Here is a 72,089-nt window from a genome sequence, read left to right as displayed (position 1 = left end):
AATGGTGCTATATTACATTAAGAAAATTCTGCATTTCAGGGGCTGGCGCGGTGGTGCTAGAGGTAAGGTGTCTGCCTTGCCAGTGCTAGCCTAGGACAAACTGTGGTTCGATCCCCCCGGAGTCCAATATGGTCCCCCAAGCCAGGAGCGACTTCTGAGTGCATAGCTAGGAGTAACCCCTGAGCGTCACCAGGTGTGGCTCAAAAACAAAACAAAACAAAAAAAAAAATTCTGCATTTCAAAGGAAACCATGACCAGAATATAGCTGATGCCCCACAGACTAAATGAAATTATTTTCCCACCATTTACTGGTTAAGGTACTATCAAAGATGTATAAGACACTGATAAACTTTATAAGATAAAAAATATCCAACCCCATTAAAAGTGGGGAGAAGAGATGAACAGAAACTTCCTCAGTGAAGAAATTCAAATGGCCAAAAGGTACACAAAAAGTATTCTGTATTGCTAATCATTAGGGAAATGAAAATTATAACAATGAGGTATCAGTTCACTACAGAAAGTTTGGCACACATCAAAAAACAGCAGTGGGGGCCAGAGAGATAGCATGGAGGTCAGGTGTTTGCCTTGCATGCAGAAGGTCGGTGGTTCAAATCCCGGCATCCCATATGGTCCCGCAAGCCTGCCAGGAGTGATTTCTGAGCATAGAGCCAGGAATAACCCCTGAGCGCTGCCAGGTGTGACCCAAAAAACAAAAACTAACAAAAAACCCAGCAGCAACCAGTGTTGGCATCAATGAGTGTTGGACCCTCATTCATTACTTGTGGGAATATTGCCTTTTTGGAAAACAATGTTGACATTCTTCAAAAAATTTGACGTATAACTCAGCAATCCCAGTCCTTGGAAGTACAAAAGTACAATGCACAAAAATATCTGCACTCCTCTGTTCATTGCAGCACCATTCACAACAGCCAAAATCCAGAAACAAGTCAACTGACTAAGAGCAGATGAATGGATAATGAAACTATGGTACATCTACACCATGGAATACTACTCAGTCCCAAGGAAAGATGAAATCATGCAATTTGCTGGGAAGTGGATGGATCTGGACAGCATCAAGCTGACTGAAGTCAGGGGTAGAGGGATACACAGAATAATCTCTCATATGTGGGATATATAAAAAAAAAAACATAGAAGGGGGAATAACAAATGCTCAAAGGCAATAGAAACAAGAGAGAACTGGTTTCCAGTAGGAAGTTTGCCTCTGCTGGTGAGGGGGAGAAGAATAGGTTAGAGGAAGGTACAATATGACTCTATGGAAGAGAAATGATGACTCTGGAGGAGATGGAAAGCTGAAAGTGGGTATGAAGTGCCTTGTCAAAGAGGCAGGCTGAGATGTAGGAGGGAAACTGAGGGTATTGGTGGAGGGCAGTCGTCGCTGATGAAGGGGCTGATGTGGGAACATTGTATGACTAAAAATCAGAAATAGTTTTGTAACTTTGAAATTCACTGTGACTAGACAACAAAAAAGAGGCCGAACAATAGAAACAAGGAGGAAAAATTGAATGTGGAGATTCGCTGTTCAGTCCCACATTTCCTTCAGTCTAATGGGTGCCTATAAATGACATCTCCATTTCCTCTGAGAAACTGGAAAGTAGATATTCAGGGAATGTTCCCAGGATTGGTATACATTTTGAAGCTCTCAGCAAGGCTGAAAATATCCATCTATATACTTTGAAGTAATTTCCACTCTCTTACAGCCAAAATAATTGAGCAGGAAGAGAAGGCTGTTGACATGAGAAGCATGTAACATGGGCTCCACATTCTGGAAACTGAGACTTTTCAAATGGCTGAAGGGGCAGTCGCCAGTGTTTGTGATCCATCATGACAGCTGCGCCAAAGCCATCTCTGATGTCATCACAGCTTATCAGTCGGGCTTAGACACTGAAAGGGTTCCGCATAAGGGCTCATGCCAAGAGAATTTTTGTAAATGATCATTCTGTCTGCATCCGAATCTTAGGGCATTTTCTTCCAGGAGATGATAAAAACAGTTGGGGCTTGTCAGTGCTCATGGAACCAGAGATGGCAGAGCTCATGATGATGACAAAGCCAAGCATTTCCTTTGCTCTCTCTTAGCACATGTGCCCCACCCCCACCCCACAAGTTATCCTCTCCTTCCTGGATTGGCTTCTCTCCTCAACAGAAATCGATCTGTGGAGTGCAGAGTACATGCTGCCTCTGATAGCCTCAGCCTGGCCCTGTAGGATAGATAGACAGTAGGCTGTACAGTTGGCTGCCATGTCTTCTTCTGGCCATGGCTGTAGGGTGTGTGGGGGTGGGTGGGTGTGTACAATCTTGCTTTTTGCTTTTGTTTTGGGACCATACCTGGTGGTGCTCCTGGCTCTACACTCAGAAATCACTCCTGGCATGTTGCATTAAATAATTAACGATGGGGCTGGATGGCGGTGGATTTCTCTCCGTGCCATTCCAGTCCACGTGGCTCTGCAACCTCCATGCAGTTGGCGAGTCCCAGGCCCAGGTGAAATCACTCACTCACAGTCAGGCGTCAGGAAGCAACAACTTTATTCAAGCCCTAGCCACCACGTGTGTGTGGCCTATTCATAACCTTTCAAGCACAGCAATATTTTGCTAGCCCTGCATCTTATTTCCTGTTAGCCATCTTCCCTTTGGGCTCCATGCTGGTCAAAGATCAGAACACAGAAACCCAGAAGCCAGAGCGCACAGCAGCGCAAAAAGGGCAAGGAGCCAAAAAGGGCCGAATTCCCTTGGTCCAAGCCTTATCTAACATTTCCAAGACCCCTCCCAGGAATGGGAGGGTCTCGCAGGTAAGGTTACACCTACTATCCGGTTCCCAAGACCCCTCCCAGAAATGGGTGGGTCTCAGGGTCTTAAATAGGTACACCCACACTGGCAGGCTTAGGGGACTGCAATGGATGCCAAGGATTGAACTTAGTTTGGCCACATGCAAGGCAAAGAGCCTACCCGCTGTGCTATCACTCTAGCAGCTGGCTTGCATTTTTTCTATTGGAACTAAACATCAGGGTATTCGAGGAATTGCTCATGTTTTCCCTATAGAAATATTTATTTCAGAACATTTCAAAATCCATGCCCAATAGATTCTTCTCAGGTCACATCATATCTTTCTTGTGGGAGGAAGGCTCCCAAGCAGTTCTCAGGGGATCCAGAGGTCACTCCCAATGGTCGGCAACCTTTTTTTTTCAACTGAGCCAAATCTCGCCAAAACCACGATTGAAATGTATTTTGAGGGCCACACAGGGCGCGCACTGACAGAGGCTAGGAGCAGAGTCCTGACTCCTGGAGTGGCCGCCCGGCACACAGAAGAGCCAGATTGAAAGTGTAAAGAGACACATGTGGCTCGTGAGCCGCAGGCTGCCGACCTCTGCGCATCTAGGCGATTCTGAGCGAACTGGGCCACTGGGTTGAATGCTAGGTTTTTGTAGTACCAGGGACTACCAGGGCCATTCCAGTGGTGTTTGGTGATGTGGTGCCAGGAATTAATCCAGAGTGGGGTGCATGCTTTGCATATGCCCAACTCCTGTTCTTTACCTCCCTGGCCCTCAACATTCCATCTATAAAGGTCACTCCCTTAAAGCTGAAACATCCTGTAGGTTCTTGGGGAATGGAGATAATTGGGTGGGAGATCATTATCAGCTTGGTGATCCTGGAAATGTCATTCATCTGAGCCTTTATCTCATGTTTAATATGAGGCCTTGGACTTACAGGGACTCAGACAGTCTTTTCTTGTGCCTGCCTTTAAGTCTCCTTTTAATTTATTTTAATATTCGAAGCCATTCCTCGCCCTAGCAAGAATTACTGGCAATAAACTGATAGGGCTTGCTTTATCATTTGTTCCCCTAACAAATTACATACAATTACGTTCAATCCATTTAAAATATTCTATTTAATCAAGAATCTGAAAACTTCTGGATGGCAGCTGATAGACAAATCAGAGGACCGTGCAAGCAGGGGCCAGGCAGGGATGGCCGAGGAGGGAACCAGCACGTAGGCCTGGGAGACATTCAGTGTCGATGCCTTTGTTCCTTTTGAATTTTCTTGCCACATGCATTTTATTCCGTCAATTAAAACATTCTTACTCATTTATTATGCCCTGAAGATGATTCCATATTGGTTAATAAGACACACATATTCTTTGACATTTGAGTCTAATTTCAGTCTGTTTACCAAAACCTCAACTGATTTCTCTGCTTGCACCACTCCTGACTTCTAGAATCAACTGCTTCTTTCCCGAAGAACCATCTTATGAATTCAGCAATATCTAAAAAATTGGGAATCTTCTTTCAATCTTCATCCATCTTTTTTTTTTTTTTTTTTTGGCTAGGGAGGGAGAGTCACACCCAGTGATGCTTGGAGCTTCCTTATTTCCTTGCACAGTTCTCAAGAGACTGTGCAGTGCCAGAGATACAGTTCAGGGATTACTACATGCAAAATCTGTGATCAAGCCTTTGAGTGTTCTTTTGTTTTAAACTTAATTTTACTATAATTTAGCTAGCCTGGGGCCGGACAGATAGCACAGTGGTGGAGTGTTTGCCTTGCATGCGGCTAATTTGGGAGGGACCTGGTTTGATTCTAGGCATCCTATGTCATCCCCCAGCCTGCCAGAGGCGATTTCCAAGTGCAGAGCCAGGAGTGACCCTAGAGCACCACTGGGTGTGGTCCAAAGACCAATCAATCAATCAAGTTTTAAAAAAATCATTAAAAATTAGCAATTTAGGGCCCGGAGAGATAGTACAGCGGCGTTTGCCTTGCAAGCAGCCGATCCAGGACCAAAGGTGGTTGGTTCGAATCCCGGTGTCCCATATGGTCCCCCGTGCCTGCCAGGAGCTATTTCTGAGCAGACAGCCAGGAGTAATCCCTGAGCACTGCTGGGTGTAGCCCAAAAACCAAAAACAAAAAAAACAAAAAAACAAAAAAAAACAAAAAAAAAACAAGAAACAAAAATTAGCAATTTAGGGGCTGGAGAGATAGCATGGAGGTAGGGCACTTGCCTTGCATGCAGGTCAGTGGTTCAAATTCCAGCATCCCATATGGTCCCCGAGCTTGCTAGAAACGATTTCTGAGCACAGAACCAGGAGTAACCCCTGAGCGCTTCTGGGTGTGACCCAAAAAACAAACAAAAATAAATAGCAGTTTAGCTAGCCTAAATTATAACCCAGGACAGCAGTCCTGCTCTGCACAGCCGCAGCCCCCCTTAATGCTCTGCTTGCTTCTGTATCCCGGATCCCTGGCTCCATCCCAGGTGGCAAGGGTGTCTGTCTCGTCTCACAGAGCCCGCCATTCCCTCCAGGAGAGAAAGTCTCCTGGGGATGAGAAAGAGAGAAACAAATGGGCCAGAGATGAGTGGGGGAAGGACTTCAAGGCATCCTTTTCTCTCCTCACTCACCCCTGTACTGTTTACCTTTACTAACCAGGGCAGGCTGCAGTATCACTAGCCGGCCCCACAGCCCTGATTTTGATACTGCAGCATCACTTCCTTCTCAGCTTTGCCTCCTGACATCTAACTTCCATCTGGCTTTCCTCTTCCATCTCCTTTTTGCTTGGGAGGGCAGTTCCAGTGGGGAGGTTGAGAGTATACCTAGCAGTGCTTGTGAGCCACACTCTGCTGTGGCCAGGCAGTATGCAGGGGTCCATGAGGTGCTGGGGATCAAATCCAGGGCTCCCACATGCCAAGCATATGATCAGCCCTTTGAGCCTTCTCCCTCCTTGTCTTGCACCTCCTCTGACATGGATGCTGGTCCACCCTCTGTGTCCCAAACTTCCCTCCATCCTACCTCTGATTTCTTGGCCACCTCCTCTGTGGTTTGATTGCTGCCAGTGCTACACTCCTGATGGCCGCCATCCCCAAAGGCCATGTCATAGCCTAGAGCTATCATCCACCATTGCATCTGCTTAGGGGAGGCTCCTCTCCTCTCTGTGCCCATTCCTTGGTCCTATGTTGCCTTATGGGGTGTATAAAACTCAGGTGAAGACAGGGTGTCCCCCAGCAGATCTTGGGAAGGTGAAGGACCAGGGGATGGGGGAGATGTCAGATAAGGAGCAGCGAGTGGAAAAGTGCCTGGTAGTGTAGGCATAAATCCATGAAGAGACAGAAAGGTGCACAGAACCAGGAAGAGAAGCCTTGGGGGAAAGATAGGGAATGAAAAGTTTAGAAATGTGTAGTGAAGAGGAAGGCCAGAAAGACCTGACATCAACTGATGCAGAAAGCAGCAAGAAGACAACTAAGAGGTGCATACATTGGTGAGAATGATGTAGAGTGGCTGGGGGAAGTGCTATATCCCCCCTTTAAAAAGGTCATTCACCTTCCAAACTGTTGGGTTGCAGCCCACGAGATCTATTAAAAATATACAAAGTGGAGCAGGAGAGATAGCATGAAATTAAAGGTGTTTGCCTTGCATGCAGAAGGATGGTGGTTCGAATCCCGGCATCCAATATGGTCCCCCGAGCCTGCCAGGAGTGATTTCCGAGCATAGAACCAGGAATAACCTCTGAGCGCTGCTGTATGTGACCCAAAATAAATAAATAAATAAATAAATAAATAAATAAATAAACACTAACACACACACTAAGCATTTTACCTTGTTCTCTTTCTCTGCCCAGGGAAGGGCTGGAGCCAAAGACTTAGGGCACCATTCCAGCCTGATGACCCTGTCTAGAAATTAGAATGGAACCAAGAAGAGCTCATCTGGGAGTTCCCCCCCCTCCACTCTGCAGGGACAAGCCATCAGGCCACTTAGACTAGCCTCTGGAGCACAGTCCCCATGCATCTGGTGTTTCTCATTCACACTGGGAGAGATTCTGTGACTTCATTCTGTCTTCATATTCATCAGAAGGCAGATGTTACACGATGTGACAGATGATCTAAAATCTGAAGAGACTCAAGGGCAGGGCCACTGACCAGTAGTAATAGCTTAACAATGACAGAAGAGGTCATTGAGATCAATGAGAAGGTTAGATTACAGCCAAAGGGGGCAGCATGGAAGACAGGGACAAAATGGCCTTAGAGAAACCACCTGGTCACTTCCAACACTGATGCCTTCTGGTGTTGCTCCCCTTTAAGCCCCACCTCTTCCCCCAGCTCCTGTCACACCCTTGGTCTCCTGGTCTCATGCCATGATGGCCTCCCCCATTTACTCTATTTTCAACTATGGCCTTCTTTGAATATCCAGATTGAAAGAAAATGCTGCCCTGGACTGTGTCTTGCCTAGAGAAGACCTAGTCCCAAACTGACTGTCCCAGATTTAGTAGTACAAGAAAAGGCTCAATACAGCCCCCAAGCGAGCTGTGTTTTCTTTGATGGAGACTGTAGAGAATGAAGTTCTCTTTTCCCTGGCTCAGGAGCTCATAAGGTGCATAAGATACAGTTCAAAACCAAATATAAGGTTGACATCCTTGAAAAACAGCATACAGATCAAGCCAGCTTTTTTGCCTTCAAGAGAAATTGGCTTTTCAAAATAAATTTGGGGTCTGGTGGTGGGAATCTTGCACTGGTGAAGGGGGGAGTGTTCTTTACGTGACTGTAATCATACAACTACAATCATATTTGTAATCATGGTGTTTAAATAAAGATAATTTAACAATAAAATAAAATAAATAAATTTGGGGTCAACCTCTGTTTATCGAGAAGGGCTTCTAAAGATGAATAATCCTGGTTCATAAATATGAGTTTGGAATTCTGAACATCTGATTTGAGTGGCTTTTGGGGATGGGACTGCCTAGTTATCCACCTACCATTTGCTTTTAGGTTTGCAATTAAAGATAGCTTATTTGTTTGTTATGGTTGTGGAGCCACACCAGGTGATGTTCAAGGGTTATTTCCTTGCTCTGCACTCAAGGAACTACACCTGGTAGAACTCAGGAGACCATAAACACAATTTTAAATTTTTCAAGTAAACAAAAAACGTAAGCAGGTAGAAGTAGAAGGAGGAAGAAATGCCAATAAGATATGTGTTTTGAAAACATTTTATTAAATATATATGGGAAAAGAAGTGATCGTGATGTGAAAATAAAAAAAGGAAAAAGCAGGGGCCGGGCGGTGGCTCAAGAGGTAAGGTGCCTGCCTTGCCTGCGCTGGCCTTGGATGGACCGCGGTTCGATCCCCCGGCGTCCCATATGGTCCCCCAAGCCAGGAGCAACTTCTGAGCGCATAGCCAGGAGTAACCCCTGAGCGTTACCGGGTGTGGCCCAAAAACCAAAAAAAAAAAAAAAAAAAAAAAAAGGAAAAAGCAGTTTTAACAATGATCAATTTATGGCCAGTCCTGCCAGAAACATGGACTTTTGAAGCAGATGACAGATTAAGAAAATGAACTTGACAGTAGAGGATAAATGGAGTCTAGAGAGACTGCAGACTCCGCATTTCTCCACAAATGATCCAGACTCATTAGCAACTAAGAAACATGGGACTTGGATGCACAACATACACTCCCCATTTCTACAAATCTCTTCTCTCTATCTCTCTCTCTCACTCTTTCTCCTTTCTCTCCCTTTCTCTGGGAGATGCACAATGCACATGTAATGGTAATTGGTTGCCTTGAATGACAAATGAAGAAAGATACCGGAAGCAATTGCCTTTTCATCAAACATTTAAAAGGATGCTTACTATGTGCATATATTACCTTTTTTTGGGGGGTTGGCCAGGCCAGACTCTGCAGTATTCATCAGGGCCTTTTCCTAGCTGTGTACTCAGAAATGACCCCTGGCAAAGCTTAGGTGGTGCCAGGGATTTGAACCTGGTTGGGACACTGTGAAACAGGTGCCTAAATCCACGTCCTACCTCTTTTACCCACAGTAACGATGTGCAAAAACAGATTTGTGGAAAGCAAACATTGTGAAACTTTATGGGGACTAAGTCTACTAGTTATGAAAAAAAGAGCAAACTGGGCTCAGAGTACCAAATTATCATCTATTGACCCCTATTTTTTATTTGCTTTTTTAATTTGCTCAGCTAGTTGACCATACAACCTTCTCACCCCAAGTCGTGCATCATCACATAGATGTTTCATGTAATTTAAAAACAAACAAACACCACTCAGCCCCTGATGGTTATACGAACTACACATTTTGTTAGGAATAGATTGGGGCTGGAACAACAGCACAGCAAGTAGGGCGTTTGTCTTGCATGCAGCCATCCCCAGCATCCCACACGGTCTTCAGATCATCTCCAGGAGTAATTTCTGAACACAGAGCCTGGAGTAACCCCAGTACTGCTGGGGTGGTCCAAAAACAAAAACAAAAAGAAACACCTAAGCTAAACTCTCCTTTTTTTGGGGGGATCCACCCACTCAGGTGCTATTTCCAGCACTGTGCTGAGAGGTCACTCTCAGTGGTGCTGGGGTACCATGCTGCACCAGGAATCAAATTCAGGGCTCCGATATACAAAGCGTGCACTTAGTCTTTTGCTTGTTCTCTTTGGCCTACCTGCTATACTCAGACACTGTATATACTAGAGTCTAAGCACAAATTCTGTGCCAAAAACCTGAACTCAGCTTAGACTCGATTCAGACAAGTCATACAGGTTCATACACTGAACTATTTAGCCCACAATATTCAATGGCACATTTATTTAATTAAATGAAACACCCATTTAAGGTAGTAAAGTTATGTAAATAAATGTTTTATAAATCCTGAATCCTTATAATCAGGGGTTTTGGAGTATAAGGACTCAGGATTTTTTGTTTGTTTGTTTTGGGGTCACACCTGGCAGTGCCCAGGGGTTCCTCCTGGCTTCACACTCAGAAATCACTCCTGGCAGGCTCGGGGGACCATATGGGATGCTGGGATTCAAACCACTGTCCTTCTGCATGCAAGGCAAGCTCCCTACCTCCATGTTATCTCTCCAGCCCCAGGATTCAGGATTTTTAACCATTTATTTACAATGCTTTACTGTCTTAAATGGTTTATTCACAGGGCTTGAGAGATAGCATGGAGGTAAGGCGTTTGCCTTGCATGCAGGACAGTGGTTCAAATTCTGGCATCCCATATGGTCCCCTGAGCCTTCCAGGAGCGATTTCTGAGCATAGAGCCAGGAGTAATCCCTGAGTGCTGCCGGGTGTGACCTAAAAACCAAAAAAAAAAAAAAAGGTTTATTCACTTCTATTAAAGTTGCCATTGAATACTATGGGCTAATTTGGTATATTAATGGTATTCAGTATAGCAAATAATCATGTATTATAAATGTAATCATGTATTTATTCATTTACTGATTCCTCAATTATTATATATTTATTTATTATTTTGGGTATATATTTTTATTTTTGAAATTTACCAGTGGCTGCTGCATTTTCCACCTCAGCTTATACTTAAGCCACTATGTTTTCCCAGTTTTTAGGGTAAAATTAGGGGGGGGTTGGTTTATACTCAGGTCAGCTTATGCTCGAGTATATACTGTAAGTGCATTTTATTGTATTCATTATACTGCACTTCAATAAAGTCTTTTTGTTTTGTTTTGTTTTTTGGGGGCCACACCCGTTTGATGCTCAGGGGTTACTCCTGGCTAAGCGCTCAGAAATCGCCCCTGACTTGGGGGGACATATGATGCCGGGGGATTGAACCGCGGTCGCGATCTTTCCTTGGCTAGCACTTGCAAGGCAGACACCTTACCTCCAGCGCCACCTCGCCGGCCCCTCAATAACAACAAAAATTCAAGTTGTTGGGGCTGGAGAGATAGCATGGAAGTAGGGACTTAGCCTTGAGTGCAGAAGGATGGTGGTTCGAATCCTGGCATCCCATATGGTCCCCGAGTCTGCCAGGAGCAGCCCCTGCACGCCGCCGGGTGTGACCCAAAAGCAAAAAAATATCAAATAAAATAAAAATCCAAGTTGTTGTAAGTAAGGGAGAGAACCACCATTGGAGAGTCAGGGGCTTGTTGGTTTAGAAAACTTATTTTGAGGGGGAAAAAAATCATAATTAGAACTTTTTGCAAAAAACTTGCTCTTGGGAAGCTACCTCTCGAGCATGTGCTTTTGGTTAAGCATTCCACGGCTGAAACGCAACACGATGCTGAAATGCCGGGAGGATGAGGCAAAATCTTGGCCAAGGTCAAGCTCTGCTGATGGTTTGAGAGGGGGATGGCAGCCAACTTCTCTGCACTTGTATAACATTTTAAAAAGAAAACTAATCCCATGTTATCCTCTATTTCTCTCCTGAGCCAACTGTAGTTTGGCTCATTGTCTCCAGTAATTCAAAGGAAGCCATAGTGCTAGCTTGGGGCTATCAAACCTCCAGGGCCAAACACACACATATTTTTGATTTATATTTTTTTATTTAGACACCATGGTTACAAGGTTGTTCATAATACAGTTTTTTCTTCACAGATAAAGTTGTTTGATTGAGTTACAATGTACAACCACCTTCACCAGTGAGCATTTCTTGCCACTAATGTTGTTTCCCTCTCACCCTCCCTGATGCCTTCTTTCCTCCCATCCACCCTCTCCTGTCTGCTTCTAGGCCATTTTACTTTTCTCTTCTCTCTTCTCTTCTCTTCTCTTCTCTTCTCTTCTCTTCTCTTCTCTTCTCTTCTCTTCTCTTCTCTTCTCTTCTCTTTCCTCTCCTCCCTCCTCTCCTCCCCTCTCTCCTCTTCTCTCCTCCCCTCCCCTTCCTTCCTCTCTCTCTCCTCTCTTTTGTGACACTGTGATTTGTACTATTGCAAATGAAGGGGTGCCAGGAATGTCCTTTTCATATTAGACCTTCTCTACTCTAACTGCACTCTCCACTCTTTGTGACAAGATGTCTACCACAGAATGGTCCTTCTGATTTTCATCTCTATTGTCTTTGTATATTATCTCCACACTGTCTTTCCTTATATCTCACAGATGAGTGAGATTATTCTATGTCTGTCCCTTTCCCTCTGATTCATTTCACTCAGCATAATATTCTCCATGTTCATCCATGTATAATCAAAATTCATAACTTCATTTTTTCCCAATAGCTGCATAGTATTCCATTGTGTAGATATACCAGTTTCATCTGGTCTATAGCAGTTTCATCTGCTATCCTGGACTGCTTCCAGATTCTGGCTACTGTAAATAGTGCTGCGATGAACAGAGGAGTGCAGAAGTCATTTTTGTATTGTGTTTTTGATTAAACAGAAACTCAGCCAACTGTTTGGAGCTCTAGTGGGCTCTATCATATATAAGAAATGTCAGAATTTTAGACAAGTTTACGGTACATCTAGACAAGAGCAGGAAAAAAAGTATACTCAAGCCTCCTTCTTGGTTAGGGAATTCACTTTTTCTGAAACAATATAATCACTCAGTGAGGCAGAAAATGGGGTTCATGTCTTCATGTAGGTGATTATTGTGATAAAGCTTCACATTTAGGACACTTGGTATTGATCTCTACTCCACAAAGGAAAGCCAAAATTCTCCTTGGAAATGAAGCTGAGCACAGGATGACCTAGAAAATGTGCTTCCTGCCAGGTCAGAGGGGATGAAGAGCAACGAAATAACTGCGATTCAGCAGTTTATAAAATACAGGCTTAGGCTTCGCACTGAAAGAACCTCACTCACAGGTGGATGAGCAAAAATAAACAGGACAAAGACAAAGTTCATGGCACATCATGGTCTTCATCAAAGCAGACCCTAGAGACTTCCCTGTCTCCTTAGTGTGATCTTAGGACTTACAGGTGGGTTACTATGTGTTAGCCTGAGGGCTCCTCCAATTTTCTCAGCAGTCATGACAACAGTTAAAAGGAGATGTTTTGTGCCCAAAGAGCAATATAGTGGATAAAAGCACTTGTCTTGCACATAGCTGATTAGATCCGTGTCTCTGCCTGTGGTTCTCCAAGCACAAGGAGTGATCCCTGAACATCCTGAGAGGAGAAAGACCAGGCACAGCTTTGCATGTGCCTGGAACTCTTAAGCCTCTCTCCAGCCCTAAACATATTCCTTTTACAGTACCACCTCTGTTTCAATCCACTTATTTTCTGCCCTGTTAGCTTACTACACTGAAATTTCTGATTCTTATCTGGGACGTGAATACCCCAGAGGCCCGAGTAACAATGCCAGTTCTGCTTCACCATGTTGCAGCCTGACCAGAGAGATTTGGAGGACACAGAAGTAGAAGAAGCATAGTCTCTCCAACTGAAGAATATCCTACCAACACACACACTTATAATAATGCTAAGTAGAACAGTTTGTGAAGCTTTTGCAGGAAGAAAGGCAATAGCTTACCCACTGAGCAAGAGAAAAACTGAAGTATTGATAACAAGGGGAAAAAAAGAATTGATAATAAGGACATTGGAGTGAGTGCTTTGAGTTTATTTTGCAAAGTATGAGACTTTGACTTATTATTTTTATTTATTTTGAGGGTTTTGGGTCACATCTGGCAGTGCTCAGGTGTTGACTTTGCACTCAAGAAACCACATGGAGGGCCCAGAGAGATAGCACAGTGGCGTTTGCCTTGCAAGCAGCCAATCCTGGACCAAAGGTGGTTGGTTTGAATCCTGGTGTCCCATATGGTCCCCGGTGCCTGCCAGGAGCTATTTCTGAGCAGACAGCCAGGAGTAAGCCCTGAGCACTGCCGGGTGTGGCCCAAAAACCAAAAAAAAAAAAAAAAAAAAAAAAAAAAGAAACCACATGGAATGCTGAGAATCAAACATGGGCCAGATGCATGCAAACAAAGTGCCTTACCTCCTATACTACTGCCCCACTCCCAGACTTATTTTGGGGGGCTCACACTCTTTGCTGCTTAGGGCAGGGAGGCCAGGCTATACTAGCTTGGTTGAACTCAGGGGTCTGCAGTGTTGGAAATGAAACCCAGGCTCCCCCAGGTAAAGCATGCATGCCAGCCCTTTGAATCCATTCCTGGGCCCTGGAGAATCACTACTTTCACTCCAGGACAATCACTACTTTCATTCAGTCAGCAAAGAACTCAGGTCAGCTGTGTGGAAGACAACACCCTACTACCTACTAGAATATTTCTCTGGCCCCAGAGAAGGACCTTTGAGGACATTGTGCACTTTATAAGACAAAATAGCCTGGAATTATGAACTTGATCCTCTATTTCTATATAGAAATCGAGCCTTTTCTATATAGAAAACAGCCTTTGATGATCCCGCAAATGATTGCTCATTTGGTTCAGCAGCAGTGTTATGAGTCTCACCTAACTACAAAGCTGGTTAGAAGAAATGAGGTCTAATTACTTGTATCTCCCCAAATAGCAAGTTGGCATTTTTGCAGGCTGCAGTGCCCCAAGCCATCTGCCATCTGTGGCTGGCTAGTCCATAAGTGAATGTTAGGCTGCAGGGCAGGTCTGATCTATCATCATGAAACATATTCAGAACTGTGACAGGTAGAAGCATAAGTGTGAGAGGGAAGTTGGAAAATAGCTTTAAAAAGTAGTTGCAGGGGCTGGAGAGATAGCATGGAGGTAAGGCATTTGCCTTCCATGTTCGAATCCCGGCATCCCATATGGTCCCCCGAGCCTGCCAGGAGCAATTTCTGAGCATAGAGCCAGGAGTAACCCCTGAGCGCTGCCGGGTATGACCCAAAAACAAACAAACAAAACAAAACAAAACAAAAGTAGTTGCATTCTTGGGCCAGAGCGATAGATCAGCGGTGGAGCATTTGCCCAGGACAGACCCTGGTTTGAGCCCCAGCATCCTATATGCTCCCACAAGCCTGCCAGGAGTGATTTCTGAGTGCAGAGCCAAGAGTAACCCATGAGCACTGCCGGGTGTGACGCGCACACACACACACACACACACACACACACACACACACACACACACACAAATTGCTTTCCAAAAAAGTAGTACGCTGAGGATTTTTTTGCTTGTTTGTTATTCAAATCAAAAATTAATCCTAACAAAAATAATTCTTAAACCTTTTGGGGGGGCATAATTCCAAGAAAATCTGATTTTCACTAAGGGATTACGGATGTTGAAAAGGACCAACTCAACAACAGGAAAGAAAAAGACCATTTATTTAAACTGACAAGCTCAAGAACTGAATTTTTAAGGAGTTAAAAGAAAAAAGTGATGCTTCCCATGAGGATGAGACATAATAAAGGAAGCAAGAGTAAGTGAGTGAACAAAAGCCTCAAAGACGCAAGGTAAACTGAGAACTGAAATTACAGTCCAGTGGTAGGGCCCCAAACTAGCAGGGTGGATGGGAAGTTGAACAAAAGCTCTTTCTGCCTGCTGGAAGCTGAAGAGAGTTAACTGAGGGATAAAAACGGCTTTACTACAACAGTACACATTCTGTCATCTGATCTCTATGACAGAGCTAAGTATAAGTAACCTAGGACATGGACTAAAAGGGCTAGAGACAATCTTTAAGAGTCCCTGGTTTGGGGCCGGAGAGATAGCTCAGCAGGAGACATTTGCCTTGCATGCAACTGATTATGATTCAATCCCTGGCATCCCATGTGGTCCCCCGGCACTTCCAGAGTAATTCCTGGGTGTAGAGCCAGGAATAACCCCTGAGTACTACCAAGTGTCCATCCTGGCACCACAGAATTCCTCCAGAATCATGCTGAGAGCAGCCTCAGAGTAACACCAAGTTTGGCATAAAAACAAAAGTAACAACTAAAATACAAGAATAAGTAACTCTGGAAGCTTGTTCACTCTAAAGTTGTGTTCATTACAGAATGATGAGTTGCTTGTTTAGCACACAAACACACACACACACACACACACACACACACACACACACACACACACACACACACAAGTGATCCCTGAGAAGAGCCAGAAGCTCTCAGTACTAGTAGGTGTGGCCCAAATTTTTTTATGACAAAAAACTTGTAATTTATTTTTAAATAAAATATAATTTTGTTTGTTTTTTCGGCCACAACAGATAGTGCTCAGTGGCTACACCTGGCTCCGTGCTCAGGGATCATTCCCAGCAGTGCTTGACAGACCATGTGGTGCTGAGGTCCAAAACTAGACTTCTGTATGCAAAGCATGCACTTCAGCATTTTGAGCCAAGCCTTTAAATGTAAATTTTTATTTTACTAGTGTTCCAAAAATTACTGGCTGCCAGAGTAAAGAGCCAGTGAAGTACAAAAGAGAAAAGAGAAATGGAGAGGAAACTGAGTCTGAAAACAAAATGAGAGGGGCCCTATCACAATATTGTTCCCTCCTGGTCACTCTTGCATATGCTCTAAGGTATTACCCTAAGAGGGACTTGAACCAATGGGCCGAGAGAAGTAGCTCTCACAGACAACGTCGATATACAAGTGCTAACAAGAGTGTGTTTTTGTCAGAAAGATGAGCTAAGAATCTGGTATTTTTGCAAGGGAAAAGCTGGTCATTTTATCTAAGAAACTCTGCCACATCACTGATAATAACAAAAGATCAGAACCAACTGACCTTTTAGCTATGTGAAAATGGACCACGGAAGAAAGGGAACACCGCCGGAAATTGACTTCCAAAGATTCCAAGACTCAGGTAGTTACTTTTGACTCCAGGGTAGGTAAGGAAAAATAGTGAGATGCAGTGATGTCAATATGTCTGACTTTCAACTCTGCTCAAACATCTTGCTGAAAGGTGCATTTTTAAATACTGAAAAATTTATAAACATGCCAACAGCAAAGGTTAAGCTGGTTCTAAATGGAAGAAAGGTGTACGGTTATTATTCTTAGATTCTTTTCTAATGAGCACACGTTACTTCTATATCAGAAACCAGTATTAATTTGACAAAATGCCAACTTAACCATCTCACTCATTTGAGAGAGCAATTGTCAGTCTTAGGGAAAGGTTGCTAAAGGCCAAGACTGGCTTGGTGAATGCAGACTGGATCTACATTGTGACTCCCCTCTGGAAAAGTGAGACTGTGATTTTGGGGTCACAGTCTGTCTCCTTCCTCTACCGGGGCTGCTGGCTCTGGGACAGTAGACTGTTGGGGTAGCTCCAAGGGAGATCTCTTCCTTCTGTCTTCCCACATGGTTCCTGACGTGGTTTGTGTGCGCCTCCCACAAGAAAGAGAGAGCCCTTGTTTCACACAGGAAGACATTTTTCCTGTAAAGCTCTCAAAAATGACTCAATTGGCTATGCACACTGTAAAACACAAGTCACATGTTCTGTTCTGTAACCGTGTAACAATGGCCAGGATTTCTCAAGAAAGAACTAAAATGAGACTGCCATCTGGTGGCAAGCATAACTGCTGCCATGCCCCTGACCTCCGTGCATCTCTGCCTCTATGCACCTCACAGCACCATCACTAGCGTGTACATACATAACACATGCCCTTGAACATGCATCCCCCAAGCGGCGGGTGTCACAGTCTGTTATCAGGGATGGAGTTTTCAGAGCTGGAAGATGCCTAAAGACCAGAGGGGCTAAGGGCAGAGGAAGAAAATGCAGCCTGTGGACATGCACTTGGGGGTGGCTGCTGAGGGCCCCCAAGGGTATGGTGCTGTGTGAGGTGTTGTCCGGGTAGATATCAAGGTACTACCAATGAGTGAAAGAAGGACCTGGAGGACAATTCTCTCTTCCCCAAGGAGAATGACCAATTGTGGGGTCGGAGCGATAGCACAGTGGTAAGGCGTTTGTTTGCCTTGCACGTGGCTGACCCAGGATGGACCATGGTTCGATGCCCCAGTGTCCCTTATGGTCCCCCGAACAAGGAGCGATCTCTGAGTGCATAGCCAGGAGTAACCCCTGAGCAACACTGGGTGTAACCCAAATACAAAAAAAAAAAAAAAAAAAGAATTACCAATTGTATAAAGTTACAAAGAAAAGAAGTCTTACACTTACTGAGCTTTGTGCTTAGAGGTTTTATTTAATTTTTTAAAATTCATATTATTTATTTTGATTAATTCATTTTTATCAGAGTGATCACCACACAGGGCACAATTCTAAGAGACCGCTGGTTGGGTTCTCATTATAAAAGGACTAAGAATGTTAAGATATTATGAAGTAAGAAAGGTTTTCATCACGAATATTGTTGATGTCAAAACTCAAAGTGGTAGTTTCACATTTTAAAAGGGGGAACAACCCCCCTTGAAACGTCAATGTGTAGTAGTTCATTTCAGCATTCCATGAAATAAAGAAATTCCTTGCAATGGAACTTGAGCAAAGGACTTTGGGGAGAAGTAAATGCATAAAAGAGGTCATGGTAGCTAATTGGAAGAAGCAGAGAACACCGAAGGGGTGTGACAATGGTTCTGGAGAAAGGTCTTCTTCCTTTTAGAAAGATTTTTAGCTAAGAGCCTTGCAGAGTTAGGCAGGGAGACTCAATGATCAGACAACAAACACTGGAAAGCAAAAGCTGAGAAAATTATCCAAGTTCATCTGGGCTCTGTGCTTCCATATTTCTTGGTCCCTCCATGGGAAGGTCTATTTCCAGAAAAGGAGGCTCCCCCATCCTCCCATCCCCAGCCCTGAGGTCAGGGGGGAAGCCCATGGCAGGCAGCTGCTGCTTTGGTCCTGGATATATAGAAAGTCTGGGGCCCGGAGAGATAGCACAGCGGCGTTTGCCTTGCAAGCAGCCGATCCAGGACCAAAGGTGGTTGGTTCGAATCCCGGTGTCCCATATGGTCCCCTGTGCCTGCCAGGAGCTATTTCTGAGCAGACAGCCAGGAGTAACCCCTGAGCACCGCCGGGTGTGACCCAAAAACCAAAAAAGAAAAAAAAAAAAGTCTGCAAAAGAAACAAGTGCCAAGATGGGATGGATCCCACCAGGGGGCAGAGTTTTAAACCCAAGAATTTAATGATGAAGTTGAACTAGGAATATTTAGCGGCTTATTGCCCTCTCCATCCTCTGGATTTTTTTTCTTCCTAGCCTGACTGGATTGAAATACTTGATTGTTCCTGTCTCAGGAATGCCAGCCTACTGCAACAGGGGATAAATGCCTCAAAATCCTGAGAGTCCTGACAAGTCACTTTGAGAAGAAGCCTTCATTTGCTCTCTGTACAGAGAAAGCAGAGGAAGGAGGACACACCAAAGGACTCCACCTGCATACCTTGTTCATAGAAAACCTGAATGTGAGAGAGGGAGAAAGAAGTCTCGCCCACCCAATGGAAACTCAAAACCATTCGTTCCCTTGTAAACAATAGCCTTGTTCCACCGGAAGCACCAGGAGGTGTCTGGGTCAGTACTTGAGTTGTGTCACCCAGAATTTGACCAGTCACAATATATTTAAATGGAAGCGGTGACTGCAACGGTGCCTCCAGCTTCCCAGCAGCCTAACCTGGGGGAAAGTTGGGATCAGGACAGTGTGATGGGCAGGTCTCCCCCCAACTTCCGGAGCAGCTTCTGGTGGTTGTGGTCCACTGACCACTGCTGGGGCAGGTACTTGGGCTGCATGGAGTCCAGGAAATGCTGACGCCATCGGCTCTCCAGCTGCATGAGGGAGCGCAGCCCGCCCTGTGCATGGCACTGCACCACCTTCAGCCCATGGGGAACGTAGTTTTCATTGGAGATCCTGCCAAGACACAAAGTACAGGGTCTGAGGGCAAGGCGCATGGGGAGGGGGGGGTCTCACAAATGGTGTGGGCCACTGGACTTCCAGGGGTGTCCACTAGACTCCTAAAGTGTTGGTGGCTTTAATGTTTTAGATCACAGGCTCCCACACTTAACTTGGGCTACCACCCTCCTCTTTGGGAAAAATGTTTACTCGGTGGCCCCCTGGAATTCTACCTTCCTTCCATGCACAAACAGAAAACAGGTGCCCCTCAATTACACCCAATGCTACTGCAACTTGCTCCATCATGCTAGCAGCCTCCCAGGGAGTGGTACCGTCCATGCTGGGGAATGCTCTAGGACATCACCTTTCCCACACTGACCCTTCAAAGAACAACTGGGGAGTCTGGGAGACAGCTCATAGGGTGAAGAGCATGCCTGGCACATGAGCCAAGATTTTGTGCTATTCTTGTGGGAAGGCCACTGTGTAAAATTCAGTTCGACTGGGGGACTGGTAGTGGGTGCAAAATGTTTCTCTTGTATTTACTTCTTTTAAGGGTATTCATTCCAGATGCAGACTTCTCCTGAGCTACTCATTCTGAACCAGAGATGGGCCCCTGGATTTCAGTTTCTCCTAACCCTGTAATGGCTGAAGGAGCAGTACAAGGCATTTTCTTAGGCTCTTCTTTCTCACAAAAGGACCAGCAGACCCCATCCAGGGGAAAGAAGACTGCACCTTACAGTGGGACACTACTGTGGCCGCCAGTTGTGTAGCTGATGAGGCCGAAGGGAAGGAGTTCCCATCTTCCTAACTAAGCAGGAGCCTCTGGGCTGTGTGACACTGAGAAGGCTTCCCCTCCTGTGGACAGAGACCACTTTTTCCCAAGACCCCTGCCAAAAGATTCACCCCCCTACTCAACTCTGCCTCTCAGCCCTCCCCTGAGTATTAGAAGACTTTTTATATTTTAGCCCAGGGCTGCGATCACTTTTCCAATCACCACCCTTTTATAAAATAGGAATACAAATCAAAAACTTACTGATACTTACTGATCAGAAATTATAAATTTACAATTCCTCCCACATTTAGTTATAAGAGCCTCCCAGAGGTTACAACCCACCTTTTAAGAAGCTAGAATGCACCTCACCAGCCACCCTAATTTGCCGTTTTGTCTTCAAACAGCTGTTCTCTGCCTAGATGTCTAAAATCTATCACCAAACCAGTAAAATGAATTTGTGGCAGCAAAGAAAGTTTATATCTGTTTTAGAGAATCCAATTAGATACTGGAGTCATTGTCATTTGTTTCTAATATGACCTTAATAAATTAGTTAACTAATCTCTGGGTATCTTAATTAATATAAACCTTAAAAAAATAACTAGTGAAATACCAATAACCTCAAAGATTTTAAAATAAAATTCAGTTTTGAATAAAATTCTATAGTAATTTCTTTAAAACATTTTAGAATTCTTTACAATGCAAGATATATCAGCACCTAATGGGTAATAAGCTTAAACTAAACCTGCTGGGGTTGTTACAAGAAATAATTAAGGCGATTTATGCAAAGTGCATTAGCTTAAATAGATTAGATTATAAATAAATAAATAAATATATATATATATATATATTTTTTTTTTTTTTGGTTTTTGGGCCACACCCGGCAACACTCAGGGGTTACTCCTGGCTGTCTGCTCAGAAATAGCTCCTGGCAGGCAGGGGGGACCATATGGGACACCGGGATTCGAACCAACTACCTTTGGTCCTGGATCGGCTGCCTGCAAGGCAAACGCCGCTGTGCTATCTCTCTGGGCCCAGGATATAAATAATTTTTAATACATATTTGTTGCTTTAATTGAGGTTTTTTTTTTTAAATAACAAATCATTATAAGAAAACCAGTCTCATTGGGGCCAGTGATAGCTCTGGGGAGGACGTTTGCCTTGCATGCAGAAGACCCAGGTTCTATCCCCAGCATTCCATATGGTTCCTTCCCTCAAGCCTGCCAGGAATAATTTCTGAGTGCAGAGCCAGAAATTAACCAGAAATTAGCCAGAAATTTGGGTGTGGTCCAAAACAAACAAACAAAAATGAAAACAAAGAAAACCAACCTCATTATCAGAGTTTTGTAATCTTGTCAGTTAAATTATTTCAGCCTTAAGTACTATTGAAAAACTAACAGTGGGGGCCAGAGAGATAGCACAGCTGTAAGGCCTTAGACACAGAAGGACAGTGGTTCAAATTCCGGCATCCCATATGGTCCCCTGAGCCTGCCAGGAGCGATTTCTGAGCATAGAGCCAGGAGTAACCCCTGAGCGCTGCCAGGTGTGACCCAAAAACCAAAAAACAAACAAACAAACAAACAAACAAAAAACTTACAGTGGGACTGTTAGTCCATGTTAGTCTGGAGTTTTGTTTTGTTTTGGGTTTTTTGGTCACACCCAGTGACACTCAGGGGTTACTCCTAACTCTGCATTCAGAAATTGCTCCTGGCTTGGGGGGATATATGGGACATCTGGGGATAGAACCGTGGTCCGTCCTGGGTCAGCCCCCTGCAAAGCAAACGCCCAACTGCTGCGCCATCACTCTGGCCCTGGTCCAGAGTTTTTAATTACCCTGATCTTGTACCCACTCAAAACCATCAAGTCATTTGTCAGATACAGTGACTTAAGTCACATGAATTCAGTTATGTGCCCACAGGAAGGAGAGAAAGCACAGAGGGGAAAAGGAGAAAAACTATCCCAACAATTACAACAACTCAGTGTTAACACTCTTTGGCCAGTACCTGAGTGCAGGTAGAATGGGAAACACGGGACCACTAGTCTGGACTCCCAGACTAAGGTAAGAGACAAAAGCCACAAGCATACACTGTTCTTCATGGACAATGAATGCAGAGAATGCAGGTCCTTTCAGTCTATTCTTTCACCTCCTGTGCTGACTTTAAGACTTAGCACAGATTATTATTCTTTTTTTTTTTTTTTTTTTTTTTGTGATTTTTGGGTCACACCCGGCAGGCTCCATGCTCAGAAATTGCTCCTGGCAGGCACGGGGGACCATATGGGACGCTGGGATTCGAACCGATGACCTCCTGCATGAAAGGCAAACGCCTTACCTCCATGCTATCTCTCTGGCCCCAGCACAGATTATTAAAGGCACAGAATTCCACTGCATTCATCTCCAACTGAGATGTAAATAACGTAACATCAAGCAATGATGTAACATCAAGCAATGACGTAACATCAAGCAATGACGTAACATCAAGTATATTGACCAAACCTTTTATGGAAGGGAAAGTCTCAAATTGGTGACTCCATCCTACCACCAGGGTCTCTTAAGCCACAAGAACAATTAAGTAAGGCTTAAGACAGCAATTGTCACCCACTTCAGGGTTCCCATCCCAGGTCACTCCCCAATCACTCCCTTCCCCCAGGCTTCATAGGAAGTGGTACCTGGTTTCTAGACTGGCAGCCTCTTGAAGCATCCCATCAGTGACCAGGTCTGTATTATAGAACTCTTGGAGGGCTTGCAGCAGCTCCTCCTTCCGGGGTACCGGCAGGCTCTCCGCATTGAGCAGGGCTCTGGCAGCTGAGCGCACCTGCCGCCGTTCGGGGTCTTCCAGCAGGCGCAGGCCCTCCTCGGAGCCGATGGGGGCCTGGAACTCCCTGGCCAGCTGCTGTTTCAAGTGGTTGTCGTAGTAGTTGGAGATGGCGTGGCAGGAGGTACAGAGCAGCAGCACGTCGTGGGAGTTGTGGTCCTTCATCTCGATGGGAAAGTGCTTGCGGTACTCGTGTGGGATCACGTTTTTCCTGAACATTGTCCCCCAAGGCCCCCCCGAGGCAGCCCTCGTTAGTGGATGACACAGAGCAGGCGTTCAGCCTGCCGGGGATTCAGCTCTGGGGCTTCACAGGACTGAAAAGCCTGCGGCACTGCCAGCTGGCAGAGAGCACATGAAAGCAAGGCTACCCCGACATTCTTGGTTCTCCTGCTTCCCTGTGCCTAAGGCTCCCCTCCTCTTTCTTTGTGCCACATCCATTGGTGCTCAGGGGCAAAACTTCTGACTCCTAGTGGTGCTCAGGGGACCATGTGGTGGTAGGAATCTAACATGCAAGGCTAGTACCTTCACCTCTGTGCTATCACGCTGGCCCAGGTGAAGGAAGTGCAGAAGCCCTGCTATCAGGCTGCCATGAAGGCCTGAACAAGAAGGGAGTAACCATCACCTCACAGCAGACTGAGCTCTCAGAGGGGAATACCAGAGAATAAAAGAAATTCTACTGACCCTTAACATCGGACAAAGTAGAGCACTTCTAATTCTGAAATCTTGGAAGCCTAGTGGCCTTGAAAAGTCTTTCTTCCATCTGAGGAAGTTTTTACCTGGGGAATTTTTCTCTGGCTCACCAAGGTCTTTGTCTCTCTCTCTCCCTGTCTCTCTCTGCCCTCTCTCACTCTCCCTTCTCTTCCTCCCCCTCTGTTTCTCTCTCCTCTCTTTCTCTCCTCCCCCTTCTCTCTCTTCTCTCTCTCCTCTTTCTTGTGAGGGGAACAAAGGGAGGTTGGGGCCACTACAACTGTTTGTGCTCAGGGCTAACTCCTGGCAGTGCTCAGGGGACCTTAAGTTGTGCTAGAGATTGAACAGGGTCGGCTGCATGCAGAGCAAGAGCTATACCCACTGTACTGGTTTTTTTTTTTTTTGGTCCCAACCATCATTGTTCTCTAATTCTCAGGAAAAACTCACATGGCCACAATAACCATGTATCTCAAGATACAGGAGGAGGAAGGAGAAAAGTGGGTACTGCAGGAGCAAGGGTGAAAGCCTAGACTTCCAGGATAAATTCAGCTTCTCCTTAAGGACCTGAGGTGATTCTAGTGTAAGTGTCTAGCTCATCTGAATGATTCAAGAACACAGGCTGGGAGTCACAAAAGAAAGAGTGGCAGCTTCTTTTTCTTCTTCTTTTTTTTTTTTTTTTTTTGGTTTTTGGGCCACATCTAGTGGCTATGCAATCAGAAATTACTCCTGGCCTGGGAGACCATATGGGATACTGGGGAATTGCACCGCTGTCCATCCTAGGCTAGCGCACGCAAGGCAAATACATTACAGCTTAGCACCACCGCTCTGGCCTCAGAGTGGTAGTTTCTAAAACAGTTATTTTCCCACCCTTCAGAAGCAAAAGGGAAGCATGCTCTTGATGGCAACTGAGAAGATTTTACATTCTAGAAACTAAGCACTCAACAAGGGGTCGGGGGAAGGTTCATTCTCACAGGCAGGCAGTTTCCAAGCAGAAGTTTGGTGAAGATTAAGATGCTGTGGGAGGGGGCAGAAACAATAGCACAGCAGTAGGACATTTGCCTTGCACACAATCAACGTAGGACGGATCCGGTTCAAATCCTGGCATCCCATATAGCCCCCCAAGTCTGGGAGGAGCGATTTCTGAGTGCAGAAACTCCCGAGTGCCACCGGATTTGACCCAAAAAAAAAAAAAAAATGCATTGCGGGAATGCAGCCTAGGAAGAAGACCCTCTGCAAAGGTGAGCAGATTCACCTAAGGCATTGGGGGCTATAAGGCCCCTTCCACAGAAGGAGCCAATGGGTGCTGCCCAGCCTACACTCACCGAATGTAGGAGTCTTTCTTGCCACAAACCACGCACAGATTCTCTTTCACCATCAGGTAATAGTCTCCTGGGGATTCAGGTCTCCCGGCAGGTTCAAACTGGAGCTTGACCACAAAAGGCTCTTCACTCACCAGCTCTTAGGAAAAAGAAGCAGAATTAAGTGTGCACGCAAGCACCACCATGCCTATTCCCTCTGTGTCCTGGAAAAGCTCTGTCCAGGCTCTCTGAGTAGACATTCAAGGGACAGCTGCCTGCTTCTATCACCTTCTCCTTTGTCTTATACCCACTTCTGCCAGGACTGACAGGCACCTAACTGAAGAGGAAATAAGAAAGATAACTCTTGGGGCAGATGAGATGGTGCTAGAGGTAAGGTGTCTGCCTTGCAAGCACTAGCCAAAGAAGGACCATGGTTCGATCCCCCGGCATCCCATCTGGTTCCCCCAAGCCAGGGGCAATTTCTGAGCGCTTAGCCAGGAGTAACCTCTGAGCATCAAATGGGTGTAGCCTGAAAAGAACAAAAAAAAAAAAAAAAAGAAATATAATTCTCGGGGCCGGAGTGGTGGCACAAGTGGTAGAGCGTTTGCCTTGCACATGCTAACCTAGGATGGACCGAGGTTCGATCCCCTGGCATCCCATATGGTCCCCCAACCCAGGAGCAATTTCTGGGCACAAAGCAGGAGTAACCCCTGAGACTCACCAGAGTGACCCAAAAACCAAAAAAATAAAAAAAGAGGTAACTCTCAAACCTCCAATGCCTTTGTCCAAGTACCACTGAGCTTTCCTTCGGTCACACGTGCAGAGCGGCTGTCCGTCCGGAGCATGGAGAAAGCAGTTATCATAGAGGGGTGATTTTCTGCAGAGAACGGAGAGGGAGATCAAAGACTGAGGGTGACTATTGCTGAAGGCATCACCTGCCCATGTTCTTTTCCCAGCGACTCAAGCTATTATCCACACTAGAGTCAAATATAACGTGTCTGAAGAAAGCAGTAGCAATCAAGGTGAGAAAGTGGCGTTAATTTCCATGTGGATGGGTTGGGAATATTCTTCTAAAATTCTAAGTTGGGGCTGGAGAGATAGTATAGAGCGTAAGGTGCTGGCCTGTGCACAGGTACCTTGGTTCACTCCCCAGTACTACAAATGGTTCTCCCAATTATGGCAAGGAATGACTCCAGAGCACAGATGCAGGAACAAGCCTGAAATAATAAAATTCTAAGTTGTTTTGGTTTGGTGGGTGTTTTGGGGCTATACTCAGTATTGCTCAGGAGTTACTCTTGGCTCTGCACTCAAAAATTACTCCTGGCAGGGAATCACATGGGATGCTGGAGACTGGACTTGGGTCATCAGTGTGTAAGGCAAGCAAACACCCACTGTGCCACTGAGGTAGCCCCAAGTGTTTTTTCTCGTTATACCCGTCGGAGCTCAGGTGTTACTCTTGGCTTTGTGCTCAGAAATCGATCCTGGCAAGCTCAGGAGACCATATGGGACGCCGGGAATTGAACCTGGGTATGTCCAGGGTCGGCATGCAAGGCAAACATCCTACTGCTGTGCTATTGCTCCGGCTCCCCAGTGGGTTGCTTTTGTGATGTTGCTTTTGGACCATCCCAGGAAGTTCTGGGAACTACTTGCTACATAGTACTTAGAGCGCTCCCAGCAGGTCTTAGGAGAAGTAGTTCTAGGTATCTGAGTTTTCTACTTGCAGAGTCATCTCCTAGCTCCAATACTTCTGGGTATTTTGTATTTATTGATTAGTCTATTAGGGAGTAAGTTTGGGGAGTGTTTACAAACCTCTATTGTGAAAGAAAATATGTATAGAGAATTGAGAAGATTTCCCTATAGTGTACTCACTGGATTAAACAGAGTAAATTAAACAAAGAACTTCAAAGTAAAGTAATGAGGGCTTTGTGGATTTATTTCTGGATCACATACAAGCATTTTTTTCAATCTAATCATTTGATTCATAAAGAAATTTGCTACAGGGACCAAGTTTCCACTCCAAAATTTCTTATTAGCCATTTTTCTTTAATAGAGGAATAAGTTGTATAAAAAAATTCTGACTCTCTAGAGAATAATGCTGGCTTAGAGATGAAAGCCATTATAAATAATCAAATACCAAACAGCCAAGAAATATGGTGGCACATTTCTCCTGAAAAGCAGAAGGTTTCATGTTATTCATTCCCACAGCTATGATCGTGAAATGGAAAAGGAATAAAAATCAGACCTCTCACTTACAACAAGTCTAATAGCATCACAAGGTCAGGGCAGAGCTGGGTTAAGTGCTCATTTCCACTACAACTGTCAAAAGTTAAAAAGGAGAAGGTGAGATGGAGAAAATCATAGAGATAAATCAAAGAGGGGTCGGAGAACTAGCACAGCGGTAGGGCGTTTGCCTTGCAATCATCCGATCCAGGACGGGTGGTGGTTCGAATCCCGGCATCCCACATGGTCCCTGGAGCCTGCCAGTAACGATTTCTGAGCTCAGAGCCAGGAGTAGCCCCACAGCGCTGCTAGGTATGGACCCCCCCCCCCAATAAAGAAATCAAAGAAATGTATCAAAGTCTTGGAGGAACAAGAAAATAAAATGAACCCCTGGCATACCATGGGGGCTTTACTTGCAGAGCCTTCTCCCATAATCCCAGGTAAGAAAGGTGGCACTTTTCCTTTCTACTTATGACTGCTCAACCACTGACTCTATCACACAGAAAACAATTTACTTACCTAGCAGAGTAGCCCACACCCAAGGGCTTTCTTTTATGTTTTCTGGGGTCTCTTCCTGGGTGGCTGCCAGACATCATGCCATCCATCTTGGACTTCTTACTTCTTGGCTTTGGCTGAGATTCTGTTATTTCCCCATTAACCTCCTCCCCTGACTTAATCGCTTTGCCTCGAAATGGAATGTCTACCACATCCAGGCATTTGTCCAAGGCCTTTCTCCAGTCAGTGTGATCACCAGTTTTTTCTAGCGTTGAGTTCCGAATGAAAGAGTATCCAAGAAGATGGAGAAAGAGAGCTACTGAAATCTGGGCGTCCCTGGCAGCATAAACAACCTGCAAAGGCAAGTCAGTGAGATGAGTGAAACTGGAAGCCAGACCAGGAAATACCTTCCAAACAGATCACAAAGCCAAATGCAGCCTTGAAGATTCTAATTCAAGGAGCTGGGGTGAGAATACAGCAGGTAGGGCATTTGCCCTCCATGCGGCCAACCCAGTTTGATCCCTGAATTGCATATGGTCTTCCAATCCCCACCAGGAGTGATTACTAGTGCAGAACCAGGAGAAATCCCTGAGCATCGCTGGTGTGATTCCAAAAACAAAACAAAAAAAGTAAAGGGTGCTATCCAAGGCACTCTATACTTCTTTTTAAAAGATATGTAAGTTTGGGCCAGAGTAATTGCACAGCAGGTAGGGAATTCGCCTTGCACATGGTCCACCCAGGACCAATCCCAGTTCAATCCCTAGCACCCCATATGGTCCCTCGAACCTGCTAGAGCAATTTCTGAAAATAGAGCCAGAAGTAACCCCTGAGCACTACCGAGTGTGGCCTAAAAACATACATACATAAATAAATAAATAAACTAATAAACAAATAAATAAAATACATACCATATTTTTCGCTCTATAACACACCTGACCGTAAGATACACATAACTTTTAGATGCTTTCCCCCCCTGCACTCAGACTTCTATTCCAGGAGGCGTTCGCTGCATAAAACATACTTTGGGGGGCCGGAGAGATAGCATGGAGGTAAGGCATTTACCTTTCATGCAGAAGGTCATCGGTTCGAATCCCGGCGTCCCATATGGTCCCCTGTGCATGCCAGGAGCAATTTCTGAGCACGGAGCCAGGAAAAACCCCTGAGCACTGCCAGGTGTGACCCAAAAACCACAAAAAAAAAAAACATACTTTGGGGGTGGGGGCTGGAGCAATAGCACAGCAATAAGGCATTTGCCTTGCAAGTGGCCAACACAGGATGGACCTCAGTTCGAATCCCGGCATCCCATATGGTCCCCCAAGACTGCCTGGAGCAACTTCTGAGCACAGAGCCAGGAGTAACCCCTGAGCGTGACTGGGTGTGACCCCAAAACAAAACAAAACAAAAAACCAAAACCAAAAAGACATACTTGGGGGAGGGGGAATGTTCCTTATGGTGTGAAAAATACAGTAATTTTAAACTACACAAAAGTTATTTGACTAGTATAGTGAATTCTCATGCTCTTTGCCTATACTTTTAGCTCAAACACATATTCCAAATGCTTGAAAATCCTAAGCTATATAAATCACAGGCACTGCCTTCTATTGGCTACCAAACCCGTTGCACAGATTTTTCTCAAGTTTAGGACAGGGTGGTCCCTCTGAGAACTGGCACCTAACATTCACTTTGGGAATGGTCATTCTTTAGAACAGCTGAGATTATGTGACTACTGCCAACAATAAATGATCTACTGTAGCTTGAGTAAGATGTTGAAATCTAGGTTTCCAGCAAGATTTCAAATCAAAGGTCATTTTATAAATAAATTTATAAATAAAACAAGGGTTTCATTTTTGGAATGTATTTATATAATAATGGTAAGTTAATCTCCTAAGCAACAGTTAAAGGCAAGCTGGTAATAAAAATAGTAAAAGCCAGGGCTGGAGTGGTGGCGTGCACTAGCCTAGGACGGACCGCGATTCAATCCCCCGGCATCCCATACGGTCCCCCAAGCCAGGAGCGATTTCTAAGCGCATAGCCAGGAGTAACCCCTGAGTGTCCCCAAGTGTGAACCAAAAAAAAGGTAAAAACTATTATAGTTTTTCCTAATATAAAAATAGTAAAAGCTATCAGTTTTCCCCCAAAATTTCTTTATTCACATTTAATAGCCAAGTTTAATAAATAATACTATTTTTTTTTTTTTTTTGGTGTTCGGGTCACACCCAGCAGCACTCAGGGGTTACTCCTGGCTCTATGCTCAGAAATCGGCACTGGCAGACACAGGGGACCATATGGGATGCCGGGATTTGAACCACCGTCCTTCTGCATGATAGGCAAATGCCCTACCTCCATGCTATCTCTCCGGCCCCAATAAATAATACTATTAAGAATTCTAACTTTTGGGGCCCGGAGAGATAGCACAGCAGCGTTTGCCTTGCAAGCAGCCGATCCAGACCAAAGGTGGTTGGTTCGAATCCCAGTGTCCCATAGGGTCCCCCGTGCCTGCCAGGAGCTATTTCTGAGCAGACAGTCAGGAGTAACCCCTGAGCACCGCCAGGTGTGGCCCAAAAACAAAAACAAAAACAAAAAAAAAAGAATTCAAACTTTTGGTTGAATTCATAAAATATTTTTCAACTCTCTTCACTTAAAAAATCTGTGTTGAGGTATTGTGACTTATAATATTACCTAATGGTAATTTCATTATACATTATTTCAGCACCACATCTACAACCAGGGTATCCACTTCCCTAGACCAAGATCCCAAATGCCCCGCCCATTCCATCCCCACCTCCTCCCCAAACTAAGTTCTATAGATCAGCTCTCCAGTTCTATTGCCTGTGGCCATAAGTTGCACCCTTTTGTGCCCCACATATGAGAAAGAGATCATTCTGTACCTAGCCCTTTCATTCTGAGTGACCTCACTGAGGTCATGACATACTCTAGTTCCATTCATGTCATGGCAAATTGCATGATATTTTACAGCTGCACAGTATTCCATTTTGTATATATACCACAATTTATTGATCACTTCATACATAGTTGGGCATTTGAATTGTTTCTATAGATTAGCTATTTACTAAGTGTTGCATTGAACATCAGTGTGCATGTATCTTTTTGAATAAATGTATTTGTGATGCCCTCAGAAGCCAAGAAGTGGCATCACCATATTTTATGGGAGTTCTGGTTCTACTTTTCCATATTGGTCAGAAAAGATTTTATGAAAATAAAAATAAAACATAGAGGGCCCGGACAGATAGCACAGTGGCATTTGCCTTTCAAGCAGCCGATCCAGGACCAAAGGTGGTTGGTTCGAATCCCGGTGTCCCATATGGTCCCCCGTGCCTGCCAGGAGCTATTTCTGAGCAGACAGCCAGGAGTAACCCCTGAGCACCGGCGGGTGTGGCCCAAAAACCAAAAAAATAAATAAATAAATAAATAAATAAATAAAACATAGAATAAGACATGGATGTGGGCTCACAGTGGGCTCCTAAACAGGACTCCAATATGTTGTTATAATGAAGGAAGTTGAATAAAGAATGAAAATTTCTAGGGCTGAAGTGATAGTACAGCAGTAAGGCATTTGCCTTGCACACAGCCAACCCGGGACCGACCTGGGTTTGATTCCCACATCCTATATGTTCCCCATAGCCTGCCAGGAGCAATTTCTGAATGCAGAGCCAGGAATAGCCCCTAAGTGCCACCAGGTGTGGCCCCAAAACCAAAATAAATAATAAAAATAAATTTTAAAATAGAATAAAAAATTCCGAACTACATATACTAAGCTAAATATATAATAAAAAGGATAACTACAAGTATTGGTTAAGATATGGGAAATTGAAACCCTCATACATTGCTGATGAATTTATAAAATGGTGCAGCTATTCTGGCTGTGCTCAAGGAATATGCCCCACTTCAGTGCTTAGGGGATACTCCAAGAGGCATTCAGGGAACCATAAAGTACAAGGGAACAAACGCAAGCTTCCTGTATGCAAAGCTTGCTCTCTCTAGTCCTTTGCATCATTTCCCTAGCACAACAATAGAATATTAATAAGTAGTAAAAAGAAATGAGATTCTAGTAAATGCTAAAATGTTTGCCATTAAAATGTGGTAAGTGAGAGGCTGGAGCTATAGCATAGCACGTAAGGGATTTGCCTTGCAAGTGACCAACTAGGTTTAATGGCCGGCATCTCATATGGACCCCTGTACACTGCCAAGAGAGAACCCTGAGCACAGAGCCAGTTACACTTACCCCTAAGCACCCCCCCAAAACAAAAAAAAATCCAACAACAAAAAACAAAACCATGCTAGGCTGAAGCAATAGCACAGTAGGTAGGGTATTTGCCTTGCACACAGCTAACCCAGGTTTGATCCCTGGAATCCCATATGGTCCCCAAGCCTGTCAGGAGCAATTTCTGAGTGCAGAGAGCAAGATCACTGAGCACTGCCAGTTTCAGCCCAAAACCAAAAACCAAAAAAAAAAAAAAACCCCAAGAAAAGATATGTACTATTACTAACTCTATTTACAACATTTTGATGGATAAACAAGTCATAACTGACTAAGCAAACAAGAGAAAGCTGAAACCAAGGACTGTAAATGGTGGTAAACAATAAAAACCTATTTTTTTTTTTTTTTTTTTTTTTGGTTTTTGGGTCACACCCGGCAGCACTCAGAGGTTACTCCTGGCTCCATGCTCAGAAATCGCTCCTGGCAGGCTCGGGGGACCATATGGGATGCCGGGATTCGAACTAATGACCTGCATGAAAGGCAAACGCCTTACCTCTATGCTATCTCTCCAGCCCAAAAAAACATTTTTTAAATCAAATTAATTTAAGCCACTGAATGGCAAAACAGAGACACCAGGTATCTGTGAAAGCAATTTAAGTATGAGTGATAAGGGGAAAGTCTCCATAAAGGACACTGACGACCCAAGACCTCCTGTTCACACCACAGGGCCAACAACTGTTCCTTCTCTGACCCAAAAGAGTCAGTTTAAATCATAGAATCACAGAAGATCTGGCCCTAGAACATTAGGCGTGGTGGAGAGGAAGGGAAATCGGAGGGGAAGGTCTTATGTACTGACTGATGAAGGGAGCAAAGACTCTTCCTCACTCAGCTGCCTGCAAATAGTCAGTAGCCATCAGCCCTCTTAGAAAGTCAGACATTCATCTTCAGAGAAACTAAGCACCTGAAAAAACATGACCTTTGACTGTGAACTCTAGTTGTTGATAAACTGGTCCTGGATCTAAAAGTTCCTTTCAAGTGGACTAAGCTTTCCATTGGCTTCTTTTCTTTTTTCTTTTCTTTTCTTTTCTTTTCTTTTTTGGTTTTGGGGCCACACCCGGCGACGCTCAGGGTGTGATTCCTGGCTATGCATCAGAAATTGCTCTTGGTGGGGTCAGAGCGGTTGTGCAAACAGTAAGGCTTTAAGGTAAGGTGGTAAGATGCCTGTACAAGTCTAGAAGCATCACCAGGTGTGGCCCAAAAACAAACAAACAAAAAAAAAATACAAAAAAAGAAGTCGCTCCTGGCTTGGGGAACTATATGGGATGCCAGGGATCGAACCTCGGTCCGTCCTGGGTCAGCCGCATGTAAGGCAAGCACGCTACCACTGTAATATCTCTTCAGCCCCTCTTTTCTTTTTTAAACACCCCTTCCCTTTACTGTTTTTTTTTTATATTCTTTTTATTTTTTTTAATTTTTTACTTTATTTGGGGGGGGGCACACTCAGTGACGCTCAGGGGTTACTCCTGGCCATGCGTTAAGAAACTGCTCCTAGCTTGGGGAACCATATGGAATGCTGGGGGATCCAACCTCGGTCTGTCCTAGGTTAGGGCGTGCAAGACAAATGCTTTACCGCCTGTGCCACTGCTCCGCCCCTCCCTTTGCTATTGATGTGGCTATTGCAATGACCAGGAATCCCCTACATCTTGATTATGGTGCTTGCACACTCAGTCATGGTACTCATCAGGGCTGCGCATCAGTTTATGGTGCTTCTTTCTACGGGAGCCAGCCCAGAGACGCCAAGGATCATAATCTCTCCAGGACCCACACCCGGTAAGATGTCCCCACCCAACTAGTATGGGGCTGATTCCTGCCATGTGATTGGGCACCCAGAGACATTATAAAGGACTGCTGCCCTGCTCTCTGCCTTCTTCTGCAGGAGCTAGCCCAGAGACACCAAGGATCATAATCTCTCCAGGACCCACACCCTTAACACCTGAACCCCACTTCTCCACATTGTAAAAAGCAATCTACAACCTTAACAATGGGGAAATTTTGCAGTACAACCCCATGTTTAAAGAATCAAGATGGCTGCTCTGATAATCCAAAAAGTACCAAACAGGTATCCTCTCAAATAAGATGTTTAGAGTAGAATTATGGAAGATGTTCAGGGAACTCAAAAAAAGCATTGATAGACTTGAATGGAGCACAAATAAGCATCAAGAAGATTTGACAATTGAAATTAGAAATTTTCACACTGAAATAACAGGTCTGAAAAACTCGGCTTATGAATTGAAAACCTCAATGGAATACCTCTCCACTGAAGTAACGGCAGCTGCAAACGGTGTCAGTGAGCCAGAGGATAAGATGCAAAACCACTTCATACAACAGAAGAGATTGGAAGAGAACTTTAAAGCAAATGATCAGACGTCTAAACTACCCAAAGAATGTGAACCAATGAAAATAGAAGTCTTTGAGAAACTCAACAGAAACAACATAGGAATCAATGAAGTCCCAGAAACCCAGAACAAGAATAATAAGAGGAGTTGGAGGAAGAGTGAGAACAGGAAGGGGAGGAAGAAGAATTTTAAGAAGAATAAGGCAAAGAAGAGAAAGAAAAATAAGGCAAAGAAGAGTAAGAATAAGGCAAAGAGGAATAAGAAGAATATTGTGAAAAATAGTAAGAAAAGGGGGAAGATGAAAAGGATTCATCCTTTTCTTCTGAAAAAGAAGAGGAGGAAGGAGAGTAAGAAGAGAGCAAAGAATAGTAAGAAAAGAAAAAAAGGGGCCAGAGAGGTGGCACTAGAGTTAAGTGTCTGCCTTGCAAGTGCAGCCAAGGAAGGCCCGCAGTTCGATCCCCTGGCATCCCATATGGTCCCCCCAAGCCAGGGGCAATTTCTGAGCACTTAGCCAGGAGTAACCCCTGAGCATCAAACAGGTGTGGCTCAAAAAACTAAAAAAGGAGGAAGAAGAAAAAGAGGAAAAAGAGGAGAAAGGGGAAGAAGGAAAAGAAAAGAAGGGAAAGAAGAAGAGGAGAAAGAAAAAGAAGAGGAAGAAGTAGAAGAGGAGGAAGAAAAGAAAGAAGAGCAGGAGGAAGAATAAGAGAAAGAAGAGGAGAAAGAAGAAGAGTCTACAGTCATACCACCCTGAATGTGCCTGTTCTCATCTGACCTCAGAAAGAGGAAGAAGAAAAAGGAAAAAAAAGAAGAAAATGGATTGAAGATTTATTTTTAATTTCTTATAATAGTGTCTTTGTTTAAATATCATGATTATAACATCTTTGTAGTTGGGTTTCAGCATCTCAGACGGAAACTGAGGAACTACCCAGAAAAGGGTGGTTTCTGCAGAAAAGGAGAAGCTGAGTCTTTCCAGGCCAGAGTTGTGGATAAATGATTCTGCTGGGCCCCTTAAGCTCGGCAGACATTTTGAGGCTTCCCCTGGCTTGCTTCAACCTGGGAACTTTGATCTTCTATGGCATTCATCCCGAGGGCTTGCCTCGGCTGAGGTGAGTCTTTCCAGGCCTAGTTGCAGATAAAGCTGACTCTGCTGAGCCCCTTAAGCCCACCTCTTAAGGGGTTGAAGCAAGGGAGCACAGTGCTCCGCTTCGCTTCATGGCCGCGCACTCCCCCTAGCCAATGAATACCACCACAACACATAGAAAAACCCACAACATAAGCATGACAATGGGAAAACTACACAGACCAACATCAGGCATAGAGAATGAAGATGGCAACTCTAATGACCCAACAACAGCCAACCACGTAGTTTTTCAGATATGGAGTTTAGAGATGAAATATGAGGATGCTTACAGAACTCAAAGAAAGTATAGAACAGAACACTAATAAGAATCAAGAGAATATGAAGATAGAAATCAGAGAACTCCCAACTGAAATATCAGGTCAAATAACAGGTCTGAAAAAATCAGTAGACGAATTGAAGAACAAAATGGATGAGCTTTCCCACAGGTTAACAGCAGCTGAGGATAGAATTAGTGTGCTGGAAGATGAGATGCATAACAACTCCATACAGCAGAAGAGATTGGAAAAAAGCCTTAAAGCAAATGATCAGACAATGGAAAAATTACTCAAAGAATATGAACAGATGAAAATAGAAGTCTTTGATAAGCTCAACAGAAATAACTTAAGAATCATTGGAGTCCCAGAGACCCAAGAAGAAAATCTCCAGGAAGTTTATCATCACAGATAAACTACCAGAGCTAAAGTATATATGTGATTAAATCCCGCATGGCCGAAGAGTACCAGCTAAAAGAGACCCCATGAAAAACACCCCAAGACACATCCTAGTCACAATGATGAATCCCACATATAGAGATAGAATACTGAAAGCAGCAAGATCAAAAAGGGAAATTACATTCAAGGGAGCATCCTTGAGATTTACAGCAGACCTGTCAACAGAAACACTCAAGGACAGAAGGCAGTGGTGGGATATAGTGACAAAACTCAATAAAATAGGGCTCGGAGAGATAGCACAGTGGTATTTGCCTTGCAAGCAGCCGATCCAGGACCAAAGGTGGTTGGTTCGAATCCCGGTGTCCCATATGGTACCCCGTGCCTGCCAGGAGCTATTTCTGAGCAGACAGCCAGGAGTAACTCATGAGCACCGCCGGATATGGCCTAAAAACAAAACAAAACAAAAACGAAAACAAAAACAAAAAAAAAACCTCAATGAAATAAATGCTTTGCCTAGAATATTGCACCCAGCAAAACTCACTTACAGGTTTGAAGGAAGTATACATGGCTTAACAGATAAACAACAGCTCAAAACCTTTACAGACTCAAAACCAGCCTTAAAAGAAAAACTGAAAGATCTACTTTAAAGACAAGACAGACCAACAAACACACCAAGCTTTTACATAAAGATGGCAATAAATCCTATGACAATTATCTCTTTCAGTGTCAATGAACTAAATGCACCTGTTAAGAGGCACAAAGTGGCGAAATGGATCAAAAATTGAACCCAACCTTCTGCTACCTACAAGAAACACACCTGAATAGTCAGAATAAACATAGACTCAAAATCAAAGGCTGGAGAAAACCATCCAAGCAAACAACACCCTTAAAAAAGCTGGAGTGGCCATACTAATATCAGATGACACAAACTTTATACTCAGAAAAGTTGTAAGGGACAAAGATGGACATTATGTACTAACCAAGGGATATGTACAGCAGGAAGAAATCACTCTCCTAAACATATATGCACCCAATGAGAGACCAGCAAAGTATTTAATACAATTGTTGACAAATCTGAAAAAGGATATCAATAATAACACAATAATTGTGGGAGACCTCAACACGGGCCTGTCAGCATTTGATAGGTCAACCAGATTGAAACACAAAAAAAAATATACTAGACCTGAAAAGAGAAATGAAAGAAAGAGGCTTAGCAGATACATATAGGACATTCCAATCTCAGAAATCTGGATACACATTCTTTTCCAACGTACATGGGTCATTCCCCAGGATAGACCACATGCTGGTACATAAAACATACCTCCATAAAATCAAGAAGATAAAAATTTTGCAGGCTACCTTTACTGACCACAAGGCTCTGAAGTTAGATGTGAACTACAAAAGGACACACAAGAGAAACTTTAACAGCTGGAAATTAAACATTCTACTACTGAACAACCAGTGGGTCCAAGATGAAATCAAAGAGGAAATCAAAACTTTTCTGGAAACAAATGACAATAAAAGCACAAACTATCAGAACCTATGGGATACAGCAAAAGCGGTACTGAGAGGAAAATTTATAGCTTTGCAAGCACACATCGGGAAGGGAAAAAGGAGCATACATGAATAGCTTAATGACGCAGCTTACAGAATTAGAAAATGATCAACAAAAGGAACCAAAAATAGGGAGACAGAAGGAAATAACAAAGCTGAGAGCAGAAATCAATGAAATGGAAACCCAAAAAGCGATCCAAAAGATCAACGAAAGCAGAAGTTGGTTCTTTGAAAAAATAAACAAGATTGATAGACCATTGGCAAAACTCATGAAGAAAAAGAGGGAGAGAAACTTGATAACGCGAATTAGAAATGAAAAGGAGAGATCACTACAGATACTGCAGAGATTCAAAGGGTATTCATAGAATACTTTGAGAAACTCTGTGCCACTAAATATGAGAACCTGGAAGAAATGGATAAATTTTTGAACTCATATAACCTTCCACGGTTGAATAAAGAAGATGTAGCTTATCTAAACACCCATCACTACTGAGGAAATTAAAACCGTAATCAAAAATTTGCCCAAAAACAAAAGCCCAGGCCCTGATGGATTCACGAATGAATTCTTTTAAACCTTTCAAGAGGAATTACTATCAATCCTGGCCAGGCTCTTTTATGAAATTGAAAAAACAAGAACACTTCCAAATAGCTTTTATGAAGCCAACATTGCCTTAATACCAAAACCAGATAGAGATGCTGCCGAAAAAGAAAATTACAGACCAATATCCCTGATGAACACAGATGCAAAGATCCTCAACAAAATTCTGGCAAACAGGATCCAATGCCTCATCAAGAAGATCATTCACGGGGCCGGCGAGGTGGCGTTAGAGGTAAGGTGTCTGCCTTGCGAGCGCTAGCCAAGGAAGGACCACGGTTCGATCCCCCGGCGTCCCATATGGTCCCCCCAAGCCAGGGGCAATTTCTGAGTGCTTAGCCAGAAGTAACCCCTGAGCATCAAATGGGTGTGGCCTGAAAAAAAAAAAGATCATTCACTATGATCAAGTAGGTTTCATCCCAGGAATGCAAGGATGGTTTAACCGTAAATCTATCAACATAATACATAACATCAACAACAAGAAAAATAAAAATCATATAGTTATATCAATAGATGCAGAAAAAGCATTTGATAAGGTCCAACACCCATTCTTTTTTTTTTTTTTAATTTTTATTTTTAATTATGAGAACAAGGGTGCAAAGTAAGAGGACAAGGTAAAGTTACAGTGGAAGGACAATCACCCATAACATAATTCTCAGAAGTCCCCTTGCTGATATCTTAACTTTGAAATTTCAGCCAAAGAACATTAAGATAAATAAGACAGAATCCATGTACAATTACTTTGTCCCTCAAGTCCCCAGATTGTAACACATTATAATATTTCTTAACAGTACACAAGGCAATCTAAAGCCATAAAACTTATGTAACTCCTTAAACATTACAGGCATAGTATTTTCTTACATTTCCATATACATGCATATTAGCTTAAGTTAACCTCAAATTTTAAGTGAGTTCTTTTTAAGGATTAGAGTCAAAGGAGCACAGTAAGAATGGTGTTAGAGTGGCAATTGTTGTTTGCATAGGCCCACCAAAATATGAGGGACATGGAAAGAAATAACCTTGGCCTAAGTACAAAGAGACCAGACCCCTGAAGTTTCCTGGCACAAGACCAAGTCTAGGCTCCAAGCAAGCTAGATCGTCCAATCCAATACATTGTCTGTAGTGCCAACACACTTTTATTTTTCACACAGTCTCTGTTGTTGGTATCATGTTTCTGTATTAAAGATCCTGGAATCTGCATATCTTACATTGAAGTCAGGACGTGGAGCATCCTCTCATTTCACCTCACAATCAAAGGGCAATGCAGGGAGCCCTGTCCTGTAAGCAGGTCGTTGTTGTTGTTAAGTCTTCTCAGCAACACCCATTCTTGATGAAAGCTCTCAACAAGATGGGAATGAAAAGAACCTTTCTCAATATACCACAAGCCAATGGCAAATATTATCCTCAATGGAGAAAAACTAAAAGCCTTCCCTCTAAATTCTGGTACAAGGCAAGGCTGTCCTCTCTCACCACTCCTATTCAACATAGTACTGGAAGTTCTTGCTATAGAGATTAGGCAAGAGAAAGATGTCAAGGGAATCCATATAGGAAAGGAAAAAGTCAAGCTCTCACTGTCTGCAGATGACATGACACTCTACTTAGAAAACCCTAAAGACTCTACCAAAAAACTTCTAGAAATAATAGGTAGGCTACAAAATTAACACACAAAAATCAATGGCCTTTTTATACACCAATAATGATAGGAAAGAAATGGACATTAAGAAAACAACCCAGGGGCCGGGCGGTGGCGCTGGAGGTAAGGTGCCTGCCTTGCCTGCGCTAGCCTAGGACGGACTGCGGTTCGATCCCCCGGTGTCCCATATGGTCCCCCAAGAAGCCAGGAGCAACTTCTGAGCGCATAGCCAGGAGTAACCCCTGAGCGGCACAGGGTGTGGCCCAAAAACCAAAAAAAAAAAAAAAAAAAAAAAAAAAAAAAAAAAAAAAAAAAAAGAAAACAACCCAAGGGCCCGGAGAGATAGCACAGTGGTGTTTGCCTTGCAAGCAGCTGATCCAGGACCAAAGGTGGTTGGTTCGAATCGAATCCCAGTGTCCCATATGGTACCCCGTGCCTGCCAGGAGCTATTTCTGAGAAGACAGCCAGGAGTAACCTCTGAGCATCGCCGGGTGTAGCCCAAAAAACAAAAAAGAAACGAAAGAAAGAAAGAAAGAAAGGAAGGAAGGAAGGAAGGAAGGAAGGAAGGAAGGAAGGAAGGAAGGAAGGAAGGAAGGAAGGAAGGAAGGAAGGAAGGAAGGAAGGAAGGAAGGAAGGAAGGAAGGAAGGAAGGAAGGAAGGAAGGAAGGAAGGAAGGAAGGAAGGAAGGAAGGAAGGAAGGAAAGAAGGAAAGAAAGAAAGAAAGAAAGAAAGAAAGAAAGAAAGAAAGAAAGAAAGAAAGAAAGAAAGAAAGAAAGAAAGAAAGAAAGAAAGAAAAGAAAAGAAAAGAAAAGAAAAGAAAAGAAAAGAAAAGAAAAGAAAAGAAAAGAAAAGAAAAGAAAAGAAAAGAAAAGAAAAGAAAAGAAAAGAAAAGAAAAGAAAACAACCCCAGGGGCCGGAATGATAGCAGGGAGGTAAGGTGTTTGCATCTCATGTAGAAGGTTGGTGGTTCAAATCCCAGCATCCCATATGGTCCCCTGAGCCTGCCAGGAGCGATTTCTGAGCATAGAGCCAGGAGTAACCCCTGAGCACTGCTGGGTGTGACCCAAAAAGAAAAAAAGAAAATAACCCCATTCACATTAGTGTCACACAAACTCAAATATCTTAGAGTCAACCTGACTAAAGATGTCAAGGATCTATACAAAGAAAACTATAAAACACTGCTCCAAAAAATATGAGAAGGGGCCGGAGAGATAGCATGGAGGTAAGGCGTTTGCCTTTCATGCAGGAGGTCATCAGTTGAAATCCTCCCGGCACCCCATATGGTCCCCCGTGCCTGCCAGGAGCAATTTCTGAGCCTGGAGCCAGGAATAACCCCTGAGCACTGCCGGGTGTGACCCAAAAAACTACTAAATAAATAAATAAATAAATAAATAAATAAATAAATAAATAAGAGAAGACACGTGGAAATGGAAACACACACCCTGCTCATGGATTGGCAGGATCAACATCATAAAAATGGCAATACTTCCAAAAGCATTGTACAGATTTTACACGATTCCTCTAAAGATACCCATGACATTCTTCAAAGAAGTGGATCAAATACTTCTAAAATTCATTTGGAACAATAAACACCCTCAAATAGCTAAAGCACTCCTTGGGAAAAGGAATATGGGAGGCATTATTTCCCCAATTTTAAGATGTATTACAAAGCAATAGTTATCAAAACAGCATGGTATTGGAATAAAGACAGACTCTCAGATCAGTGGAATAGGCTTGAGTACTCAGAAAAAGTTCCCCAAACATAAAATCATCTAGTTTTTGATAAATAAGCAAGAAATCCAAAATGGAGCAAGAAAAGCCTCTTCAACAAGTGGTGTTGGCACAACTGGTAAGCCACTTGCTAAAAAGTGAACTCAGACCCCCAGCTAACACCATGTATGAAGGTAAAATCCAAATGGATTAAAGACCTTGATATCAGATCTGAAACTATAAGGTATATAAAACAACATGTAGGTAAAACACTCCATGACATTGAGACTAAAGGCATCTTTAAGGAGGAAACAGCACTCTCCAAACAAGTGGAAGCAGAGCTGAGAAGCTTCTGCACCTCAAAGGAGATAGTACCCAGAATATAAAAGCTACCCACTGAATGGGAGAAATTATTCACCCAATACCCATCAGATAAAGGACTAATATCCAAAATATACAAGGTACTGACAGAACTATACATGAAAAAAAACATCTAACCCCATCAAAAAATAGGGAGAAGAAATGAACAGACACTTTGTAAAAGAAGAAATGTAAATGGCCAAAAGGCACATGAAAAGATGCTCAACGTCACTAATCTTCAGAGAGATGCAAATCAAAACAACTATGAGGTACCACCTTACGACACTGAGATTGCCACATATCACAAAGAAGGAAAACAAGCAGTGCTGGCGGGGATGTGGAGAGAAAGGAACTCTTATTCACTGCTGGTGGGAATGCTGTCTAGTCCAACCTTTATGGAAAGCGATATGGAGATTCCTCCTCAAACTGGAAATTGAGCTCCCATACGATCCAGCTATACCACTCCTAGGCATATACCTGAGGAACACAAAAATACAATACAAAAATCCCTTCCTCACACCTATATTCATTGCAGTGCTATTTACAATAGCCAGACTCTGGAAACAGCCAAGATGCCCTTCAACAGTGGCTAAAGAAACTGTGGTACATATACACAATGGAATACTATGCAGCCGTCAGGAGAGATGAAGTCATGAAATTTTCCTATACATGGATGTACATAGAATCTATTATGCTGAGTGAAATAAGTCAGAGGGAGAGAGAAAGATGCAGAATAGTTTCACTCATCTATGGGTTTTAAGAAAAATGAAAGACATTTTTAGCAGTATCTCAGAGACAAGAGAGATAAGGGCTGGTAGGTGTAGCTCATGACATGAAGCTCACCACATAGAGTGATGAGTGCAGTTAGAGAAATAACTACACTGAGAACTATCATAACAATGTGAATGAATGAGGGAAGTAGAAAGCCTATCTCGAGTACAGGTGTGGGTGGGGTGGGGAGGAGGGAGATCTGGGAAATTGGTGGTGGGAATGTTGCACTGGTGAAGAGGGGTGTTCTTTACATGACTGTAATCATACAACTACAATCATATTTGTAATCACGGTGTTTAAATAAATATAATTTAATTAAAATAAATATGTATGAAAAATGTTATCTACATTTGGATGACTTTAAGTCTATATTATTATTCATTATTAATTACCATTATTATTATTATTATTATTATTATTATTATTATTATTATTAGCAAGTTTCCTGGATATCACAAGACAATGAGTATTTTGGGACTTTCCAAGTGATGCTCAGGAAGTCCAGGGGCTTCACTGGCAATTCTGAGAAAAGAGGACCAACAGTTCAAAGCATAGGCTTGTGGCTAGAGTGACTATACAGCATGTAGCTGACCCAGGTTTAATTCCCTGGCACCCTAAATGGCCCCCCAAATCCTACCAAGAGTGATCCATGAATACAGAACCAGGAATAAGTCCTAAGCACTGGCAACTGTGACCCAAAACCAAAAGACCAAACAAATAAAAAAGTCGATGCAAAGGCCCAAGGATACAATGCTTTTTGGGCACTAAAGTGCCAGATCTCCCCAATAGTTTTTAGGGGTATCATTAGCTGTAACCTCTGATGCTGGGGCAACTCTGTGGTGCCAGAAATCAAACTGGGGGTGTATTCGTAGAGAGATAATCCAGTGGATAGACCACATGCAAGGCAAGTGGCCATCACCCTATATGGTCCCCTGGTCCCCCCAGAAGTGATCCCTGAGCATACAGCCAGGAGTAAGTCCTAGTTACCACTGTTTGTGGCACAAATACAAAACCCAAAATCCCAGACTGGGTGCATGTAGGCATGTACCAAACTGCTGTACTATCTGCTGGCCTCATATGAGTCTATTTGAAAGTATTTCCACCTAATTCTTATATTTGAGGTCTGCCATTTTATTGTTTATTTGCAGTGCTAGGGATCAAACCCAGGGTCTCACACAACATGCAAAGTAAACGCTCTACCACTGCACTACACCCCAATCAGAAATCTAGATTCTTGGAAATAATTCTACTTCACAATTAAGGACTCTGCTAGAAATACCTGATCCTTGGTAAGGTTCTCAGCATTCCAGTTGCTGCAACGAAGCTGAAGTGATTTGTCTAGGGGAAAGTTCAAGACAGTCTCAGCGAGTGATTTCAGGCTAAGCCCATTGCAGAGCAAATTGTTTCTACGAAAATAAATAAAATGAGATATCAAAAGTGGACAGACTAAGAACAGGAAGATTTTTAAAATACATACAAAGAGCCAATCAATAAATGACATATCTATCTCAACAGACATAGAAATAAAAAATCATATGCAATTTTCTTACCTATCAGATTGTACAAATTTTGTTTTGGGGCCACACCCAGGGCTGCTCAGGGGCTACTCCTGGCTCTGCTTGCAGAAATCACTCCTGGCAGGCTTTGGGGATGGCCTATATGAAATGCTGAGGATAGAACCTGGGTCAGCCACGTGCAAGGCAAATCCCTCCCTGCTGTGCTATTGCTCGAGCACTATTCTATTAGCTATATATACATACATATATATATGTATGTATATATAGCTATATATATGTATATATAGCTATATATATATATATATACACACACACACACATAGTGGGGGGGTTGGTTGATTCCCTAGGGGCTACCTGCAGCCTGCAGTTCCAAGTATTCACCCTGTTCATGCTGACCCTGGGATAAACGGGTCGCTGCAGGAACTGCACACAAGAAACAGAGTCACGGAAGAAGGTGCATAAAGGACCAGGGTGTTGAGCAGCCTCCAGTATCTTACTGACAGCTTTTAGCTTCAGAGATAAACTGAGCTGCTTTTATTAGCACTTTTATTAACCAGAGTTAACAGAACTAAGGTAAATCATCTGAGGGACAGGGTTGAAATAGTTTAAGGATACTTACGTTAATTAAACCTAGGTGAGTCCTTAATCAAGCCTAGAAAGGGGTGGTTACCACTCAAAGAGGGGCGGGGGAAGAAAAAGGAAAAGCAGGGGGGTGAGGCCGGAGTGGTTGCACAGCGGTAGGGCTTTTGCCTTGCACGTGGCTAACCTAGGAAGGACTTCGGTTCAATCCCCTGGTGTCCCATATGGTCCCACAAGGCAGGAGCAATTTCTGAGTGCATAGCCAGAAGTAAACTCTGAGCATCACTGGGTGTGGCCCCAAAATAAAAAAACATAAAACAAAAAAACAATGAGAGAATAAACAGGGGTGGTCTAAGAATAAACAGGTGTCAACAAAACAGTATTTGTGAAGCTTGAGTAATCACTTGGTCTAATCTAAAATTCAACATTTTTCAACTATTTTTGTTTCTTTTTTAGTTTTTTTGGGGGGGCCACACCCGTTTGATGCTCAGGGGTTACTCCTGGCTAAGCGCTCAGAAATTGCCCCTGGCTTGGGGGGACCATATGGGACGCCAGGGGGGGTCGAACCACGGTCCTTCCTTGGCTAGCGCTTGCAAGGCAGACATCTTACCTCTAGCGGAACCTCACCGGCCCCAACATTTTTCAACTTTTATGAAAAACAATAACTATCAAAATTTTGAATATGGTAAACCTGATTCAGCAATTCTACTTTTAGGAATTTATCCTAAAAGATAAAGATCACGAAGAATCTTAGTTGTACTATGTATAGTAGTAAAAAAAAAAAAAAAAAGATGCCTATAAATAGAAGATTGCTTAATATTCAAGTAAAGCAATTCCATACAGCTATTTAAAACAAGCATGAGAGCTGAAACAAAAACAAAGTAAGGGTGCAATCTATTTTTGTGTGAAAATATGTGCATGACTTATTTGTGAATAAAAAAGGACAATGATCCCTTTACTGGGGGTGGAGGGGATTTGGGGCCACGGCCAGCAAAGCTCAGGGTTACCCCCGACTCTGCACTCAGGAATTACTCCAAGTGGTGTTCTGGGACCATAGAGGGTGCCAGGAACTAAATCTATGCCATTTACATGCAAGGCAAATGCCCCACTACTGTACTCTCTTCAGCCCTATTAACTACTCTTTTTTTATTAATAATTTTTATTTTGACCAAAGGGGATTACAAATCTTTCACAGTAGTATTTTAGGTACATAGTGACATTGAGTCAGGGGCGTTCCCACCACCCATGTTGTCCTCCCTCCATCCCTGTTCCCAGCATGCATCCCATATTGACTACTCTTTTAAAGAAGTGTAATAGATATAAAGTGAAAGCCTTCTTGTCCCTAAGTTCTCCTCACAATAAATTACCAACACTGGGGACCCTCCAAACCTGTCCTATACACAGATGCAAAAGAAATGAATAAATGAAAGAGTAAATACATTTTTCTGGCATTTTAAACATCTATTCCGCAACCTACTCTTGCACTTAACAGATGACAGTGTTCATTTGGTACAGTGTATTTAATTCATGACTTCTCTTTTTTTGGGTAGGGCTTACTCTTGGCTCCATATTCAGGGATCATTCCTGGCAGGATTCAAGGGATCATATGTGGTACCAGGGATGGAACCCAGGTCAGTGGTATGCCAAGGTAAGTATGTACCCTACCTGCTGTACTATTGCTCCAATCCACTATTTCATGATACTTTAAGTCATACAAGTTTTCAACCATGGATATTCCATAATTATTGGAAGCACTATCTTCACTAAAGGATAGCACTTGATTTTTCCCCACCCTGTTCCAGGAATTGAACTCAGTGTTTCAACATGCAAGGCTAGTATTCTTCCTCACATCCCTGGCAGCACTGAGTTTTAAGTTACTCAATATAGGATATTTTTTAAATGTCATATATGGAAATATTTATAAATATCTTGAGGATATTCTGAGGATTAAGTAAAATAAAACCCCACCTTTGTAACTTCAAAACTTCACTAACAATAAACCCAAAACCATGTAGAAAAATATCCAAAATGAATCCCTTTCACTTAACATATAATAAAACATATATTTTAGAGGGAAAAAAAGATGATATTACCAAAAGATTTTTAAATGTTCCTTTGCAAAGAGTAACTACTATGACAAATATCAGGAGCAGCGTATAGCTAATAGTGCTAAAAGTAATTCTTGTTTGTTTGTTTTTTTGGGTCACTCCCGGCGGTGCTCCTTAATCTGCGCTCAGAAATAGCTCCTGGCAGGCACAGGGGACCACATGGGATGCGGGATTTGAACCACTTTCCATCCTGGGTCTGTTGCGTGCAAGGCAAACTGTGCTATCTCCCCAACCCCTAAAAGTAATTCTTATACTTGGTCAACCTTTTGTTTGGTTGGTTGGTTTTGGGCCACACCTCGTGGTGCTAACAGCTTATTCCTGATGTGCTTGGGGAACCATAGGAGTATTGGGGGGAATTGAACCTGGGTTGGCCACATACTAGACAAGTGCCCTACCTGCTGTACTACAGCTCCAGCCCCCCATAATGTCAACTTTTTAATAATTTTAGTATTAATGCCTCAAACAATAAAATTTTAATGAAAATTTAATTAATAGAGGCCAAAGATAGAGTACAAGTGCAATGCTTGCTTTCCATGTGGCCAACCCAGGCTTTATTCCTAACATCACCTAAGATTCCCCAAGTACTTCCAAGAATGAACCCAAAACACAGGTTTCGGGCTCAGGTTTTCTCAGGCTGAGTCAGGAGAAACCCTGTGCTCAGCTAGGTGTGTCTTGAAAACAAAACAAATGAATAAATGCTTGACATGCATTTCATTCATTTTTTTGAAGCATGGCACCAGGACATATATTATTAGGCCACTCCCTAATAATCTTGGCTGACCAGACTGGTAGCTAGATGCAAGATCTGAGAATGTAATGCCCCTGAAGCCATGTATTGCCAGGGCTCAAACCAGAGTTGGACCTTGCCTGTACCCTAAACCCTCTACTGTATCTCCAGCTCCAGCATTTCATTATTTACTTTTCTAGTGTTCATGGTAATATCCAACTTTGGCCAAAATTCTTTTTTGGAGAAGAGCTTCAAACAGTGCTTGGGCTTCTTGAGAGGTCTCTGGAAACACTTGTCTCAGCTATTAGTACAATAAGCTGGTCCTGGCGTTGATCAACTTCTGGTTTTGAAATTTGGCCATAGGATTTAGTTCTTGCTAATTTCTTTTTTGTTTGTTGCTTTTGGGCCACACCCAGAGGCACTCAGGGGTCACTCCTGGCTCTGCACTCAGCAATAGCTCCTGGCAGGCTCAGAGGACCATATGGGATGCCAGGGATTGAACCCAGGCCTGTCTGGGTTAGCTGCATGCAAGGCAAACACCCTACTGCTGTGCTATCACTCCCCCACTTGCTAATTTCTTTATATTCACAGAGAGGACTATAATTGCAGAGAAGCGTTTTAGAAGGACAAAGCTGTCTAAAATTCTGGTGCTAAAAGTGGGAGTGATGATGAAGAAGATAGCAACAGCAATAGATAAAGTTTACACAATACCTTCTTACATTAAAACTTTATTTTAAGTTCTCTGCATAAGTTTCCTCCCCTCCAATGCCGTGGGAACAAACTTATCTCTGCTTTACCGAGAAAAGAGCAGGCATCTTGATGTTCGCCACTTGCCAAGGTCACAGAGCTGGGAAGTGGCTTTGCTAAGGACTCCTTCCTGCACTGCCAGCTCCAGAGTTGACTCTAAGCTACTATACTCACCCCTCTAATAACACAGAGTAACATAATGGGCACCAACTGTGGGCAGCGAGCCAAAGGGAGAAAAGCAGCTTTTGCTATTAGGCTCCATATACTTATAAACTATTTTATTTTATTAGAGTTAAGGTATTTGGTACTGAGGTACAAAGTTACCGCACCTCACTATCACCAAAGAGCCCATGGCTTTTCATCACTATCTCTATGCCTATTTTCTCTCAACTCCTCCTTGGCACAAGCAGTTTTGTGCTACAAGGTCAAGAATCTGTCATTGGCTGCACGGGCAATACCCCGGGGCGGCCATCGACTCGCTGGGCCAAGTGCTCACACCCAGGCAGCTGAAGAACCAACCCACCAGCATTTCCTGGGATGGCATGGATGCTGGGAAACTGTACGCCCTGGTCTTGACAGACCCCGATGCTCTAAGCACCAGTGACACGACACGTGCTCAAGCTCTACGAGCAGCTGACGGGAAAGTAGGGGCCCCGAAAGACCTCCAGGGCCCCCAAGGTCCCCCCACCCCTCATACCCCAAGCAGTTCAATTTCAGTGCTCCGTGTCCCTGTCTCCCCTCATTCCCTGTTCCTTGTTTCTGGTCACCCAGATCAAGTGGTTTCGGGTGACTTGACTTCTCTGTCTCAAGCTGACCTTGGAGGGGACAGTTTCCATTTGGATTGAATTTAAATTCCAGGGTTTTTTTGAGGGGGCAAAGGGATGTTTAAGAACTACAGTTTGGTCACCCCAAGAGTTAGGTGTGGTTCATGTCTGAGCAGCCACCAGCATTTCAAGACACAGTTGAGGTCACTTGACTTCTGGGCCTCGATCTGACCTTAGAGGGAGGCATAAACTCGGTTTCCATTTGGATTGAAGTTAAATTCCAGGTTTTTTTGGGGGGAGGGGGATGTTTGGGAACCACAGTTGGGTCACCTCAAAGAGTTAAATGTGGGGGCTGGAGAGATAGCATGGAGGTAAGGCGTTTGCCTTTCATGCAGGAGGTCATCGGTTTGAATCCCGGCATCCCATATGGTCCCCCATGCCTGCCAGGAGCAATTTCTGAGCCTGGAGCCAGAAATAACTCCTGAGCACTGCTGGGTGTGACCCAAAAACCACACACACACACACACACACACACACACACACACACACACACACACAAAAAGAGTTAGGTGTAGTTTATGTCTGAGCAGCCACCCAACATTTCAAGACACAGTTAAGGACACTGTCACAGAGCAGAGCCCCCCCCCCCAACAAGAACCCTTCCAAGAAGCTCCGAGAAAAATGGTCCCTTTCCACCCTCTCTCTGCCTTTGTGAGGCCACTTTAGAGCTGGGTATTCTGGAAGCTTCTGAGACATGGTCTTGAGGTCCTGTATTGTTACCCATAACGATAGTGAAAGGCTCCTTGGTCTGCTGGCCCCTAACCTGGGGCCTGGGTTGATTAGGGGGAAAGAGGTGGGGGCTCCCACTGGCTTTGTGAAGGGAGGAGGACAGTTGCTGGCTAGTCAGGACCTCCAGAGATGCTTCGAGATGGGTGAAAGGTCACCCGGATCCTGTCATGCTCATGCTCATGTGTTAAATCGGACCCATGAGAAGAACAGATCATTTTGGGGTGGCTGAGTGCATGTTCGTCCTGCTGTTTCCTTGTAGTTAATTAAAAGTAAAAATAAAAACAAAAAAAAATCTGTCATTGCTCAATAGTCTATTCTTTTTTTGTTTTGTTTTGTTTTTGGGGTCATACCTGGCAGCACTCGGGGGTTACTCCTGGTTCTATGCTCAGAAATCGTTCCTGGCAGGCTCAGGGGACCATATGGGATGCCGGGATTCGAACCACCAACCTTCTGCATGAAAGGCAAATGCCTTACCTCCATGCTATCTCTCTGGCCCCAATAGTCTATTCTTTAGGGGTTTTTTTTCCTATATACCATAATACATTTGCATGAGATCATATGATGTTTTGTTCTTTTTTTCCTATGACTAACTTTATTTAACATAAAATCTCCAGTTCCATCCCAGTTGCCACAAACTACATGATTTCACATTTTCTAACAGCTGCATAGTATTCCATTGTGTATATATACCACAACTTCTTTTTTTTTTTTTTTTTTTTGGTTTTTGGGCCACACCCGGCTGTGCTCAGGGGTCACTCCTGGCTGTCTGCTCAGAAATAGCTCCTGGCAGGCATGGGGGACCCTATGGGACACCGGGATTCGAACTAACCACCTTTGGTCCTGGATCGGCTGCTTGCAAGGCAAACGCTGCTGTGCTATCTCTCTGGGCTTACCACAACTTCTTCATCCATTCATCTGTAACTACATTTGGGTTGTTCCATATCCTGGCTATTGTTCTAAGCACTGCAGTGAACATAAATGCACATATATCTTTATGAACTGTCTTTTGTTTGGGGGTAGATGTCAAGAAATGGTACCACTGGGTCATATGGAAGTTCAACTCTATTTTGGTTTTTTTTTTTTTTTTTTGAGAAATCTGCATATTGTTTCCCATAGAGACTAAATCAGGTAACATTCTCACAATGGATGAGAATTGACATTTTTTGTTTGTTTTTTGGGCCACACCCGGCAGCGCTCAGGGATTCCTCCTGGCTATCTACTCAGAAATAGCTCCTGGCAGGCACGCTGGACCATATGGGATGCCAGGATTCGAACCAACCACCTTAGGTCCTGACGCGGCTGCTTGCAAGGCAAGCATCGCTGTGCTATCTCTCTGCCCCAAGAATTGACTTTTTACCACCATACTAACACTGATTGTTTCTAGTCTTCCTGATATAACCATTCTGACTTGTGTGAAATAATATCTCAAGGCTGTTTTGATTTTTTTATCTTCCCAATATTAAGTGATAAAGAGCACTTTTCACATGCCTATTGGCCTTCTTTTTTTTTTTTTTTTTTTTTTTTAGTTTTTGGGTCACACCCGGCAGTGCTCAGGGGTTACTCCTGGCTGTCTGCTCAGAAATAGCTCCGGCAGGCACAGGGGACCATATGGGACACCAGGATTCGAACCAACCACCTTTGGTCCTGTATAGGCTGTTTGCAAGGCAAACGCCGCTGTGCTATCTCTCCGGGCCCCCTATTGGCCTTCCTTGGAGGAACCGTCCATCTCCTCTCCATCACCCCCAATGATTTTTGGGCCACACCTGGATATTCTCAGGGGTAACTTCTGGCTCTGCACTCGAGAATCACTGCTGAAAAACTTGGGGACCAAATAGATGCTGGGGATTGAACATGGATTGGCTGCATGCAAAGCAAGAACATTACCTTCTGTACTATTTTTCCAGTCCATCCTTTCCTCAATTTCTAGGAGTCATTGATTCTGTTGTTGTTGAACATCCTAAGTGCTTTCTACTTCTTGGATTAGCCTTTTATCTCATGTAGATGTATGATGTGCACATATTTTCTCCCATTCAGTTTACAAATGTTGAAAATTTCCCCCAACTTCTTTTTAAGTTTGTTTTTGGGACATACCCAGCGATGTTCAGAGATTACTCCTGTCTCTGCTCTCAAGAATTACTCCTGCGGGGCCCGGAGAGATAGCACAGTGGCGTTTGCCTTGCAAGCAGCCGATCCAGGACCAAAGGTGGTTGGTTCGAATCCCGGTGTCCCATATGGTCCCCCGAGCCTGCCAGGAGCTATTTCTGAGCAGACAGCCAGGAGTAACCCCTGAGCACCGCCGGGTGTGGCCCAAAAAAAAAAAAAAAAAAAAGAATTACTCCTGGGAGCTGGAGAGATAGCACAGCGGTAGGGCGTTTGCCTTGCATGCAGAAGGACAGTGGTTTGAATCCCGGCATCCCATATGGTCCCCTGAGCCTGCCAGGAGCCATTTCTGAGCGTAAAGCCAGGAGTAACCCCTGAGCGCTGCTGGGATGCTGCGGATTGAGTTTGGGTTGGCTGCATGCAAGACAAGTGGAAACTGAGCAGGAAAAAAGACTGTTTCAATCTATGTTATTAAAAGAAAGATCTATTCAATATTAAAAAAATAACATAGGAAGTAGTAAAGAATATTTGTTGATAAAATTGATGAAAGTATGTGGACTGAAAAGACAGTACAGGGGTTGGGGATCTTGCCTGGCCTGCAAATGACTCCTGTTCTATTCCTGGCACCATATGATTCCCTGAGTACCACCAAGGTGTGACCCCAAAATAAAGCAAACAAAACAAAAATAAAGTGATTGGGTCTGAAGGCATAATTGGTGCTTCAAAAATAAAGAGGAAATGAGGGAAATGTAATCCTTGAAAAACTGAAAAGAGGGCCCGGAGAGATAGCACAGCAGCGTTTGCCTTGCAAGCAGCCGATCCAAGGACCAAAGGTGGTTGGTTTGAATCCCGGTGTCCCATATGGTCCCCCGAGCCTGCCAGGAGCTATTTCTGAGCAGACAGCCAGGAGTAACCCCTGAGCACTGCCGGGTGTGGCCCAAAAACCAAAAAAAAAAAAAAAAAAAAAAAAAAGAAAGAAAAACTGAAAAGAGGGGCTGGAGCAAAAGCACAGTGGTAGAGCACTTGCCTTGCACCTGGCTGATCCAGGACAGATCTCAGTCCCCCAAGCCAGGAGCTATTTCTGAGCGCATAGCCAGGAGCATCACCAACCAAAAAGCAAAAGCAAAAAAAAAAAAAAAAAAAAGAAAAGAAAAAAAAAAAGGAAAAACTGAAAAAACTGAAAAGGATTTATGTAACTATCTTGGCCTTGGATAGAAACTCAGTCAGTACATTTTTTTGGAATGGGATGGGATGGGAAGACAGAATACATTATTCTATTTCTCACATTCTATTTTTATTGTTGATTTATTTGTTTCTCACATACTGTGAACCTCTTAAAATAAATAAGTGTAAATACCTTATTCCTTTTATGGTAAGAATTTTTAATGTTCTATTTCTATTCCTTAGTACAATGTCTGGCACATGTAGGCATGCATATATATATATATATATGTATATATATATATATATATGTATATGAATGAATAAATGAAAAATAAAGAGGAAGACCTAAATATAAATAAGATAAAAATTTAACTGTCTAGGGGCTGGAGCAGTAACACAGTGGTAGGAAATTTGCTTTGCAGGTGGTGGACCTAGAACAGATCGGGTTCAATTCCCATCGTCCCATATGGTCCCCAAGCCTGCCAGGAGTGATTTCTGAGCACAGTCAGGAGTAACATGGCCAAAAAAAACATAAAAAAAAAAAAAAAGTCAAATTAGAAATTTAACTGTCTAAAAAAACATTAAAAATACATAAAAGTTAGAAAAGGGGCCGGAGAGATAGCACAGCGTGTTTGCCTTGCAAGCAACTAATCCAGGACCTAAGGTGGTTGGTTCGAATCCCAGCGTCCCATATGGTCCCCCATGCCTGCCAGGAGCTATTTCTGAGCAAATAGCCAGGAGTAAACCTTGAGCTGGGTGTGGCCCATAAAACAAAACAAAGCAAAAAAAAGTTAAAATAAAATATAGTTTTGAACAAATGGAATTTCATGAGAAAGAGAAATCTCTTCCTCCAATTAGGAACATACATTCACCACTCTTGGCCTAAAGCAGGGTTTGCAAACTCGGGTGCTTTTCAGGATTGTTGGGGTTACAGTGGTAGTGACAGGGACTCTGACTAATTGAACACAGCATGTTCATCTGAAGAGAACAGTGGTAGATTGAAGAGATAATACAGGGTGTAAGGTATTTGTTTGCATGCAGCAAACCACAGGCTGATCCCTGGCATTAACATATGGTCTCCAGACAACCACCAAAAACCCCATAGGCCCCACCCTCTGAGCCTTCCAGGAGTAATCACAGAGTGCAGAGCCAGGAGTAAGCCTTGAGCACTACTGGTATGGCCCCAAACCAACAAAATTAAAATAAAATGAATAAAAAAGACCAATATCAATTCTTGGGTATTTTTAGAAATTAGAATATCTCTTTATAAATTCATTATGTATCTCAAAAACCTCTAGGTTTCTAAACAATTGCAGATGTTTCATGGTTAATTCTTATTGGTATCTAAATTTTGCTAAAAGTATTTGCCACGCAGCTACAGGAATCTCAGCATTCAAATAAAGCATACCTTTGCCTCATGGCCAGATAGCGGAGATCCAGGCACCCTTTGACAATGAGGCCATAATCTTGTAGAAGCTTGTTGGCATCTTCTGAACATCCTACTCCAACTTTCAAAATAGAGCCATCTGCCAACATGTCCAGTAATGTTTTGGGTAGTGTTTTTCCTCCACATACCATCTTGGGCAGGCGAACCAAAACACAGAAGCCACTTGGGGAGGCCATTTGTAAGAGAGAAAGAGGACTGGTTTTGCCTTCAAGATTTACCTGCAACACAGGAAAATAGGGCCACAATTTATTAGCTCACTATAAAACTGGGCTTCCATCTCTGCCCAACCTTATTCTACTGAGGCCAAACTCCAGAGCCTAAAATAAGAGCAATCCATAAATAGTTAGCAGCTGACACAGAGGTACTCTGGGACAAACAGTGGCAGCGTTACATGAAACATACTGGTTTTAGACCGCTAAGAGGGTGAAATGGAAAGAACAGAGTGCCATGATTTAAATAAATTTTTTCATTAACTAGATTTCAAATGTATATGCTAGTAAGTCAACTCATTTGCTTATAATCAAAGCCTCAAGAGCTAAAATATGCAGTACTGTATATAATTGGTTACCTGTCAATAAATTCTAGTTGCATAAAGTGTTTTCTTTGCATTTTATCATTACAAATGTTGTATAAGGGGAAAAGTGCATTGGCTACATTAATTTTTTGGTTTTTATTTTGGGGTTTTAGAGATCAGCCCTGGTCACTCAGGGGACCATATGGGGTGCTGAGGATTGAATCCAGGTTGGCTGCATACAACCAGAAGCCTTATATCTTGAAATAAAAAAATATATTAACTGATCAAGCTTTTGGTTTCAACCTTTTGAAAGTCATATATAAGTTACAAAAAATTTTGGAAGTTGGGGTTGGAGAGATAGCATGGTTTGCCTTTCATGCAGAAGAATGGTGGTTCGAATCCCGGCATCCCATATGGTCTCCTGTGCCTGCCAGGAGCGATTTCTGAGCATAGAGCCAGGAGTAACCCCTGAGCGCTGCCGGGTGTGACCCAAAAAACAAAAAAAAAAAATTTTTTTTGGAAGTTATTCCCAGAAAAATCTACATACAAGGACCAGAGAAACAGCACAGCGGTAGGACGTTTGCCTTGCATACAGCCGATCCAGGACCTAAAATAGTTCAAATCCTGGCATCCCATATATCCCCCAAGCCTGCCAGGAGCGACTTCTGAGTACAGAGCCAAGAGTAGCCCCAGAGCACTGCTAGATGTGACCCAAATAAAAACAAAAATTCTACATACAAAATTCATATTAAGCGCTGTCCAGAGTGATAGTACAGTGGGTAGGATGTTTGCCTTGCATGTTGCTGACCTGAGTTATATATCACACATGGTCCTCTCAGTCCTGACAGGAGTGTCCCTAAGCACAAAGCCATAGATATGTGCTCCCCATAAAAAGCCACAATAGGGCCCAGAGAGATAGCACAGCGGCGTTTGCCTTGCAAGCAGCCAATCCAGGACCAAAGGTGGTTGGTTCAAATCCCGGTGTCCCATATGGTCCCCTGTGCCTGCCAGGAGCTATTTCTGAGTAGACAGCCAGGAGTAACCCCTGAGCACTGCCGGATGTGGCCCAAAAACCAAAAAAAAAAAAAAAGCCACAATAATTTCATATTAAAGTTTCCTTAAAGCTTTTCATAAATGTGACCAGAGAGATAGTACAGCAGCTACATTCTTCACAGCTGATGTGGATTTGACTCCAGACACTACATATTGTCCCTCCAGGACAGAACTCTGAGAGCCAGGAGTAAGACCTAAGCACTGCCAGTTGTGCCACTCCCCCAAAAAGCTACTTTTTCTAGAAGCTTTTTTGTAGAGTCTTTAGGATATTCTAAATATAGTATCATGTCATCGGGAAACAGTGAGAGCTTTTTCTTCCTTTCCTATTCCTTTCCTATCTGAATGCCCTAGATACTGTTTTCTTGCCTAATTGTGATGGCAAGTACTTCCAAGAACCATTCAGTTATGGGAAAGTTTGTCTGTGGGCAGGTTTACAGGAAAATGATAAGCTTAAATCTCAGTGGAGGCTTCTTTAAGTTGGCATGATTGGTTAAATCACTGATCACTGAAAACTGACTCAACCTCCACGTATTTCCTTCTCAGACCGGTGCTGAGACTTAAAGTTCTAGCCCTCTGATCTAGCCCACATGATCACATGATCACATAGTGAGCCAATGGCTCACTAAAGTAGGGAGTGAGAAGAGTGCTTCCTCCTTTCTGCTTGATCCATCTTGGCCACCAGCATTCAGGGAAATGCCTAACCCCGGCCAGATTAGTCCCAACCTTGCCACAGGTTTTCTGGGTCTGTTACCTTTTCCTCACAAAAAAAAAAAAAAAAGAATTTCAGGATGAGCCAAAATGGTGAAGTAAGAAGTTTTGATTGATGGGGCCAGAGTGATAACACAGGAGGTAGGGCATTTTTGTCTTGTACATGGCCGACCTGGGTTCAATCCCCAGCATCCCATTTGATCTCCCAGCCTGCCAGGAGTAATTTATTTTTTGCTTTATTTTGTTTTTGTTTTGGGTCACACCTTCGGTGCTCAGGGATTACTCCTGGCTCTGCACTCAGAAATCGTTCACACACACGTTTTTACTGGGACTTATTTAGAAGAATGTGAAAGAAAGGGAGAAGTATCAGAGAATACAGGCTTCTCCAGAGTAGAAATAAGCAAGCAAAGAGACAATGGCGCCAGAGCTATAGTACAGAGGGTAGGGCATTTACCTTGCATGTGGCCAACCCAGGTTTAATCCCCAGAATTAGGAGTGATTCCTGAGTACCTGAGCACAGAGTCCGAAGTAATCCCTGAGCATGCTGGTTGTGGTCGGAAGGAAGGAAGGAAGGAGGGAGGGAGGGAGGGAGGGAAGGAGGGAGGGAGGAAAGGAAGGAAGGAAGGAAGGAAGGAAGGAAGGAAGGAAGGAAGGAAGGAAGGAAGGAAGGAAGGAAGGAAGGGAGGGAGGGAGGGAGGGAGGGAGGGAGGGAGGGAAGGGAGGGAGGAAGGGGGGAGGGAAGAAGGAAGGGGGGAGGGAGGGAGAAAGGAAGGAAGAGAGGGAGGGAGAAAGGAAGGAAGGAGGGAGGAGGGAGGGAAGAAGAAAGGGAGAGGGGAGGGAGGAAAGCAGGAAGGGGGAGGAAGGAAGGAAGGAAGGAAGGAAGGAAGGAAGGAAGGAAGGAAGGAAGGAAGGAAGGAAGGAAGGAAGGAAGGAAGGAAGGAAGGGGGAGGAAGGAAGGAAGGAAGGAAGGAAGGAAGGAAGGGAGGAAGGGAGGGAGGGAGGGAGGGAGGGAGGAAGGAAGGAAGGAAGGAAGGAAGGAAGGAAGGAAGGAAGGAAGGAAGGAAGGAAGGAAGGAAGGAAGGAAGGAAGGAAGGAAGGAAGGAAGGAAGGAAGGAAGGAAGGAAGGAAGGCCAAGCCCTAACATTCATTTTTTTGGTTTTGGTTTTTGGGTCACACTCGGCAGTGCTCAGCCAGTACTCCTGGCTCCACTCTCAGAAATCACTCCTGGCAGGCAGGGGGACCATATGGGACGCCGGGATTTGAACCAATGATCTTCTGCATGAAAGGCAAACACCTTACCTCCATGTTATATCTCTGGCCCCTAGCATTCTTTTTTTTTTTTTTTTAAAGCGGGAACAGTTTAAGATCTACAGGTGAAGTAGTTTGCCTAAATATGAGAGATGGTGATAAAGTTGAGATAAATATCTAAATTTCTCAGTCTAATCAAGAGATTTCTTTTTCCTTCTCCATCTGGAGGCAGTTGACAATGTCTGAGGAAATTTTTGATTACCACCCACAACTGGGGGAGGCAGGTACACAATCTCCAGAAGAGGCCCTCACAAAATGGGAGCAGGTGCCTCACAGGTTAACAGATCAACAATGAGTCACTGTTAAAAAACAAAATTGGGCTTTTGTTTAATGGACTGGAAAATATGTTTTGTACGGAGGAGCCCTAGGTTTGCTCTATGTGGTCCCATGAGCAGTACCAGTTGGGATCTCCAGAACTGGGTTGGGAGTAGCCGATGAGCATGGTCCCAAACAAACATGTTATGGGGCTGTTTTTAAACTCCACTTCTGCTTCAGTGTGAGGTAAAAACCAAGGATTAATATGTAAAATTCTTTGAGCACTTTTTGGGCACTGCTTTATTAGTGAAGGACATTTCCATAAAGCATGCAGTTTTAGCTCAAAGGTGTCTGTTTTGTAGGGCTCGGTCACGATCTCAAAAACAAGAAATGTGGCTACTGGACTAACTCGATAGTACAGTGGGTAGAGGTACTAGTCTGCACACAGCCAACCTGGGCTTGTTCCCCGGTAACCCTGATGGTCACCTGAGCACTGCCAGGAGTGATTCCTGAGTACAGAGCTAGGAGTAAGCCCTGAACATAACTGGTGTGAGCCCAAAACAAAAGCAAACAAACAGCAGCAACAACAAAATCATCTACCTTACTTTTTTTAAGTAGGGGATTTCCCGAGCAGTGGCCAGAGGTCAGGATTTACTTCTGGCAATACTGGGGTGGGGGGGGGGGAGGGATTCAACGATCAGTGATACGGTGTTGTTTGGACGTAGTGATGCTGTGCTGGGAGGGCAACAGAATTATATCAAGTGTTGTTTGGGAAGCTATGTGAACTCGGGGATCAAACTCATGTCCTCATGCTTGTGAGGCAAGTGCTCTAGCCTTTTTATTTTTTTTTACAAAATCTTCTTGGTCCAAAATAAAACACTTAAAGGAATGCTACCATCTATCATTTATAGACAAAACTTCTAATATTTTTTTTTTGCATTTCAAAGATTCATTTTGAGAGCAATCATTTAGAGATCTTCATTATGAAAGACACTGGATGTCCCCCACCCCTCACATGTTTTTGTTGTTGCTGTTGTTGTTGTTGTTGTTGTTGGCCCTACCCATCATGTTCAGGATTTACTCCAGGCTCTGTGCTTAGATATCACTCCTGGTGGGGCTTGGAGAATGATAGGGGTGCCAGTACAGAACCTGGATTAGCTGCATGCAAGGAAAGTGCTATACCTGCTATCCTATCTTTCAGGCTCAACTTAATGCTTCTGAAAAAGTCCAGAGTTGACTCAAACTTTCTAGAAAGAGTGTGATTCTTTAAATGACCCCATGAGGGCAGCAAAGAATTAAGAATTATCTGAACTTGGCTCAGAGAGCACAGGAAATAAGGTGCTTGCTTGCATGTATGTGGCCAAGCCTGGTTCAATCCCTGGCACTTGCAATAACAACTCCTTACCACCACCAGGAGTGATGCCTTGAGATGGAGCCAGGAGTAAGTCCTGAGGACAGTCGCATATGAAAACAAATTCAAGGAAAAAAAAAAGAAGTATTCAACCATAGTTTTTGGTGAAGGGAAGTGGACACGAATGGAACATTGGTATTGGAACAGTGTATGCCCAAAACCCAATCATGAAAAACTCTGTAGTATAAAGTGACTAAGTTTAAAAATTAGGGGCCGGGCGGTGGCACTAGAGGTAAGGTGCCTGCCTTGCCTGCGCTAGCCTTGGACGGACCGCGGTTCGTTCCCCCGGCGTCCCATATGGTCCCCCAAGCCAGGAGCAACTTCTGAGCGCATAGCCAGGAGTAACCCCTGAGCGTTACCGGGTGTGGCCCAAAAACCAAAAAAAAACAAAACAAAACAAAACAAAAAAAAATTTAATTAAAAAGAAAAAAATAGGGCCAGAGAGACAGCATGGAGGTAGGGCATTTGCCTTGCATGCAGAAGGACAGTGGTTCGAATCCCGCCACCCCATATGGTCCCCGATCCTACCAGGAGTGATTTCTGACCATAGAGCCAGGAGTAACCCCTGAGCGCTCCCGGGTGTGACCAAAAAAAAAAAAGAGAGAAAAAACAGGCTTGCTCTTCAGGCCCATGACCTCCCTTGAACATTTATCTCACTCGTTTGTCTGTTTCTTTGCCTCGCCTGTTTCCTTTCTAAAGAAGCCTGTGTTCTTTCTTGAACATGGTCCCTCCCCCTCATATCTTCCTAAATAAGTTTCAATCAAAACCTCCTTGCTTCCAAATAAATAAATAAAAATAAGTAAAAAAAAAAATTTTTTTTTGGTATTTGGGTCACACCCGGCAGTTCTCAGGGGTTCCTCCTGCCTCTATGCTCAGAAATCGCTCCAGGCAGGCTCAGGGGACCACATGGGATGTTGGGATTCGAACCAACGTCCTTCTGCATGCAAGGCAAACGCCCTACCTCCATGCCATCTCTCCGGCCCCATTAAATAAGTAAATAAATTTTCATTTACTTATTTATTTTTTTGGTTTTTGGGTCACACCCGATGATGCTCAGGGGCCACTCCTGGCTCTGTGCTCAAAAATAGCTCTTGGCAGGCTCAGGGGACCATATGGGATGTGGGATTTGAACCACCATCTGTCCTGGATCAGCTGCGTGCAAAGCAAACACCCTACTGCTGTGCTATCTCTCCGGCCCCATAAATAAAAAATTTCAAGTGATCTGGGTTTATTTTCTGAGCAGCAGTTGGTTAACTAATTAGTTTCCCTAGTCTGTGGCATTTATATATCAAATTCATTGAGACCAAGGCACTGAGACAGGAATCAAGCAACAAAAATAAAGGCCCAACAAAGCTAAATAATAGGAAAGATACAAAGAGAATTAACAGAGATCAAATCAAAGAAACTTGAGCATGTTTATGTACTTGGGTAAATTCTAAGAACACACAAGTCATGTAAGTATATGGCTTTTACTTGAAGCAATGGGAGGGTTTAATGTAAGGGAATGATGTAATCTGATTTAATTTTTTGTTTGTTTGTTTGTTTGTTTTTGGGTCACACCCGGCGGTGCTCAGGGGTTACTCCTGGCTGTCTGCTCAGAAATAGCTCCTGGTAGGCACGGGGGACCATATGGGACACCGGGATTCCAACCAACCACCTTTGAGATTTGAATTTTTTAATCATCACTCTGGTCACTATAAAGATGGAATCAAAGGTTCAAAAGAACCCCCAAGGGGCCAGCACAATCGCACAGCAGTAGGGCGTTTGCCTTGCATGTGGCTAACCTGGGACTGACGGAGAATCCCATATGGTCCCCCCAAGCCTGTCAGGAGCAATTTCTGCATGAAGAGCCAGGAGTAACCCCTGAGCGCCATGGGATGTGGCCCAAAACAACAAGAGCCCCCAAGATAGGAGGCCAGAAAGGAGGCTTTTGTAAAGGCCCAATGAGAGACATCAGGGGCTTGCCCTAGGCGGAATTAGAGAAATGAATATAAAGGCTTTTTAGAGATAGCAATAGAATACTTGTTAAGTGGAAACAAAAGGGTAAGTAGTAAAGGAAAATGAGTAGAAGCCTGATAGGTCTACAGGTAGGGTGGCCTAATGGTGCCTTGGGAAAAGGACCTTCGTTGCATTCCATCTTTATGGCATCAATTATCTGCAGCAGTTATTCAAGGATACCTGGAGCCAGACTTGAGAAACTTTGTCTCTCTACGGGACTTATGGGTCAGAAAAATATTTATTCTCTCCATTGCACCTCCTCAGAAGAATGGCGATAACACTTCTAAATCATGGCAGTATTCTTTTATTTATTTATTTATTTTTGATTTTTGGGCCACACCCAGCTGCGCTCAGGGGTTACTCCTGGCTCTGCTCTGAGAAATTGCTCCTGCAGGCTCAGGGGACCATATAGTATGCCGAGAATTGAACCTGGGTCCATCCCAGCTATCTCTCTGGCCCCATGGTAGAATTCTTATTTTGTGTAAGTAATTTTAGGGAAGGGGAGTTTCCCAAGCAATTTTCAGGAGACTCAGGGGTCCCTCCTGGAGATTCATGGCAGGATGTGGTGCCGCTCGAACACTATGGTGCAGAAGATTACTCAGGCCCTGATGTCAGGGACTATGTCTTGCCAGAAATTGAACCAGGGTAGGGCATTTGCCTTGTGTGCAGCTGACCCGAGACATACCCGATTCGATTCCCAGCACCCCATATGGTCCCCCTTAGTCTGCCAGGAGCGATTTCTGAGTACAGAGCCAGGAGTAACCCCTGAGTGCTGCTGGATGTGGCCCTAAAAACAAAAAACAAAAACAAAAAAATACAAAAATTCCTGGACACAGAGAAGATTGGTGATTCCTAGAAGTAAAAGTGGATGGAATAAGTGAAAGTGGACAAAAAGTTTAAGCTTCCAATTACGAAATGAGTTAAACCCTAGAGATGCAATATAGCCACGGTTAATACTGTATCGTGTGTTGAAATCTTAATTCTCTTTAGGAGCCTGGAGATGTGGCTCAGAGGTAAAAAAAAAAACATCTTCACTATAGTCCTGAGGCTCTGAATAGGATCTCTGGCATAGGTCCACAGGCTGGGTAGAATCCACATGCTGAGATACTGAAGTTGCACAACCAGAATGTGCAGTGTCCCGTGTACTGCAGCCAGTATGTGCAGACACAACAATCCCATGTCTAAGGCCCAAAGAGTGCCAAAACCAAGAGATAAGCGTAGCAACCCATTTGTCCAACTCCAGGTTATCAGAAGAACAGACCAAGAAAAGGGAAAGGAAGGGAAAGAGAAAAAACATGCTCTCAATCAAAAGGGAAAAAAATTATCTAATTACGAGTAGTGACAGATATCAACTAGGCTTACTGGGATAATTCACTTTTACATACATTGAGTCATTTTTTATATGACTGAGTCTAATATATGCTAAACATTCGTCATCTAAAATTAAGAAAGATAAACTACTTAAATATAAAAGTTTTTGAAATATCAGCCCCTGGGGGCTGGAGAGATAGCATAGTGGTAGGGAGTTTGCCCTGCACGCAGCCGACCCAGAATGGATGGTGGTTAGAATCCCATATGGTCTCCCATGCCTGCCAGAAGTAATTTCTGAGAGTAGAGCACCACCGGGTGTGACCCAAAAACAAAAACAAAAAAAAAATAGCCCCAAATTGCAGATAATCCCTCTACACATTCATTTGTATTACCTATCTGGGTCTGTATCCATTTGAATTTGAAGTCGTTGGGTAGATACAGAAGAGACAAGGGAATTAAGAGAAAAGAAAAAAAATTGTAAGACAGGAGAAAGGATTGAGGAGGCATGAAATATAAGAAGAAAATGTTTTTATGTAGAACACTGTAACAATTTTGAAAGGTAAAACAAACTCCTTTTTGCCCAAGAAATGCAATACGGGTAAATGATACCCAAAACAAGTCAGATGTGAATATTAATAGTTAATTTGAGGGCCCGGAGAGATAGCACAGCGGCGTTTGCCTTGCAAGCAGCCAATCCAGGACCAAAGGTGGTTGGTTCGAATCCCGGTGTCCCATATGGTCCCCCGTGCCTGCCAGGAGCTATTTCTGAGCAGACAGCCAGGAGTAACCCCTGAGCACCGCCAGGTGTGGCCCAAAAACCAAAAAAAAAATAGTTAATTTGAATTAGTTTTGGTCCTTGCATATTCAGAAATATTTCACTGTTGTCAATTTATATTGTGACCCCACATTCAGATATGCAACCACATATGGGGTTGAGAGCTTATAGTGCCAGAATAATGATGACTTCTTTTTTGGGGGGGAGTTTTGGGGGGGCGTTACACCCGACAGCACTCAGGGGTTCCTCCTGGCTCTACACTCAGAAACCACTCCTGGCAGGCTCGGGGAACATATGGGATGCCGGGATTTGAACCACCGACCTTCTGCATGCAAGGCAAATGCCCTAACTCCATGCTATCTCTCTGGCCCCAGAATGATGACTTCTATGAGTAGAAGAGAGCTCAATGTGGAGAGTAAGCTTCCTCCGCAGGAGGCACGGATTCAATCCCCTGTACTACCTAGTCTTTTAAGAACCAGAAAAAGTGGGCCCAGAGAGAGAGCACAGCGGCGTTTGCCTTGCAAACAGCTGATCCAGGACCAAAGGTGGTTAGTTCGAATCCTGGTGTCCCATATGGTCCCGTGTCTGCCAGGAGCTATTTCTGAGCAGACAGCCAGGATAACCCCTGAGCAATGCCGGATGTGGCCAAAAAAAAAAAAAAAAAAAAAAAAACAGAAAAAGTGGGGTCGAAGAGATAGCACAGAGGTAGGGCATTTGCCTTGCATGTGGCTGACCCAGGAGGGTCCCAGTTTGAGTCCTAGCATCCCATATGGTCCCCTGAGCCTGCCAGAGTGATTTCTGAACATAGAGCCAGGAGTAACCCCTGAGCACTGCCGGATGTGACCCCAAAACCAAAAAAAAAAAAAAAAAAAACCAGAAGGAGTGATCTCTAAGCACTGAGCTGAGAGCAGTCCCTGAGGACCACCAGATGTGTTTAGGAGAATTAAATGGCCTGGAAAGACAGTATAGTAACTAGGGCCCTTGCATTGTACCCAGCTGATCCTCCAAGGCCCAATTCGGAAGAGCAACAAATGGCATTTATTTCATTTTGGCTTCTCACTTACCCACTCACAGTCAATTCCAAGCACTGGAAAATGTTCTAGCTGACTTCTAAGCAAGGGCTCTATTTGCTCCCACTCTGCGTCCTCAGCCACCGTCACCACCTCTGCTTCCAGGATCCTCTGCTCCCATGAGATTCTGGGGGCACTGTCTTGTGGCTCGGGTTCTTCTTGGTGGGGAAATGCTGCTCTCTCTGGTGCTTTCTGCTGCTGCGGGGTCACCTGGCTGGTCTGACTCCTTCTCCGGCGCTGGATGCCTTTCCACAGGACGAAGCCCCCCACAGCCACGCCCAGAAAGGCAGTCACTGTCAAAGCTCTTAGGTGCTGTTTAGACATCTTGGATTGTTCGGTGATTTAGGAAAGCATAGCACTAATCCTACATCTGCAAAACAAATGACAATGATATATTTAAATCTGGGGAAACAAACTTTCCCCTAAAATTTTTCCAATTATGACCCAGGTGACCACAAACTGAAATATCTACTACACAAAACATTTTTTCATAAAACTTTTTTTTTTTTTTTTTTTTTTGGTTTTTGGGCCACACCTGGCAACGCTCAGGGGTTACTCCTGGCTGTCTGCTCAGAAATAGCTCCTGGCAGGCATGGGGGACCACATGGGACACCGGGATTCGAACCAACCACCTTTGGTCCTAGATCGGCTGCTTGCAAGGCAAACGCTGTGCTATCTCTCCGGGCCCCCATAAAACTTTTTTTTAAATAGAGAATTGTACTCTTATCTCCATTCCATTTTGGGGGACAGGGGTTTGGGCCACACCCAGCAGGACCCAGGAGTTACTCCTGGCTCTGCGCTCAGAAATTGTTCCTTGTAGGGGCCGAAGAGATAGCATGGAGGTAAGGCATTTGTCTTTCATGCAGAAGGTCATCGGTTCGAATCCCGGCGTCCCATATGGTCCGGAGTCTGCCAGGAGCAATTTCTGAGCGTAGAGCCGGGAGTAACCCCTGAGCGCTACCGGGTGTGATCCAAAAACAAAAACAAAAACAAAAAAAAGAAAAAAAGAAAAGAAAAGAAATTAAAAAGAAAAAAGAAAAAAAAAAGAAATTGCTCCTTGCAAGCTCAGGAGACCAGATGAGATGCCAGGGAGTGAACCCGGGTCCCAGGTCAGCTGCGTGCAAGGCAAATGCCCTACCACTGTGTTATCTCTCTGGCCCTGACAACACTTTTGTGCTTTGTTTTGTAATCCCATCTTGCAGTTTTCAGGGCTTACTCTTGGCTCTGTGCTCAGGGAACACTTCTGGTAGCACTTGGGAGACTAAGTTACACCAGGAATCAAACTAGGGTTGACCCATGTAAGGCATGCACCTTGCCTACTGTGCTATTTCTCAAACTCCACAAATTTGGCTTTAGATGGAGAGGTCTATGCAGGACTGTTTCATTGGCTTTATTTTTTTCTGGGTCCCAAGAATTCATGTAACAAAAACTAACATGCCACTTTCTATTAGTCAAACATTGTGCTAAATTCTGCATAAAAAAGAGCTACATGGCACAATCTGCTTTCAAAACTTCAACATTCAGATAAGAAGAAAAAGCTGTCCTGTGCAAGTCACAATGGAGTGCGATAACACGAACAGGAGGATACACAATACAGAGAGGACAACAAGGAAAGAGATAAGTCCTGGTGATACCACTACAGAGAAAAATGATTTCTGAGACTAGAAGAGGTACTAAGAATGAGCAAGCTTATCCAAGTGCACAGGCAGCTTGGGAAGGGGCCTCTAGGCAGAGTTAAGAGCAAGTGAAAGAATACAGAAAGCTTAATTGTGGGGCCGGCGAGGTGGCGCTACAGGTAAGGTGTCTGCCTTGCAAGCGCTAGCCAAGGAAAGGACCACGGTTCGATCCCCCGGCGTCCCATATGGTCCCCCCAAGCCAGGGGCAATTTCTGAGCGCGTAGCCAGGAGTAACCCCTGAGCATCTAACGGGTGTGGCCCGAAAAACCAAAAAAAAAAAAAAAAAAAAAGAAAGCTTAATTGTGGCACACAGAGATGCAAGCACATCTCGGGTGACTTAAGAAGGAAACGCACATAGAATTTGGACGAGTTATTTCTTTAAATACAAAAATATCTGATAATTTGTGTACAGATTTTTTTTTCTTTTTTTTTTTTTTTTTTTTTTTTGGTGGTCTTTGGGTCACACCCGGCAGTGCTCAGGGGTTTTTCCTGGCTCCGTGCTCAGAAATTGCTCCTGGCATGCACGGGGGACCATATGGGACGCCGGGATTCGAACCGATGACCATCTGCATGAAAGGTAAATGCCTTACCTCCATGCTATCTCTCCGGCCCCTTGTGTACAGATTTTAAGGTGAGTTTTTTTATTATATACTGATTCTGTCTTCAGCAGCTGTTATTCTGTTGGTGAGGTTTTCTTTTCTTTTTTTCCTTTTTTTGGTTTTTGGGTCACCCCGGCAGCGTTCAGGGGTTACTCCTGGCTCTACGCTCAGAAATCACTCCTGACAGGCTCGGGGGACCATATGGGATGCTGGGATTCGAACCACCATCCTTCTGTATGCAAGGCAAATGCCCTCCCTCCATGCGATCTCTCCGGCCCTATGTTGGTGAGGTTTTCTAGTGAGGTTTTCATTTTGGCTACCAAGTTTTTTAGCCCTGATATTTTGGTTTGGAGTTTTCTTATTTCTACTTTCATGTCCTCTTGATTCTTAATATATTTTGATTATATAATATATATACTAATGTATAATATATATTACATACTAACAGAAAAGCTAACATGTGTATGTGGCCAGGAACCATATTTAGAACCTCACACTTATATAACTTTCATATATACTGGGAAAACCCAAATTTTGTGACTTGTTTTATGGCAATATGTTCTTTATTGTAAGGGTCTGGAACCAAGCCCACAATATGTCAAAGGTATATGGAGCAATTAGAATGTTCATGTATCAGTGGTAGGAATGTGAAATGGTGTTTCTGCTTTGGAAAATAGCCTACCATTTCCTGAAACAATTGAAAATGGAGTTACCAGATGACCCAATTCCACTCTTAGATTTAAAACCCAGAGAAATGAAAACATATGTCTGCCCAAAAGCTCATAGCAAGAATATTCATAATAACCTAAAAATAAGAACTTTCACCACTGTCGATCAACGAATGGCTAGAAAAGAAGTTGCCTGTCAATATTGTTAAGGGCTAAATTCTGTCGCCTCAAAAAGATATACTAAAATCCAAGTCCCTAATACCTTTCAAAATTACCTTTGTTAGATGTACCCATGTTAAAATGAAGTCACACACACATTGGGGCCGGAGAGATAGCATGAAGGTAAGGCGTTTGCCTTTCATGCAGAAGGTCATCAGTTTGAATCCCGGTGTCCCATATGGTCCCCCGTGCTTGCCAGGAGCAATTTCTGAGCATGGAGCCGGGAGTAACCCCTGAGCACTGCCGGGTGAGACCCAAAAGCAAAAAACAAAAACAAAAAAAAAAAAAAATGAAGTCACACTAAGGCAGGACAGGCCTTCAGCCCCAGTACCCCTGGCATCCTGCTATGCAGAGGAGAAGATCTATGAATCTATCAATCTAAATGGATTTATATAGATTGATGAAAAAAACACATTGAGGAAATAAGCCAGAAGCAGAGGCTTGCCAGCAACCATTAGAAACCAGAAAGAGGCAGGAAGGACTCAGCCCTGATGACCCCTGGTTTGGGCTCCTCTAGGCTCCAGAAGGTATGTATGTATATGTTTTTGTTTTGTATGTTTTATATTTTGTTCTTGTTATTGTATGTGTGTATGTTTCCCAGTGTGCATGTGTTATGTTTTTGTTTTGAGGCCACACCCAGTAGTGCTCGTGAATTACTCCTAGCACTGCACTCAGGAACTATTCTTGGCAGTACTTAGGGGATCATAACGGATGCCAGGGATCAAATCCAAGTTGGTAGTATGAAAGACAAGTACACTACTCACTGTACTATCTCTTCAGCCCCACTTGGTTTGTAACCCTGTGAAATATATCAAAGGATACAGTTTTATTCAATAAAAAAAAATGAAGTAATGCTCTATGCTACATCATGGTTGAACCTTGAACATTTGATACTAAGTCAAAGAAGTGAGGCACAAGACTACACAATGAATTCTGCTGTTTATATAAAATAGTCAGATCCACAAGAACAGAAAGACTATTGTAGCCAAGAGCTGAGGACAGGAATGTGATTCTTTTTTTTTTTTTTTTTTTTGTACGACAAAAATAAAAAAGGTAAATAAGACTATGGTAAGAGTTATATAATTCTTGGGGCCGGGTAGGTGGCGCTGGAGGTAAGGTGCCTGCCTTGCAAGCGCTAGCCAAGGAAGGACCGCGGTTCGATCCCCCGGCGTCCCATATGGTCCCCCCAAGCCAGGGGCGATTTCTGAGCACATAGCCAGGAGTAACCCCTGAGCGTCAAACGGGTGTGGCCCAAAAACAAAAAAAAAAAAAAAAGAGTTATATAATTCTCACATTGCATACAACTCATTGAATTTTATTCTTGGAATAACAGGTTGTATGGGCAGTGAATGACCTCTCACTAAATCCACTCAGAAACACTAAGCTGATTTGAAACTTAATCTGGGAAAGTGACTAGTAATAGCCAAATCAAAAAATAGTTTTTTAAAGGATGTCTGTGTAAGCTGGTAAAGAAAATTTAAAAAAATTGCAAAACATGGACTGGAGAGATAGCATGGAGGTAAGGCATTTGCCTTGCATGCAGAAGGATAGTGGTTTGAATATCCCAGCATTCCATATGGTCCCCAGAGCCTGCCGGGAGTGATTTCTGAGCATAGAGCCAGGAGCAACACCTGAGTGCTGCTGGATGTGACCCAAAAACCAAAAAAAAAAAAAAAAAAAAAAAATTGCAAAATATTTGTAAAAAATATATAACTTGTGATAAAAAATAAAAACAATAATCATCACCATCAAGGAGTACCTACCTTATTGGACTGTAAAGTAAGACATGTATTTGTTTTTGTTTTGTTTTTGTTTTTGGGTCACACCCGGCAGCACTCAGGGGTTACTCCTGGCTCTATGCTCAGAAATCGCCCCTGGCAGGCTCAGGGGACCATGTGGGATGCCGGGATTTGAACCACCGTCCTTCTGTGTCTAAGGCAAATGCCTTACCGATGTGCTATCTCTCCGGCCCCCACATGTATTTAAGATAGGGCACTTTAGCATTGTTCCAGCTAATTAGAAAACCAGGCAATAAAGAGAAAGTCACAGAACAGACTCCAAAATTAATAGAAAACATATGTAGTGTTTCATATCAATGGGTCAATAAAGGATTAAATCTTTGAAGGGACACTCTGTTCAAGAAACAATTAGGCAGGCCCGGAGAGATAGCACAGCAGCGTTTGCCTTGCAAGCAGGCGATCCAGGACCAAAGGTGGTTGGTTCGAATCCCGGTGTCCCATATGGTCCCCCGTGCCTGCCAGGGGCTATTTCTGAGCAAACAACCAGGAGTAACCCCTGAGCACCGCCGGGTGTGGCCCAAAAACAAAACAAAACAAAACAAAACAAAAAAAGAAACAATTAGGCATATACTCTCCCCACCTCCAACCCCTAACCCATCTCACACACTCAAGAAATAAAGAAAAACTCAAATTTTAAGAAGAAACTACTGGAGAAAATGCTGCTGTATTTCAGATAAGAGCAGAGCTTTACAACCTCAGCACTACTGATACTTGAGAGCGGAAACATGTGAGGGGAAGCTCCTCCAGCTCCTACCACCAGATGAGAAGGAACCTTTATGTCAATTGGATCCTACCACCACAACAGACTTCTGCTCCTAAAAAGGAAAGCAGCTTAATGGAGGAAGATCAGAAAATGAGCCCCTGCCTTCCTGAAACCAGGACTTTAGTTAGCAAGAACCAGACTACACCCTAGGGTGTGTGAGTGTGTGTGTGGGTGTGTGAGTGTGGGTGTGTGTGTGTGAGTGTGTGTATGTGTGTGTGTGTGTGTGTGTGTGTGTGTGTGTGTGTGTGTGTGTGTGTGTGTGTGTGTTGGGAGAGGGGGTAGCTACTCCCAGCTTGGGGATGGGACCCAGAAAATCATATAGTGTTGGAGGACTGGGCCAGAGTCCTTGACATACACAGCCCTTGTAGCCTTTACCCTAGGCCCCCCAAAATAATTTTTTAAACCTAATATTTTTTTAAATAAAACCTATTTTTTAAAATAAAAATTTTTATTTTAAAAAATAATTTAGATTTTTTATGAGGTTCATAAAACCTCATTTGGTAAAAAAGTAATCCCTTTGAAAAGGCACTAAGCTGGGAATATTCAAAACTACAAAATATGACAAAAGAGTAATATCCTGAATACATAAAACACTGCTAAAAATACAACCCTGGGGCTGGAACGTTAGAACAGTGGGTAGGGCATTTGCCTTGCATATGGCCAAGCCAGGGTGGATTTCCAGCATCCCATATGGTCCCTCAGCCCACCAAGAGTGATTTCTGAGCACAGAGCCAAGAGTAACCCCTGAGTACCACCAGGTGTGGCCTGACCCCCCCCCCAAAAAAAAGACAACTCAATAGAAATGAGATATTTCTCAAAAGAATAGCCAAGCATTATAAAAAGAAACTTGTCTCACTATTACCCAGAGAAATGCAAACTAAAATACCAAGAATCGGGGCCCGGAGAGATAGCACAGCGGTGTTTGCCCTGCAAGCAGCCAATCCAGGACCTAAGGTGGTTGGTTCGAATCCCGGTGTCCCATATGGTCCCCTGTGCCTGCCAGGAGCTATTTCTGAGCAGACAGCCAGGAGTAACCCCTGAGCACCACCGGATGTGGCCCAAAAACCAAAAACCAAAAAAAAATAAAAATAAAAAATACCAAGAATCATTTTTGACAAATAAAATAGATTTAAAAAAATACCCAGCACAGCAAATATTTAAGAGTATGGGAAAATGAACATTACTATACTGTCCATGGGCAGTTTGGCATGAAACGGGTACATCCTGTTCCAGGAATTTCACCAGTTTCCTCTCCTGCCTATCCTGAGAAATGCTGATATGACAGACGCAGGTGGGAGGATGTTCTCTGCCTCGCTGTGTCCAACAGAGAACCCTGGAAGCGGT

General features: G+C 43.6%; 1 protein-coding gene across 1 annotated transcript; it reads right to left on the bottom strand.

Annotated features, from left to right (window-relative positions):
• Positions 1-18,599: 18,599 nt before the first annotated feature.
• Positions 18,600-65,389, bottom strand: EXD2 (exonuclease 3'-5' domain containing 2). The gene is made up of 8 exons (XM_049770375.1): positions 65,016-65,389; positions 54,580-54,836; positions 43,956-44,082; positions 27,672-28,000; positions 25,703-25,809; positions 24,957-25,092; positions 22,802-23,158; positions 18,600-19,383 (listed from the first exon to the last, which is right to left on the bottom strand). The coding sequence occupies exons 1-8, from the start codon at positions 65,343-65,345 to the stop codon at positions 19,167-19,169; spliced, it is 1,860 nt and encodes a 619-aa protein (XP_049626332.1). The 5' UTR covers positions 65,346-65,389; the 3' UTR covers positions 18,600-19,166.
• Between the last annotated feature and the right edge of the window lie 6,700 nt (positions 65,390-72,089).

This window comes from Suncus etruscus, chromosome 3 (assembly GCF_024139225.1).
Source record: "Suncus etruscus isolate mSunEtr1 chromosome 3, mSunEtr1.pri.cur, whole genome shotgun sequence".
Taxonomy (NCBI): domain Eukaryota; kingdom Metazoa; phylum Chordata; class Mammalia; order Eulipotyphla; family Soricidae; genus Suncus; species Suncus etruscus.
Note: the sequence above shows the minus strand (reverse complement) of the source record. Positions and strands in the feature narration are given on the sequence as shown.

Excerpts from the sequence above, each read along its gene's own strand:
- EXD2 (XM_049770375.1), bottom strand. The coding sequence starts at position 65,345 with ATGTCTAAACAGCACCTAAGAGCTTTGACAGTGACTGCCTTTCTGGGC. Across the intron at positions 25,810-27,671 it reads GGTGTGGGCTACTCTGCTAG|AAAATCACCCCTCTATGATA; the intron begins GTAAGTAAATTG and ends CGTTCTCTGCAG. Across the intron at positions 25,093-25,702 it reads CTTGGACAAAGGCATTGGAG|AGCTGGTGAGTGAAGAGCCT; the intron begins GTTTGAGAGTTA and ends CTTTTTCCTAAG.